Below are 72,089 nucleotides of genomic sequence, written 5' to 3'. Positions count from 1 at the left end.
GTACTGAAACGCATGAAACCAGCAATTTAATACATGTTGAGAGATTAACTAGTTGAAGCTAAGAAAACACAAACATACACTTGGATACTTGTCAATAGGAACATCTAGTCTCACAACTTTCTTTACAAGACTTTTAGTAAGTCCAAGAGTTCCACCCCAGTCTGGACTTGATGCTCGGAGGACCCCCATTCTATGGAGGTATTCATTTTCCTGAAAACAAATTAAGCAGTGGTGAGATCATCTCAAAATGGAAACTAAGAATAGTTAAGCAACAATCAAATTTTCAGAAGTAAACTTATAACACGGATTAGAGCAACTCCTCGAATTGAAAAACATCAAGATATAAGTTTATAAGAAATCTTGTAATCAGTTTTCAGGAATCATATAAACGGATCCAACAACAAATTGATATTTATAAGTATGTCAAATGGAACATATTTGTATTTCCTAACAAAAAATACAGGAAACAGTGTAGTAAATTAATTCAAACATTGATGTAAGATTTGGGCATAAACTTGAGACTTTAAGGTGGTCAAACACTTAAACGTGTTTGATTGCAACCAGTGAATCATATCTAGTCAACTTAAACATACCAATCCAACATATTTTATCACCTCGAGCCAGTCTTGAGTCGCAACAACCTGACAAACCAAATATAATCAAGATAGTAAGGATACATCAAGGCAACTATACATAGAGCAAGAAATGAAGATTGACAAAATTACTTACAACTGCGATAGAAGGGCTAGAATCTTTCCCAGGATGAGGATGTGTTACGTCAGCACCAAATATTATAGTCGGTCGGTCACTAACAAGAGGAATGCTCCTTGACAATGCATCGACAAGAACTGTATCCCTTCCTCCAACCTATGAATAAAGCGTTAGTAACACAAAACAGAACAAGAAAATAAGATCCACCTTCCACGTACTCACCTTTCCATTGATCTAGAGGCCAACATTGGCAAGGTACTGTTTACTTATCCTGAAAACATGCTTTGTCAAACAACATTGTCAAACTAAACCAAGGCCAGTCTCACATATCTGCTTTTGATCACCTGTAATAACTATGACATATAATAATAAAGCGAATAAGGAAAGAGAAAAAATTAAAGCTAAAAGTTTCAGCCAATTGATATTTGTCAACAAGCAAAAATATCAAGTTATGTCGAATAAGATCAAGTGTAAGAAAGACATCATACCATAAAGAAAACCATCATTATCAGGCAATATTACAGTGAGCAAATCAAGCTCCTTTCCCAGAGGTTGGATCATGTCTACTAACAAGATTATCTATTTCGCTACAAAAAAAATCAAGGACAATGTAACACCCCACCCTCCACTCTACTAGTCTGTGAGGGTGGGACGTTACTGGACTATTAACTTTACTTAACTAGCATTGCTCACATGTTGATAGTTATACTTATAACTCTTTACAAACTCGAAACATGCAATAAGTAACAGTTGAAAACATAAATAACTCATCTAATACATTCTACTCAATTATTTGTTCTCAACTAAAACTATATATATTAATCTGAACATGCTAATACTACATATTAATCTGAACATGCATGCAACAATAATACAACTCAGATAGCGGAACTAATGTGTATAGCAAATAAAAGGAAGAATTCTAAAACATAAAATATTCAATGAACAAATCCAGCAACATGAAAGAATAATCCCAACAGTCTAAATACAAAATCTTAATGAATTCTTAAGCAAAATCCTAAGGATTTCATAGTCCAGACATCACACATCCATCCACACCTCCTTGTCGCCTTCCTTCACTATAGCTTTCCTTTTCCTTTATCTGCAGTAAGAGGAAATGCAACTATAAGCAGATGCTTAGTAGGCGCTATCTAACTCACAAAACTCAAATATGCATGTGAACAAGAAGGGATTTAAAAACTGAATACATTAAAAGAAATACTACTCATGCTCATCTAATAGCAAGGAAATCAAAACAGACTGAAATGTTAAATATGTAAAGCTGCTCATGCTCATCTAACAGCAATAAGAAAGTCTAAACATATAAGAATAAAAGAGCTAAGCTTTCTTATTTTTAAACTTATGGGAAGCTTAGTCCATTTGTTCAAAACTTATACTTTTATACTTCAAAATAATAATCTCTTGGGTCCAGGCTTAGTACCATTGCGCGCTCCCTAATAGAAACTGAGGTAGCGAGCCACCAGTCCTACGAGGGTAAAGACCTTGGTCTTACCAGGGCCGAGACCTCGGAACCGGTCACCTAGATTTGTTTAACGACAACCTCGGAAGTCGGGTACTAGCCTTCTCAAATAAAATACTTATTACTTGTTAATACTTATGATAAAAGACTGCCTCATACAAAACTACAATACTTAAACAAATTCTAAAACTGCCACGCTTAAACAATTCTAAAACTGTAATACTTAACAAAAAATCTGCACTATGATACTTAACAAAAATCTGCACCATGATACTTAACAAAAATCTGCACTGTAAGCTTAACAAAATCTGCACTATAATACTTAACAAAATCTGCACTGTAAGCTTAACAAAAATCTCCACTATAAGCTTAACAAAAATCTGCACTATAAGCTCTAAAGGGGCTGTTCGTGCCCCTTTTACAGCACAAAACAAAATTGAAACTTGTTGAAATTAAAGCCTATGTGAAGCTTGCTGGAATTTTAAACAAAATCCATGTAAAACTTGTTCAAAGCTTATATCTTTACAGAGCAACAGAAATTCTTCAGCATGCTACAGCAAGAATGCTAGGAGAAAGCAGATCTCGGATCTACTCTAAAATCCTTAGCAACCACAATTCTTTACAACATAATCCGAAAGCCAAAAGAAGACCATTCATGCTAAGCAAATCAACAACAAGTTTTAAAGCGGATATGAAATTCATGACTGTTCTGGTTTGGATTTAACAGGTAATCTGTGGCAGGAATACTATACTACATACAATGAATCCAAAATTTCATGTATAAGAAAACTAATAACAAAAGATCCATAACAAAAACTTAAACAAACTGGAATGCTAAACCACATGCCCAATCTAAACAATTCCCTTTTCGTTGTCTTCATGAGACTCACGGCAGCAAGCTACAAAACACCAATCTTTACAGCATGCTTCGAAATCAAGAAGAACCAAGGTCCGAAACTACTCCTACAGCAGGTGAGAAGCACTTACCTTCTTCTTGGACTTACAACCGAACAAAAAGGACTTCTAGGGTTTCGGAGATTGCAAGTTTCACCTCTTCTTCGTGCCCTCGGGTTCTCCTCGACGAGAGAATCGTGAGGATGTGAAGAACTCATGAAATCGAACCTTGGTCGGCCACCGGAGAGGAACCCTAGTTCCGGCTTTGTTTCCGCCCGAGCAGAGACACCGTCGCACGCGAGAGAGGAGAGAAAAGTTTAGGTCACGAAAATAAATCTCATTCCTCTCTTAACTCATCCCTTTTAATACCTAATATTTCTGTTAACTACTATTGCTTAAATTAATTTCGCTATCTATTTGATTAGCATGGCCCTGTTGGGTTTCTGGTCATCCGAAATAACTTAAGGCTTTGCTTAACCAGAGGTCTCTGGTTCGAACCTCGGCTCAACCTCTTTATTTTTTTGCAACTTATTTATTTTGGTAAAAATACCAAACGAACTCTAAAAATTACATAAAAATACTCTAAAAATTTCTAAAATTCTCTATAATATTTCTAAAGCATTTCTAAATATTTTCAAGCACTATTAGGACTTGTAATGAGGAAATTTGGGTTGTTACAATTCTCCATACCTTATAAAAAGTTCGTCCTCGAACTTAGAATAATTCTTGATATTTTTGTCTCATACTGTCCTCACGCTCCCAAGTAAGCTCCTCGTGCTTCTGGTTCTACCAGATGACCTTCACTAGTGGTACTTCTTTGTTCCTTCGTCTCTTAACTTCTCTGACCACTATCTGTGTAGGTCTGCTCTCATAGCTAAGATCCTCCTGGATCTGCACTGACTGAGGCTGAATCACTTGGTTAGGGTCATGAAGACACCTCTTTAGCATGGAGACATGAAATACATTATGTATTGCTGACATGTCTTGAGGTAAGTCCAGCTTGTAAGCTACTTTCCCAATTCTCTCTGTGATCAGGTAGGGTCTTATATAGCGGGGACTTAACTTGCCCTTTTTGCCAAATCTCATCACTCCCTTCATAGGAGCAACTTTGAGAAAAACTGAATCCCCTACTTGGAATTCAAGTGACCTACGTCGTGTGTCAGCATAACTTTTCTGTCTGCTCTAGGCAGTCTCAATTCTCTGTCTGATCTTCTGGATAGCCTGAGTGGTCTCATTTATCATCTCTATCTGAATGCCCATCTCCACTTCCATTTCTTTCCTTTCACCTGCTTCTTGCTAGCAAATGGGTGATCTACACTTTCGACCATACAGTACTTCGTACGGTGTCATCTTGATAGTGGCCTGGTAGCTATTGTTGTAGGCAAATTTAGCTAAGTATAGATACTTGCACCAACTACCCTTAAAATCTAATGCACAAGTCCTGAGCATATCTTCTAAAATCTGATTTACTCGTTCTGTCTATCCATCAGTCTGGGGATGGAAGGCTGTGCTGAACTTGAGTTTGGTACCTAATGCATTCTGAACACACTCCCAAAAATGAGTGGTGAAGCGCCCATCTCTGTCAGAAACAATAGACTTCGGGACTCCATGAAGTCTGATCACTTCCTTAACATATAGCTGTGTCAACTGCTCTATAGAGTGAGACACCTTGATGGCTAGAAAATGGGCAGACTTGGTCAATCTATCCACTATCACCCATATCGCATCATATCCATTAGTAGTTCTTGGAAGACCTGTTATAAAGTTCATGGATATTTCTTCCCATTTCCACTCTGGTATTGGAAGGGGTTGTAGGACTCCTCTTGGTCTCTGGTACTCTGCTTTGACCCTCTCGCATGTCAGACAGGTATTGACATATTTTACAACATCTCTCTTGAGTCCAGACCACCAGAATCTCTGCTTCAAATCTTGATACATCTTGGTGGAACCAGGATGCATGGAGTACGGTGTACTATGAGCTTCTTCTAGAATCTTCTTTCTCAATTCCTCATCATTGGGGACACAAAGGCGGCTCCCCTGATAAAAGATTCCACTGTCTGATACTCGAAACTCTGAATTTTCTTTTTTTTGTATCCCTTGCTTGATTCTTTGGATATCTGGATCTTCACTTTGCTTTCTCTGTATATCCTCGAGCAGGGTTGACTCTAAGGTCAACGCCGAGAGTTGCCCATAAATAATTTCAACTCCAAAGTCTGACAATTCCTTCTGCAGTGGCAGTGCTAATGATAACAAGGGCATCAGGGTTACACTGAATTTTCGGCTTAGTGCATCCGCCACCTTATTAGCTTTACCTGGGTGGTAGAGGATTTCACAGTCATAATCTTTAACCAACTCTAGCCACCTGCGCTGTCTCATGTTTAAATCTTTCTGGGTAATGAAATACTTCAAGCTCTGATGGTCTGTGAAGATTCGGCACTGGACTCCATACAAATAATGTCGCCAGAGTTTTAGTGCAAAGACCACAGCTGCCAGCTCAAGATCATGATTGGGATAGTTCTTCTCATAGTCTTTGAGTTATCTGGAAGCATAAGCTATAACCTTCCCCTCTTGCATGAGAACAGCTCCAAGGCCCATCTTGGAAGCATCACTGTATATGTCAAAACTCTTGTCACTCTCTGGAACAGTCAGAACAGGAGCACTGGTTAGTCTTTTCTTCAATGCTTGGAAACTTTGCTCACATTTGTCTGACCATTCAAACTTCTTGTTCTTCCTAGTTAGAGCTGTTAGTGGAGAGGCTATCATGGAAAAGTCCTCCACGAACTTTCTGTAATATCCAGCTAAACCAAGGAAGCTTCTTATTTCCCTGGCGTTCTTGGGTCTACACCAGTTGTTAACCGCTTCTATTTTGGCAGGATCCACCTGGATACCTTCTTTAGAAATGATGTGACCTAGAAATGCCACCTGCTCTAACCAGAACTCGCACTTTGAGAATTTGGCATAAAGATGCTTTTGCTGAAGGGTCTGCAGTACTATTCTCAAGTGCGTGTCATGCTCCTCTGGGATTCTTGAATATATCAGAATGTCGTCGATGAACACGATGATAAATTTGTCAAGGTATTCTCTGAACACTCTGTTCATTAAGTCCATGAAGACTGCAGGTGCATTAGTCACACCAAAAGGCATGACTACAAACTCGTAGTGTCCATATCTGGTCCTGAAAGCTGTTCTGGGTATATCACTTTCTTTCACTTTCAACTGATGGTATCCAGAGCGCAGGTCTATCTTAGAGAACACTGTTGCCCCCTTTAACTGATCAAATAGATCATCTATTCTGGGAAGAGGGCACTTGTTCTTAATTGTCACTTTGTTCAGCGCTCTATAATCGATGCACATCTGCATAGATCCATCTTTCTTCTTAACGAACAACACTGGAGCTCCCCATGGTGAATGACTAGGGCGGATGAAACCTTTGTCAAGCAGCTCCTGGAGTTGTTCTTGTAGCTCTTTCAGCTCTGCTGGAGACATCCGGTACGGAGCTTTTGAAATTGGACCAGTACCAGGAACTAATTCAATTTCAAACTCCACTTCTCTGTTGGGAGGTAGTCCAGGTAGCTCTTCTGGAAATACCTCTGGATACTCACAGACTACCCGAACATCTTCCTGCTTGGGTCCTTTTTGTTCTTCTGTATTCACAATGTACGCAAGAAAACTAGCACACCCTTTAGCTAACATCTGGTGAGCTGTTAGAGAAGAGAGGAATTTCTAGGTCCTTCTCTTTAGGACTCCCGTGAACTCAAAAGATGGTTCACCTTCTGGACTGAAAATCACTTCCTTTCTGCCGCAGTCCACCGAAGCGCTGTACTTATTGAGGAAATCCATACCCAGAATAACGTCGAAATCCTGCATCGCAAGGACTACTAAATTAACATATAGCTCTCGGTCTAAAATTTTGACTGGTACAGACCGAAGCCACTGGTTGGACTCCATGACTTCCCCAGAAGGTAGGGTTGTCAAGAACTTGGAGTTCATTCTCTTTGTAGGCACCTGAAATTCCTTGGCAAAGGGTATTGATACAAAAGAATGGGTCACCCCAGTATCAAATAGTACAGTAGCTACATGTTGAAAAATAACTACTTGACCTATTACGACCATGGAGGCACTAGCAGCTTCCTCTTTAGTAAGGGAGAATACTCTGGCACTGGTTGAAATTGGTGGGGCTTCCAACCTTCCTTGACTGAGCTGAGGTTCGTTCAGAGTTGCAGGCATGTAGTGTAACTGAGGTTTGTTCCCGTATTGCATTGTCTGTTGCTGAGGTGCTTTGAGCTTGTTAGGACATGCCTTAGCCAGATGCCCTTCTTGACCACACGAATAACATCTAGTCATACCCAAAAGACAGACTCCTGGATGTACTCTCCCACATTTAGGGCAGGGAGGGAACTTGGTCTGCTTGTCTACTGGACCTCCCTTTTGGCTGCCTCCTGTATTCCATCGTTTCCTTTTGTTATCCTTGCCCTTCCAATTCTGCTTACTTGCCTGGGGTTTCTGACTCCCTGCTATCTTGTCCTCTATCTTGACTAGCTTGAATTGCGTTTGTTGTGCCTTGATGCTGTTCAGATAGTGCTCAGCGACTAATGCCCTGCTGACCAGCTCTTCACCAGTCTGTGGCCGGTGAGTTCCATTACTCACATTAAGTGATATTTCTGGTCTCAGCATTCGGAGCATCAGTCTGACTCGTTCCTTCTCTGCACTCACTAACTCTGGGCAGAGCCGAGCTAGCATGTTGAATCTTTTGACTGCTTCTTCTACTGGCATGTCACCTTGTCTGAATTCTATAAACTCCTCATAATGTTTATTGGTGATCCGTTGGCGAAAGAATTCTTCGTAAAACTCTGTCTCAAAGTCAGCCCAGCTCATCTGGTTGGCTGCTCTCTTGCTCTTAACTCTCTCCCACCACATACGAGCATCTCCAGATGGCAGAAGGAGGCACACTTGACTTTCTCGATTTCTGGCCAGTCAAGAAGCTCCATTGCGCTCTCCAGTGTCTTGAACCAAGCCTGGGCATCCCAGGGCTCAGTCGTGCCTGAGAAACTTTCTGGCTTCAACTTCAGCCACTGAATCAGGTATGCTTCTTGTTGTTTAGGTATTGTGGCAGCTTCCAGGGCAGCTGGTGTAACCTCAGTCACCACTGGGGTCTCCACATTGATAGTTGGGGGAGGGGGAGGAACTGGCTGCTGATTTTCCATCAGATTGGCGATTACTTGTTGTTGCTCTGCTACTTGTTTCTGGAGTTGAGCGACAACTTCAGAGAGATTAGGCTCAGTTGTTCTGGGCTCTTCGTTCTCCTGAGCTCGGTCCTCGGTACGATTGGTACAGGGATGCCCTCTTCTTGCCATCTAGTCATGCAGAGAGAGAGAAAACTTGAAATCGTCCCTATACTCTCTCTCTCTCTCTCTCTCTCTCTCTCTCTATATATATATATATATATATATATACATAGAAAAACAAAACAAGAACTTTTATCTTACTTAAGCACATATAAGCAAATACTTCTAAGGATTTCTCTATACTGCAAATAATAAAGGAAAAGCATAAAAAAAAGTATAAATACATTCTTACTTGAAGACGGCAAGGCTGATGCTGATGTGTGTGTGATGCTGGAGAATGAGGACTGCTCTGATACCAACTTGTAACACCCCACCCTCCACTCTACTAGTCTGTGAGGGTGGGACGTTACTGGGCTATTAACTTTACTTAACTAGCATTGCTCACATGTTGATAGTTATACTTATAACTCTTTACAAACTCGAAACATGCAATAAGTAACAGTTGAAAATATAAATAACTCATCTAATACATTCTACTCAATTATTTGTTCTCAACTAAAACTATATATATTAATCTGAACATGCTAATACTACATATTAATCTGAACATGCATGCAACAAATACAACTCAGATAGCGGAACTAATGTGTATAGCAAATAAAAGGAAGAATTCTAAAACATAAAATATTCAATGAACAAATCCAGCAACATGAAAGAATAATCCCAACAGTCTAAATACAAAATCTTAATGAATTCTTAAGCAAAATCCCAAGGCTTTCATAGTCCAGACATCACACATCCATTCACACCTCCTTGTCGCCTTCCTTCACTATAGCTTTCCTTTTCCTTTATCTGCAGTAAGAGGAAATGCAACTATAAGCAGATGCTTAGTAAGCGCTATCTAACTCACAAAATTCGAATATGCATGTGAACAAGAAGGGATTTAAAAACTGAATACTTTAAAAGAAGTACTACTCATACTCATCTAATAGCAAGGAAATCAAAACAGACTGAAATGCTAAACATGTAAAGCTGCTCATGCTCATCTAACAACAATAAGAAAGTCTAAACATGTAAGAATAAAAGAGCTAAGCTTGCTGATTTTTAAACTTATAGGAAGCTTAGTCCATTTGTTCAAAACTTATACTTTTATACTTCAAAATAATAATCTCTTGGGCCCAGGCTTAGTACCATTGCTCGCTCCCTAATAGAAACTGAGGTAGCGAGTCACTAGTCCTACGAGGGTAAAGACCTTGGTCTTACCAGGGCCGAGACCTCGGAACCGGTCACCTGGATTTGTTTAACGACAACCTCGGAAGTCGGGTACTAGCCTTCTCAAATAAAATACTTATTACTTGTTAATACTTATGATAAAAGACTGCCTAATACAAAACTGCAATACTTAAATAAATTCTAAAACTTCCACGCTTAAACAATTCTAAAACTGTAATACTTAACAAAAAATCTGCACTATGATACTTAACAAAAATCTGCACTGTAAACTTAACAAAATCTGCACTATAATACTTAACAAAATCTGCACTGTAAGCTTAACAAAAATCTGCACTATAAGCTTAACAAAAGTCTGCACTATAAGCTCTAAAGGGGTTGTTCGTGCCCCTTTTACAGCACAAAACAAAATTGAAACTTGTAGAAATTAAAGTCTATGTGAAGCTTGCTGGAATTTTAAACAAAACCCATGTAAAACTTGTTCAAAGCTTATATCTTACAGAGCAACAGAAATTCTTCAGCATGCTACAACAGGAATGCTAGGAGAAAGCAAATCTCGGATCTACTCTAAAATCCCTAGCAACCACAATTCTTTACAACATAATCCGAAAGCCAAAAGAAGACCATTCATACTAAGCAAATCAACAACAAGTTTTAAAGCGTATATGAAATTCATGGCTGTTCTGGTTCGGATTTAACAGGTAATCTGTGGCAGGAATACTATACTACATACAATGAATCCAAAATTTCATGTATAAGAAAACTAATAACAAAAGATCCATAACGAAAACTTAAACAAACTGGAATGTTAAACCACATGCCCAATCTAAACAATTCCCTTTCCGTTTTCTTCATGAGACTCACGGTAGCAAGTTACAAAACACCAATCTTTACAGCATGCTTCGAAATCAAGAAGAACCAAGGTCCGAAACTACTCCTACTGTAGGTGAGAAGCACTTACCTTCTTCTTGAACTTACAACCGAACAAAAAGGACTTCTAGGGTTTCGGAGATTGCAAGTTTCGGCCTCTTCTTAGTGCCCTCGGGTTCTCCTCGACGAGAGAATCGTGAGGATGTGAAGAACTCACGGAATCGAACCTTGGCCGGCCACAGGATAGGAACCCTAGTTCCGGCTTTGTTTTCGCCCGAGCAGAGACGTCGTCGCACGCGAGAGAGGAGAGAAAAGTTTAGGTCACGAAAATAAATCTCATTCCTCTCTTAACTCATCCCTTTTAATACCTAATATTTCTGTTAACTACTATTGCTTAAATTAATTTTGTTATCTATTTGATTAGCACGGCCCTGCTAGGTTCTTGGTCATCTGAAACAACTTAAGGTTTTGCTTAACCAAAGGTCTCCGGTTCGAACCTCGGCTCAACCTCTTTTTTTTTTTTTCAACTTGTTTCTTTTGGTAAAAATACCAACGAACTCCAAAAATTACATAAAAATACTCTAAAATTTTTTAAAATTCTCTAGAATATTTCTAAAGTATTTCTAAATATTTTCAAGCACTATTAGAACTCGTAATGAGGAAATTTGGGTTGTTACATACAACACCCTAAATATGCTTTTTTGTACTTCTCATGCTGTAAAATCAAATGATATTAGCACTTCCATAACAAGATTATCTATTTTGCCATTGCATTGCTAATATTCACTTCTACAAGCTTTCACAAATAGATAAGAGCAAAAAATAACGATTTTGGCATAAAAAAATTGTCAACGAATAATGCACATTTAAATATTTTTTAATTAATCACAAGTAGATATATGTGTCTATATATAATATATAAACCTTTACGACTTTCCATGTAGGCTTCTTTTTCCCTTTCCTTGTTCGAATTGAACAATTTCAAGCTCCTTCGTATAACAAGATTTAACATATGAGTAATAAATTAAATGTTTAATTAAAAAAAATATGTACTCATATATTCACTATATATTTTCAGTCCTCATGACGATTGCGATGATTAAGTGAATCAAACAATAAACCACCTCCACATAAGAGTCGATGACAGTCAAAATCCAATGACAACTACGCACAAAACAAATAGTCAATGCATAAATTTTGTAAAATTGTCGAAAAAATCTATTAAAAATGAGTCATGCAAACTACAACAATAGACATGCATACCTTTATTACTTCCCATGTAGCATGTTTTTTTTCCTTTTCTTTTCCTTGTTTGGATTAAAAAATCTTATGCTCCTTTGTACATCAATAAGAGTAGACATATGAGAGTTTTATTGACTAAAATAAATACTTAATAAAATTAAAATATGTACTCACATATCCACTACGTATTTCCAATACTAGAGGAAGTGAAGTCAATACATCTCAAGTCAAAGGTAAGCCATGTGCTTCAATCCAAAAATAATATTTGTAGATAATTTATCCATATATAACTTTAATTATGTAAACTAACATTTATGATCAAAATACAATAGAAGATAAACCAAGCATAGCATCCAAAATATCTCTATGGAAGAGCTTAAAAAAATAGTGTTTCACAAAGGATGACTCCAAAACTAATTCTAGAAATCTAGATAAAAAAATAATTTACAAAGTTGGGAGAACAAACTAATATTTTTGAACAAGCTAATTTGATTTACAACATTTGCACATATCAGTTATGAAGTAGATAGACATTGTGCATATTTTAGTGTAAGTTATATGTCACACCTGCATGCCATCTTCATTCATGTATGTGGAGTAACCATTCCACTCTTTGAAAGCATGATCATATCCTGAAGAATGCAACACAAATAACAATCATATAGATAAGAACAAAAATACCTTTGGTGCATTAACTTTGTGAAAGGCGCACAAAGTTGTAATATCGAAGCATCAACCTTGGACCATAAAGCACGGCTACAGAGGCAAAGTTAACACTATTTCAATTCAACTGAAAGATCTACTTTGCAATTTGATCATCAACCAAATAGTTCAGTTAGCAAATTGTAGTTGCATCTTTGACTTAAGCATATAAAGAAATAGCAACGAGCGGAAAAGCCATAGATCTAGAACAATAATAAACAAAATTGCAATTTGGTATATATATATATATATATACCAAATTGCAATTTTTTTTGCTGGATTGACGAGTTATGCATTCATGCAAACAAATATCAAATTGTAAGATAATCTAATCTAGATCATATAAAAGCAAAAGAATTCAGCTCTATCAACTACTGAACTATGAAGGTAGCAAGAGAAAAAATCCTTCAACCCTCGTGAACCAGGGGCAACACGATCAAAAAGGGGACAAAACCATATCTTTCTTTCAGATCCGAGTTTTACCGCCATCCATACCTAAAACTTCAGATCTACAAGAGGGAAAGAAGAAGGAGACTCACAAAGCTGGTCCTTGATGACGTCTGCAACGTTCATAGTGAGCGCAATGGTCTTCACGACTAAGAAGAAGACTGTGAGGTTGAAGGTGAAAGTGCAGAAAGAGTTGGTGCCGGAGATGAGAAAATTGGGGTGGAAGTCAGTCTGGCCACGGAGGAGGGGCAACTCAATCAAAGATCAGGGAAGGAGGAGGAAGACAAAACAGCAAGGGTTCTCAGCGTGAAGAGATTGTATAAGGAGAGGGAAAGAAAAATGGGTTAGGGTTCGGGGAGGCTAAGGGGGGAAAACACTGCACTAAAAATTTTGGCAGAGAGGGAAGGCAAAATACACGACTGCAATAAAAATGACGAAGGGGAAAAATGGTGAAAGAATAAAGTCAAAGACAATGGTTTATTAAAACCGTTGTCTTTGACTATATAAAATAATATAAAAAAGCATAACGGTTTACAAAACTGTTGTCGTAACCCCTAAAAAATATTTAAAGACAACCAGTTTAAATAACCATTGTAAAATGTGTTGTTGATTTAAAATAAAATCGCTTAACGATAATAGTTTTTATAAAATTGTTGTCTTTTGTATTTTATGGGAGCTCAAAGACAACAGTTTTATCAAAAACCATTGTCTTTTATCAAATTCACAACAGTTTCTTCCAAAATCGTTGTCTTTGTGGTATTGTCTTTTAACATTTTTGTTGTAGTGAAATCTGATATTTTTATCACTCAAGTTTACATCGATGACATAATCTTTGAATCTACAAACTTAGGCTTTCTACAAGAATTTATTGACCTAATGAAGCAAGAATTTGAAATGAGTCTAGTAGGGTTAACCCTCTTTTTAGGCTTACAAATTAAATAAACTAATGAAGGGAATTACGTCTATCAAGAAAAATATACAAAATAATTACTTAAAAAATTTGGAATGGATAATGCTAAACAAATAAAAACACCAATGTCAGTAAATGAAAACACAGATAGTGATCCTAATGGAACATCAATAGACCTAAAGTATTATAGAAGTGTCATAGGTAGTTTGTTATACCTAACTGCAAGCTGACCTGACATAGTATTTGTAGTTAGTATATGTACTAAATATCAAACCTGTGCTAAGGAGTCCCATCTCAAACTTGTTAAACAAATTTTCAAATATCTAAAAGATACATAAAATATAGGAATGGGGTACCTAGGACAACTAATTTTGACCTTTTAGAATATTCTGACTTAGACTATGCTAGCTCTAAATTAGATAGAAAAGTTACAAGTGGTGGATGTCAATTACTTGGACTATCACTTGTCACCTAGTTTAGTAGAAAACAACATTGTGTTACTTTATCTACAACTGAGGCAGAATATATATCACTATGGGTGAATATGTAGCATAATTATTATAGATGATGCACACATTACAAGACTTTAACTTAAAATATAAAAATATAAAAAACTTTATTGATAACATAAGTTCAAAAAACTTCACCAAAAATCCAGTGCATTATTTAAGAACAAACATATAGAGGTTAAACACCATTTTGTAAGAGATCATATAGCCAAAGGCGATATTGAATTCAACTATGTTGAGTCAAAATTGAATTTGGCTGACATATTTACTAAACTATTATCAAAACTCAAATTTAGCAACTTATAAAGAAAAATAAAAAATGTGTACGTTAGACTGGGACTGATATTTTCAAAATAGCTTTCTAATAATTTACAAATTCTAGGAAAAATTCTTTACTTATATTTTTTTAAAATTTCCATTTCCTTAGTATTTCTAAATTAATTTTAGCTTTAGATTAGATTAAATCCATAGACAGCATGTTCCTATAGATCTAGGTATCGAGCACCTCACGAGCACACTAGGTCTACCTTGATTGAGTATTCAAAAACTTAGAATGACGTGAGATGCATAGACCTATTGTCTGGACTTCATATGCTTATATCAGTACATTAACACAAGTCTAGGCACAAAATATCAAAATTATAGTAATTAAGTTAAGTAATCTATTTTAGTCAAACACTAACTGATACATGCACTTAACTTGACTAAATAAGTGAACATTGCTATCTTCTGATAATTAATTAGTAACTAACGGTTAGACATTTAAGGCAGAAATTCTAATCGGGATGTACGATTCCCGAGTGACAAAGTCCATATATGGGATTCTAACATGAGAGAAGCCTGGATGTGTGATTTTGGTAAAAGATCGGGATGTTCGATTCCCGATGGAAGAAAGTCCTGATGTGCAATTCTGCCAGGAAGACCTGGTGGGTCAGATTGACATTAAGGAGGCAACTTGACAATGGTAAGTAAATGTAAGTCACTAGAGAAGAGTTGCTAAGTGAGGACGCATCCCAGTTGAAGGGACAGTAGGCGTCGACCCAATTTAGGTCCATTTCGAAAACTTAAATTGAGGTCTGACTAGATCCTGGTCTAGAGGATAGGGTCTAAGTCATAAATTAATTATATTTTATTATGCTAACCTTATTTTATATATTAGATATTGTCGTGTTAGACTAACCTCACTTGTTGGGTAAAAGAAGTAAAAAGGTCTCAGGTGAACAGTACTCGAGGCACCTTCCAGCATTGGAAGGCCTTCAGTACTGTTCATGGAAGGTGCTTTCGGTGCTATGGAAGACACCTTCCAATAGATAAAATTAAGACCTCATCGGCAATAAGGAGTAGCAAAATCAAGATAAACTTTAACGATGGAAGCTGCTTTCAAGATTATGGAAGGCACCTTCCACCTCCTATGAAAGAGTATCTCAACCAAGTATTCAAAAACATCTATCATATAAGTTTCTAAGAGTCCGATTGGGATTTTGACTGCTCCAACTTCCTGTTGCTGCCTTGCTATGACTCTGCTACTCTCGATTGCCACCAAGAAGCGGTCTAAACACTGAGCTCGAGTTAACTATCTACAAAAAGTGTTTGGTAATGAAGTGTTAATTTCTGTACTAAATTATTTCAAATGGAAAATGTAGCTTGTTACACTCTTTCTACTCTTTTTGTACTCGATCTCCTCTTCCAGCAGTTTCAAAAGAGGTTTTTAGTGGATTACCGATTGATAGGTCCGCGGGACCTGAGTATTGGAGTATGAGTTGTTGAAAGCTCCGAATCAAGTAAAATTAAACCGTGTCTTTTACTTTTCTATTTTTGTTTCCGCTGCACATACTTTGATTTCAAAACAAATTTTTTTTTTTCAAAAACTACATGATTCACCCTCCTCTCACATGTGTCTCCATCCAACAAGTACTTGGTTAGACAAAAATTAAATTATCTTTTTGATTTAGTCTTAATTACTCGGATGGGTAAACTACCATTTTAGAGGTGTCAACTAATTTGGAGCCTTCCTTGAATCATATAATTTTTATTTTGTTTAATTAAGCATAATTAAGTTTTAGTTAAGATTTAATTAATAGTTAATTAATTATACTTTAAGTTCAATTTAAGTTTTAATTTTGAATTAATTAAGTTAATTAAATTGTCCTTCTATAAAGAAGTGCACTCAAGATTTAAATTTTATTTTAATTTTAAATTTATTAAATTATCTTTGTTTAAAAGATCATATTTACTACTTAAGTTTTTATTAATTTTTAATTTTTAATTTATTAAATTGTTTGAATTATCTTTTTTTAAAATTTATCTTTAATGTTTAACTTTTTATTAATTGTTAATTTTAAATTTGCTAGATTACCATTATTAGAGCATCCACATTAGCTACCCTATATAAAAATTTTAGATAGGATAGCTAAAAACCCTTTGCATCAGTTACCCTATCCCTTCCCTAAATTTAGATTTGATGAATAGCGATTCTCTAAATTTAGGGAATGAAACCTCTACCCTAAAAATAAAATAATATTTCTGTTTAATCTCTCTCTTTCCACTCAATCTTTTCAATCTCTCTACTTCCACTCATTCTATAAATATAATAATAAAAAAAATAGAAGAAAGAGAAAAAATAATAAAAAAATTAATGATGATGAAAATTTTAGGGTATTTGATGTAGTGTGTAGTGAAAAGTGATTATCTAAATTTAATAAAGTGAGTCATTTACCTTAAATTTTAGATATAGTAATAGAGAAACTGATGTGGATGCTCTAATATATTATTTTTAATATTTAATTTGAAATTTATTAAATTTGGTTATGATTTTATCAAAGTGTTTGATTTTATCCTTATATTTTCATTGTCTTTAAAATTTATATTATTAGTTGAATTTATTATATTAGTTTTATGTATATTATTATTTTTTAATTTTGAATTTGTTAAATTATCTTTATCTTGGATAAAATTCCTTAGCTTGACATTATCTAGGTTATCAAATGCATTATTAAGAATTTTATTAATTTTATCTATATTAACTTTGTCATTTTTAAATTCTTCATTAATTAATTTATTTAAATTTGAATTAATTGAATTTGAATTTTTATTAAGTTAATATGATTGATCATAATTATTCAAAATTTTCAACCCTAATTTATCATGCAAAATATTATCTAATTTATTGCCCAAATTATTCTCTAATGTATAATTTATTGAGGCATTTTCGTAATAAAATGTACTAATCGAAATCGCAACCCCTAATTTGTAGGTTTCTACATTGGATTTGACTCGAGCTTAGATTCAATTTTGTTTTGTTCCTCCGGCTTCAACGACTCCTTGTGAAATTTGGTCAAGTGGGTCCAAAACTCATAGGCATTTTGACCTTTCCTACCCTACATGTAACTTTGCTAGGTAATAAATATGAAATTAACTTTATTACCTTTTAGTTTGATTTCTAGTTCTGAGAAGATCACTGCAATTCCATGCCACCTTTAACGACCCAAATTTCCTCATTCCAAGTCCTAATAGCATTTAAAAATATTTAGAAATGTTTTAGAAATATTCTAGAGATTTTTAGAGTATTTTTATGTAATTTTTGGAGTTCGTTTAGTATTTTTACTAAACGAAAGAAGTTTCGACAAAAATAATGTCCAAGCCGAGATTCAAACCGGAGACCTCCGGCCGAGCCAACTCTTAAGCGAATCCGGCTGACCAAGTGCCCAAGCGGGCGTTGCTGATTAAAAGGAGAACAAAATTTATTTAAGCAGTAGTTATGAAATAGAAAATAAATGGGAATAAAAGGTTCGGATGAGAAATCAAACCCGTGACCTCTGACCCGATCAGAGGTTTCGACGAAACGCGGCTAGCCAAGTGGTCAAGGAAGGCAACAAGGAGGTGCGGATGGATGTGTGATGCCTGGACTATAGAAGCCTTGGGATTTAGCATAAGAATTTATTAAGAATGTATTAGATTAGTCATTTAGTCTTCCGCTGCTAGTTAATTGTATGTTTTGAGTTCTCCGAGAGTTTTAGGAATTACTATCAACATGTGAACAAGGATAGTTAAGATAAGTTAGTAGACTAGTAGCGCCCCACCCTCGCAGACTAGTAGTGAGGAGGGTGGGGTGTTACACCACCATTGAAGTCATTTATCAGGATAAAACTTTCCATTTACATCCTCCATAGGTTAAATTCGTCCTTCTTGTATATCTCGTATAAAGGTGGTCTGTTGACATTCTGCCCGAGCATCTCTTTGTGCTATATTTTTTTCTTAGACAATACAATTTCAAAGAGAGATTTCAAGACTAGGTCTTGGGATAAGTAGTATGGGAGGAAAAATAAATAAAGACTGGCTTGAATGGTGTTGCACCAATTTTAAGAAAAAATAATGACAAATTTTGTCAGAAGGGATATTTCATCAATTTTGACTAATGGTGAAAAAAATAAATATAGAAAAAGGCATAAGAATGTTATATATATATATATATATATATATATATATATATATATATATATATATATATAAAAGAAACCCCCTATTCGATTGGTGGTTTTACCAATTCAAAGCAACCTTACTCTGATACCACTTGTTGGATCGTATCACACATGAGAGGGAGGGGGTTGAATTACATGGTTTTAAAAACTTTTTTGAAAACAAAGTATGTATAGCGGAACAAAAAATAGAAATGAACATGCACAAGAACTTAAGCAGTTTTACTTGGTTCGAAGCATTCGATAACTTCTACTCCAAGACCCATGTCCCTCAGACTTATCGATGGATAATCCACTAAAACCTCTTTTGTAACCGTCGAAAGTGAAAATTGAGTACAAATAAAAGAATAGGGAAGTGTAACAAACCTACACTTTTCTTTTGTAGATATTTAAAGTAAGTAGAAAATTGAAACTAGTTACCAACACAAAGACATCAGAGTGAGAGTTCTCGTATCGGTGATGGCCTGTTTGCAGTAGTCGGGCATGACAATGTTGTAGCAGAATAGCAGCACAAAGTCAGAGCAGTCGAAACGTCGAACAAATGCATAGATGCTTGTAGAGGAGATGTGTCTTGAAGGCTGGCCGAAACACTCTTTTATTGAGCATTGAATATAGCTTCCATAGCATTGAAGGCGCCTTCCATCTGCTAAGTTTTATCCCGAATAGTTCACCTCTTATCGTTGACAAAGTCCAATTTTATCTCACTAAAGGCGCCTTCCAAGCTCTTGAAGGTGCCTTCCATCGCCCAACTTAAGGTGCCTTTTGTTGCATGGAAGACACCTCGGGTATTGTTCACCAGAGGTATTTTATACTTTTTTTACCGTACAAAATGTGTTAGTCTAGCACAAAATATCTAACCTATAAAACAAAGTTAACATAATAAATATAAGTAGTTTAGTAATTAGATCTCATCTTCATGAGACCAGAATCTAGTTATGGTCTTAATTTAGGTTTTCAAAATAGACCTAAATTGGACCTGTGCCTAAAGTCCCCAAATGAAACTCATTCTCACTAGATCACTCTCCTTTAGTACTTATCTTACTTACCAATCGCAGACTTCCTTGATACCAGGTCCCTTGATCCACCAAGACTTCTTGTCAAATCTCAACCAATTTAGACTTCCTTCTACCAGATCTCAACCAATCTGGACTTCAGCTGGTTGCTAACCCAATTGGACTTTCTTTTGTTAGATTTCAACCAATCTGGACTTCATGCTAGCTATTAACCTAGCTAGACTTCAGCCTGGTGTGTTTCGGTCTTCTAGACCTATAAGTTCATATCCTGCACACTTGGTAGATTAGGCAAATATAATATCTAACTTTAATTCATTTGTCATTTATTAAAACTCAGTTTGATCATTGGTGCTAATTACACTAACACACTCTATCACGGATGGTCCCGTGGGCAGTCAGGGTATGTAAATAGTTATTATATACAGGAGTACACTATATCACAAAATAGTCTCGTGGGCAGATAAAATGTATAAGTGGTTACTGTCTGTGGGAGAACACTCTACCACGGATAGTCCCATAGGTAGATGTTAGGTTTTTCGGGCTGCGAAAACCGCGTTTTCGCGTCGCGAAAACCCCGAATCACCCATGCCACTGGATCTCGTGCGAAGGATAGATTTCAAAATACGAGTACGAGTTTCAAACTATGATCTACAGTAGATCTACAAAGGAAAAACATTTTATACCTTTGAAGTGCACCCTTCGCGATCCCGCAAGTCCAAGGTACGCCGGATCTCAAAATTGTCAACGTAGACAACTCTCTAGTGATATCCACACGAACAAGATGTGTTCTCTAACACTCAAGGATGGAGAAGAGTGCACCCCAAGTGTGCTAGAACTTTCTAGGGCTCTCGGGTAGGATTTGAAAGGAAGAAAAAGAGAGGATGCAAAAGGAATCTCATACACTCAAGAAGTAGTATCCTCCTTTGTGACCTTCACTCTTCCTTATTCTCTTGGAACTCACTCAACCACCTTCACCCTTGCTTAGAACTCACGGCAACAGCAGCAAGGAGGAAGAAAGACCAAGGAAGAAGATAATAGAATGAATGCACACATCAATACACAAAACCAAAACCTCCACACTACATTAGTGTGGCCGGCCACATTAAATGGAATGGGAGGTGTAACCTCCATGAGGTGGCATACCTCATGAGGTGGAGATGATGTGGCAAGGTTAGTCATGCCATGTAGGATGAGTCAACCTTCATGATGTGGCAATGCATCAAGTCAAACTTGATGTTTCAACTTCCATTTGGTCAAGTCAAAATTGACCAATTCTCTTCCTTGTTGAGTCAAATCCAACCTTTGATTCAAGTCAATTTTAATTTAATGAATATCAATTCATTAATATAAATTGACTCAATGAATCAAATTTAAATTAGACTCATTCAACAATTGAATCTAATTGAGTCTAACTCAATAAGTCTAATTTGGATCCAATCTTTGGTGCATCATATGAACCTAATCCAACTGGTTCATCATATGAACCTAATCTCCATCCACTTATTCTTTGTGTGTGACCCAATAGGTTCTTGTAACGTTGGCAATGTTTCTAAACTCCTTTAGAAACATAAGCAATGAGCGGCATCTAGCAATACATCATTGCTACCCAAGTTACAAGAATGTTGAGATCCAACATCACCTTGTGACTACTAATTGTGACTCCTCACAATATGTGACATTGTCCTTCTATCCTAGACATCTAGATTGATCAATGTGAGGCATAGACCGTGTCATCCTCTAATCAATCTAAATCTTGAACTCCAAGTAGACTCACTCGATCAAATGAGCTCAACATCTCATGTTGACTCATTTGGGCATGCCCATGCACTTCGTGGTCTATCTCTATCAAGAATACTGATGTCGCTCCTGTCATATGGGAGGGATAAATCTCATCTACATCACTCACATCCCTCTGCATAATTCGTTATATACTAGTAATCGCCTTTATAGTCCACCCAATTACGGGTGACGTTTGACGAAACCAAAGTACATAACTCCTTATGTAGGGAACCATGGTGACTTGAGGTCTAAGGACCAATAGTCATACTAATAGTCACATGAGAAAGTATATGACGCTCATATAACGATCCATGATACTTTCTCATGACGGGTCATTCAGTATACATTCTCCAATGCATACCCATGTGTCAACTTGATATCTCCATATCCATGACTTGTGAGATCAAGTCATCGAGTTGACCTACATGCTAGTCTTATAGCATTAACATTATCCCTGAATGTTAATACTCAACTAGGAATGATTTAGAGTAGTATTCCCTATATCATCTCACTATCGATTCAACCAATCGATTGATATAGGTAAGAACCTTCTACGCAAGGACGTTATTATACTTAGTTTATTTGGCACCAATACAAGTAAGTATAACAACCAAAACCAAATGCCTTTATTTATATAGAATATGATACAACAAGTACAAAATACAATCATCAAATGATTGGCTCTAGGGCTCTAACTAACAGTAGATAGGATATATACCTATACCAAAGCATAATAACAAAATAACTATTAATAATCTATCCAAGGATAATGCTCTTCAAGCTACCCTACGGTCTAACCTCACTAGCGTATAGACATGGGCTTAAATGATAACCAAAGGTCTAGTAGGATACTCGATATCCCACACTAGGGTATAATATTACTAATGTATAGGCATGCACCAACATAACAAATAAAGATATAGTAGGATACTTGATATTCTACACTATGGTATGGTCTTACTAATATATTAACATAACAACAAGGTCTAGTAGCATATTCAATATCCTACACTATATTATAGTATAATCTTACTAATGTATAAGCAGAAAATAAATAATCACGCCCACAAAATGATAGTCAACCAATCTCATCAAGAGAATACTAGTCATTTAGTCATAATATCTCAACTAACTCCATGATATCATCATATATATAATAAAATAATAGGATCTAAATCAAGTAGTCCTAGATGTCAGTCAGAAGAAAATAACCTAGTGGGATACTCCTATCACTCGGTGAGGGTAAGATATCTATCTCATATAAGTAGGTATAGTTTCACTAACATATATGGACTCATATAAGTATACAACTATACTATAATATCACTAACATATATGCACTCACATAAGTATTCAACTATACTACCCATGATATCGCTAACCTATAGGCACAAGTATAAGTACATAACTATACTATGATATAAATGCATGAGTATAAGTCTACAACTACACTATGGTATGGTATATCCTATATATATAACCAATCCTAGCATGAAAACAACGAGACTGCATAGATGTCAATATCGACAAACAAATAAGTGTAAGTACCCCATGATATTTTTGATGTGATCAACCAAGTCACGTTAGACCCTGTGTATATTTGATGCCTTGTATCTAAGTATGCAGGAACTTAGAAGTACAAGAAGTCGAGTGAAAGATGCAGCTAGCAAGAAGGATGACATGGGAGGGAGTCGACTGGCTCGGTGCGTCTGAGGGAAGAGGTGCTACGGAAGAGTACGCTGACAGACGAGAAGAAAGAGCATGACATTTCTAAGGGATGAGAGGTCAGAGCAGAAGATTGTTTGAGGAGAAGGCTGAAAAATGAGTTCAAGTAAACCCTATTTCGGATGGCCGAAATCACCCAAGCAAACAAAACCGAAATTGAGGATAAACTGGACAGTTAACACTATGTTGACTTTCTGGGCACCTAGACCAAGTCTAGGCGCTCGGATGGTCTGCACCTGGACCCCCTGGGCACCCCAGGGCGTCTCCCTTAGCGAGGCTTCGAACAAGCTAGTCAGCACAGTCGGAGCACTCGGAACTACTCTAGGTGTCCAGACCAGATAAGCTTGATCCGTTACGAACTTTTGTGACAAGGATAAAGTTTTATTTACACCCAGATGCGCAGAGCCCTTCTAGGTGCTTGGAGTTGCCACATTAGCAAATGGTCAGATTCAACTAGCTTGCTATAAATAGAGTCATGGTCTCAGTAGTTCAAAACAACACTTGTAAACAAGTTTTGTACTTCAATTTCTAGTTCTATTCTCTATTGTTCTGAGTTTTCAACGTTGTAAGAGGCTACTCCACCTTTGAAAGGAGATTTTTAGTGAACTACATTTGCTTTGGATTAGTAATCCTCTAATTGCAAATCAAGTAAATATTCTTGTCTCTGTCCTTATTTTATGTATTTACTTTTTTGTTTCTTAACAAGTGTTTGCCTAACTTAGTCCAAAGATCGAGAAAGGATATTATTCTAATTTTAGGCAATTCATCCCCACTTGCCAGCTGCTCGGGGACCTACAATTAGTATTCTAAACCAAAGAGTAAGGTCACTTTAGAGGGACTGACCGCCTACCGAAGTAAAGAAATCAATGGTCGGGCTAAGCCTCAACCCGCCAAAGTTTGAGGGGAAGTTCACACACTGGAAATGCCAAATAAAGGTATTCTTATAATCTGATTTTCAAATTATTTTAGTAATAAAATATGATTTTGCAGTTCCTAAGGACCAATAAGGAGAAGGGAAAGAAGAAAATCAATGGACAAAGAAGGAACAGAGTGATTTCGTAGCCAACAGCAGAGTGAAATACCACTTGCTAAGTGTATTATTGTCTCAAGAAGTCAATTACATTAGAAGCTACTTCTTAGCTAAAGAACTCTGGAAAAATTCTTGGAGCTTCATGAAAGCACATTTGAGGCAAAGCTCGCATGACGAGACATTCTTCGAAATCAACTAATAAACATCAGTCTAAAAAAGGTGAGAAGATAGCCCAACTATATGCGAAGATCAAGGAGCTGGTCACTGGGCTGGTCAACCTCGGCGAAATGGTAACCAATCGGGACTCGATACGCTACATGCTCAACGCCTTTCCCAGAACCCCAGAATGGAAGTCAATCATAGACGCCTACTACATCTCTAAGGACTTGGAGATAAGTGCCTTAAAAGATTTTTTTTTTTGACCTTATAATTACATGAATCTAGATGTGCAGGGATGAGTAAAGAGTCAAGCCAGAATCTGACACTAAGAGCCTCCAAGAAGGACGAACCCCAGTCAGACTTAGATATTGATGCAGACTAAGAAGCTTTATAGTAAGGAAATTTAAAAAGTTTTTTAAATCTAACAAATTTAAAAAATACAGACTAGAAAAAATTCAAGAAATAAGAGAAAGATTCGATGCTACCATTGCCAAAAAGGACATATAAAAGAAGATTGTCCAGAGCATAAGAAGGAGAAAGACAAACGACTAAAGTGAAACAAGCACAAAAATCTCAAAGCCACTTGGGATGAAAGTTCATCATCCTAGTCCGAGATAGAACCATATGCTGGACTAGCATTGATGGCTAGTCATGAAGATTCAAGCAACTCAGAAATTAACATTGATGAAGGGGGAGCGATATCAGATGAATGCAGTGACATAGGGGGAGAAACTAGCTTTAGATCGACATAGTAAGTGAGGTATGTCTCTTATCTCCTAATCAATTGTGTTTTGGTATAAAATCGTTGTCTAAATCAATGTGTAAATTGAAAACCAAAAATGAAAATTTGAAAAAGGAGAATTTAGAAATAAAAATAATCTTAGCAAAGTAATATTTAATAGAGAATTTTGATAAATTTAAAATTGAAAATGCTAATTTGAAAGAACAAATAGAAATTTAAATTTTACTACTTTAAATTTTAAAAATTATCAAAGATTAAATTGGTATTATAAATTCTATAAGGGTCAAATAAAAAAAGTATATTCTAAGAAAATTTTTGATTTATCTAGTAGGTAGAAACCTATATTGAGTTCTAAAATCATGCAAAGATTAAATCCTTATGCATATATTTTTTAATTTGATTTAATATTTTTTTGGTTAAAATTATCTAACTTTTACAAATTAATTGTTTCATATAATTTATATTCAAAATAATTAGAACTCAATTTTTCTGAGAAAAAGAATTTCATTACTTATCTATAGAAAATTTTAAAATTTTTTTTACTATTATTAAATTTTCTATGATTTTTTTTATCAAAATGCTAATTTTTAATATTAAAAAATCTCAAACATTCCATTTTTGCAACTTTATTTTTTTTTTGTAAAAATACTTACTATTTTACATACTCAAAAAATTTTGAGTGATTTTTCGAGCTTAAAATCTATTTTTAAATATTTTTTTTATGAAAATATATCTCTCTATATCGAATAATTAATTATTGCTCTAATTAATACTATTTTTTCATAAAAATTTTATCACTATTTTGGATAAGTATGATAAACCATTATAAATGTTTTTAGAATTTTTCAATAATTAAAAATAATTTTAAATTTATTCTTTTAAAAATTAAATTATAAATTATAAAAATTCAGTTTTTTTAAAAAAAAATTCAAATTTTTTTTTTCTGAGTGTTAGTCACTAATTGTGTAACCCTTGGTTTTTTTATTCCCCTATTTATGTGATTAACCCTTCTCGTACGCGGGCGGACGAGAAGGAAACACATGATATTTTTTAGGGATGAGAAGTCAGAGCGAAAGATTGCTCAAGGAGAATGCTAGAAAATGAGTTCGGGTGAGTCCTATTCCGAATGGTCAAAATCACCCAAGCGAACAGAGTCTTAACAGAGGAGAAACCTAACAGTCAACACTATGTTGACTATCCAAGCACCTGAACCAAGTCCAGGTGCTCGGACGACCCGGGCGCTAGGACTCCCAGACACCCCCAAAGCGCCTCCCTTGGTAAGGCTTTGAATGGGCTAGTCAGCACAGTCTAGGCATCCAGAGCTGCTCCAGGTGCCCAAACAGATAATCTTGATCCGTTGTGAACTATTGTGACGAGGATAAAGTTTTATCCACGCCCAGGCACCCAGAGCCCTTCCAGGCACCCGAAGCTATCACACTAGCAAATGGTCAGATTCGACCAGCAAACTATAAATATAGTCCTGGTCTCAGTAGTTTAGAATAAACGAGTTCTGTAATTCAATTTCTAGTTCTGATCTCTACTATTCTAAGTTTTTAACATTGTAAGAGGCTATTTTGCCTTTGAAAGAAGAAAATTTTTAGTGAGGCATATTTGCCTTGGATTAACAATCCTTTGATTGCAAAGCAAGTAAATATTCTTACCTCTGTCCTTATTTTATGTATTTATTTTTTGTTTCTTAACAAGTATTTGCCTAACTTAGTCCAAAGATTAAGAAAAGATATTATTGTAATTTTAGACAATTCACCTTCTTCTTATCGGCCGCCCGGGAACCTACAATAAGGACAAACAACAAAGATCAATTGCAAAACAATAAATAGTTATATATATATATATATATTATTAATTAAATCAATCAACTTCCACTTAAGTGATAATCTAAACAGATTTTCTCAAAGTCTAATTAATGATTTATCCCCTTAAATATATCATAGGTCTCTGTTTAAATTCTGAAATTTTTTAAAAAATTTTCAGAAAAATCTATAAAGTTATTTCTCAAATAACGCATATTATTTAATTATCGTATCATACAAATACATTCTGTTAACCTTTAATATTATTATTTTTGGTAATATAGGTATTTAACTCTTATAGCTGATTCCATGGAAATTTTCTATCGTCATTAAGGTAAATCAGAAAATACAAATGAATTTTAACGGACGATCCAGTGCCATAAATTTTTAAATTCAAGTGTAATGTACTCCAGGTATATTTGAACCTTTATTGTCTAGATTTTTTTTTTTTTAATTTTTTATCATTACATCATAACCCTCCTAAAAATTATAGGTAACATTTATGAAACATAATAATAGTAAAATCATCGGGTTATTTTAAAAAACAGTTACATATGAGAAATTGATTTTTGAATTATAAAATTGAGTATTTTTATGGGCCAAGAGATGGGTGACCATGTTAACGGCCCAAGTTTAAACCCTGATTTTCAAGTATTACAAGGGTAGGAAAAGGGAGAGGTCGCGAGAAGCAACGGGAGTGGAAGGCGGCGATGGTGGACGTTGCGAGCACGGTGCTGCACGAGGTCTTGGGCCAGAAGCTGCAGGAAGTAGATGCGCCCATCGTCAGCTACATCATTAACGTCCTCGCCGACGACGATTTCGACTTCGGTGAGGACGGTGATGGTGCCGTCGAGGCCGTCGGTGAGCTCCTTGTTGACTCCGGTTGCGTCCAGGACTACGAAGAATGTCGATATGTACGTATCCACCTCCTTCCCTCCCTCCCTCCCTCCTCTATCTCCTCAACCTCCCATACCACTACCAATATTTGACGATGCTGTGCCAATTTGGAGTTAAGTTCATCTCTAGTGCTTTTCCAATATGAATAGCCACTGAACTTATAAATCGATAGTAATCTAGTTGCTGATTTGTCAATATGAGGGCTTTGTTCATAAACTAATTAGATTTTTTTTTTTTTTGTGGTAGGCGTATGGACTTTTTACATTTCAAAATTTTAGGACTTATTTGGGTGACATTTATTGTTTATTTTTTACTGAATCCTACGCGGATGTTTGAGAATCTTCCACTGCTATATCAAATTGTAGAGTTCACCAAAAGAAAGTAAATGTGGAAAATCATATTAATTGACTATGGGGAAAGAATTAAGCATATGGAGTCATTTGCGATAATTTGGGATGTCAATAATGAAAAAATAGTTTAGTTGTGGTTCCTACTTTTTTAACATATATTTTGAATGGACCCAATGGAAGATGTATCACGATTGTGTTGACAGGTTTTCCTGCTTTTGTTTTTTTAACATATTCAATTGATATACATTGCCAAAAAATGTCTTCATAATTGAACAATTAGCTATATGCATGCAAAATGAGTATCGAACTCTTCTTTTCTAAACTAACACTATTGCTCCCTAATTTCTGAGCTTTTACCACTATTAAAAATCTATTACAAAATCTCTGGCATACTGGCATACTTCATGTTGGTTCATTTCTGAAAATACAATGTGGAATTGTGCATTTTCTCCTTTTATCCTAGAGAATAGCTTAAGAGTAGTATATTTACCTTTGTTCCTGATGCCTATAATTTCATTCAAGATAAAATACAGGTTTGCAACAGGCTTTCAGAAAGATTTGGGAAACATGGTCTCGTGAAACCTAAACAAGCTGTTCGAAGTTTAGCAACACCGATGCGGATGTTTGATGGAATGGATGATGAAGTACCAAAGAAACAACCAGAAGTTTTTGATGGTCCATTGCTATCTGAACGTGATCGAGCAAAGCTTGAAAGAAAGAAAAGAAAGGACGAGCGGCAAAGAGAAGTAAGTGTTTGGTTGACAATATTAGATTCTTAAGGATAAGTGAAGTGCGTACCATTTTCCCTTGCAACTTGTTGCATTTGGTTCTGTATTCTGGATTCTGTATTCAAAAGAACCAGAATGCTTATTGATGTAAGAAAAATGATAAAATATTCAAATTTTCTATCATAGAATCAAAATTCTTAGCATATGCTTCTGAGATAGTTTCATCCAGTAAATAATTACCATGTGTTATATTTGTAATAGTTAGAATGTGCTATGCATGTTGAGATTTCTATTAATAATGTTGCTGTGCAGGCCCAATACCAAATTCATTTGGCAGAGATGGAAGCTGTAAAAGCAGGGATGCCAGTTGTCTATGTAAATCATGGTGGCAACGAGAATGGTCCAGCTATTAGGGACATCCACATGGAGAACTTCACAGTTTCGGTTGGTGGAAAGGATCTCATTCAAGATGCTTCAGTAACCCTGTCATTTGGAAGGCATTATGGTTAGTTCCTGATGGATATCAGTTGTACCTTCTATGCAACATTTGGTTTGTTCTCTGCAGTGAATTTGTGAATACTGCATTCTTTCACATTTAGTGATGTTATACAGGCTGGTCGTTTCCGTTGACATGATAATTGATATTTTTCGGAGATAGCATTTATCTATGCACGATCACTAGTCCTTAATCTTTTGTACTAGACATCTCTAACTTGTTTAGACTTTTTTGCATCAAAGTTCTCTCTTGTTTTCATTATTATAATTTATTGAAAATGATGAAAGAAAATAAAGTAAAAATACTGCATATTTTAGTGTAGCAATGCAAAAGTAGGCTAGTACCTTTATTTCACGATGATTAAACTAATGCATAATCATGGTATACTTTGCCCCCATGGGTTGATGCAGTTGGTATCTGTATAGGTGATTGCTCCAATAGGTCTTGGGGTCAATTCCCAGTGGGTGCAAAGCGGATTCAAAATGTCATGCTGGTGCCTGACCTTCCCCATATAAAGGGCCGCTATGCTAGGGTAAATGCCTTTCGTGATTTACCCCCTTCGAGAGAGTGTGGGGCCATTAAAGAGACGACTTCACCTTTTGCTCCCATGGCCATTAAATTCTACTTTGTAGAATTTGGGGAAAAGAGAATATTGTATTGCTATCCCTAGGAAATGACATTTATATATAGGATTAAAACATAGAAAATCTAGACCTAAAATATCAATGATATCAATGTCAATGATATCAATGTGTGACTTAACCCTCCATACATTAAAATATTAACCTAATACCTCTATGCTCTAACATTCTCCTTCAAGTTACAACATCGATATTATCTATGTCCGACTTATTATATGAACAATAAAAGATCTCATAACCAATCATAAACTAACATGACAATAATAAAATGATACTATAATACTCACATGCATGAAGGAAAAAATTCATTTAAGGGAGCACACAACCAATGAAGAGGGACCACAAACACCATCTCTGGAGTGGGCTTTTCCCTAAAGCGATAGGTATATTAACACAATAAAGAGACGGAAGACGAGAACACTCAAGGTTCTTGTTAAAGATAGATGGATTAGCGTGACCCTTTGTTGGAAGTAGAAAAATGAGAACAATATGTTCTTTTGTTCCATGTACTTTGAATTTTAGGCAATGCATATGCGACACACAAACAAAACAAGGTTGAAAGAGTGATGAAAGATAGCAAAAAATAGTTAATGTTGGCAACACCATGAGGAAAACAAATGTCAAAGGAATCCCCATTGTGATATGATTAAATCTCTAGAAGTTCATCAACCAATGCAAAATAAAGGTCAATGAGATATCCTGTTATTTGGCCCTTATTTTTCAACATCTTAGAGTTGAAAGGTCGTTCGATCCAGTCTAAGTGTTTGAAGACTCTAAACCCTATCTAGAAGTCCAACCCCTTTTGCACCTATATATCCTTTACCTTGTCAGATTTTTTTACATGACCATAAACTTTATGCCACCATTATAGCACTGCAAGGAGCTCCTCTTCCAGGGTTCAAGGGACAATATGACCACTATAATGCAGTGTGGGATTTGATTTTGGTGCTCATCTGAAGTAACATTGAAGCTATAATAACTTGATTTGAAACACATGGAGACTCAATTAAAGTGCAATGAAGAGTTAGTCACCTATCTTTAGTAGGGGCAAGCATGCAGTAGTTATAGTCAACATTGATGTTGGAGAGCACAAGAGTACCTTCGGCATCTTGTGTTATAACTTATAAAGTGGTGAAAACTCAGAGATAAATGATCAGTCTTTTATTAGGAAAAGGAAAGGATCTATAGGGTCCCCATATAAATTGGCTTATTCAAAAAAGGCTTTTCTTTGAAAATCTATCTAGTGTCCAACTGGTTAGGTTTGATCAACCAACTCGTTTGCAAGTTGATGGCTCAAATTGGTGGGGCGCCAATATGACAATGTGGATCATGTCCTTTTAGATTCTTGACACATCCCTTCGGTTGCTAAGACACCCTTTCAGGTGTTAGATTTACCCTTTCTGGTATTGTCATTAATGTCACTAACTTAATATTGTTGATCATTGAATCACCTTTATAGATGTCGACACACTCATTCGTGTCAATTTATCCTTTCGAATAAGAGATTTTAAGGCCAAGGGAAGGGTGAACCCTCTTTGTTTAAGACGATATTACTCTACCCAAGTGCTAATAGGTTATTTTGTCTTCTAGATAGAACGATGGCCTATGATTCAAAATAAGAACACTCCACATTTTGAGCTCTAGTGAACTTTTGAAGCCTTAAAACTCTCTAGAAAGGGGAGGACGATAAGTGCTTACGAATAGGGATCACAACTTCACTAAGAGTGATTGAGAGAGGAGTTTTGGGATTAAGAAGACATAGTGTTCTTTTGATCTCTATTCTTAACCAAGGGAGACTGATCTAGATAGTGTCAGATGACAGTAGTACAAAAATGTCATTCAACATCGTGTAAGCAAGAGTCAAACAACACTGCTTTTAGCAATGCTGATTGATACTGCCCTTCTTTTGTGTGCAATTAATGTGCGTCCTAGAAGTCCCTTGATTTTAGTCCTGTATGAGCTGATATTTGCTTATATTTGAGTTAGCGTTCATGCATTCATATCTATGAACCACACACGTGTACAAGCTCATGCCCTCGTTTGATCAAGTTGAACTATAATTTCCTCTATCACTTGAATAATTATAGATAATAATTTCTCATTCACTCAAAAAATGAGGTTATGGTAATCTACTCATGAAATAACTCATGCACATCCCTATTTAACCAATTGGTTATGAAAATCAATTTCTAACAATCTCCATATGAACGAAATTGTGGACAAGTTTCAAAAATGTCTCAAGTATAAGTTCTAGCTAGAACTTGATTTGCTGGAATTAATTAGGAGATATTCTATAATTAATTAGGATATTTTGATTCCTTAAGGAGGAGTATGTGACTTGTATACAAAGGATACACGAATATTGAAATAGATGTGAATATATTTTCTTAAAAACTTTTATGGTATCAGATCCACCCTAACCTTAAATCTAGTTTTGCCCCGCCATCATCAGCTTCCATCTCTTCCTACGGCTAATCATGTCGGACTCCGAGCAGATTTCAGCGAGTTCTTTCACAATTAATTTTGCTCCAAATCTCCCCATGATGTCGTTATTCCCAACTCAACTAGAAACTATCTCTAGTTCAATTACAATTTACAAACTGAATGCCCACAATTATTTTTCACAATCTGTAATGATGTTTATTAGCAGGTGAGGAAAAGATGATTATCCCTTAGGTGTTCCAAAACCAGGAATAAGTAAGCTGAAGTACCGAGTCTGGAGAGCCGAAAACAATCTGGTTATGTCATGGCTAATCAGTTCTATGAATGCAGAAATTGGTGAGAATTTTCTCTTGCTAAACCCAAGATATATGGGAGGTAGTTCGGGATACTTTCTCTAGTCAAGACAACATTGCTGAATTATTTCACATTGAAAACACTCTCCAAGACTTCAAGCAAGGTAACCACCCAGTGACAACTTATTTCACAACTCTCACTCACTATTAGCAACAGGAGGATCTCTTTGAAACCTGTTAAGAAGAGAAATCTGTGTATTAGACACCATGGAGTTATTGACTTATATAGAAGAGGATATGCAACATAATTATAATAATACCCCTAGTTATGTTACAATATTCCAACACTCTCCCTCAAGCTGGAGAATATAGATCATATGTACCAAGCTTGTTACATATGTAGTTAATTCGGTGACCTCTCAGTAATTTAGTGAATATATCTGCTAGTTGATCATATGAGTTGACAAAATTAGTAGATATTTCTCCCGATATGACCTTCTCTCTTACAAAGTGAAAGTCAACTTCAATATGCTTTGTCCTCTCATGAAAAATTGGGTTCGAGGCAATATGCATAGCGGCCTGGTTGTCACATATAAGTGACATTTGTATAATCTCCCCAAACCTGAATTCCTGAAGGAGCCTTTTTAGCCATATAAGCTCTTGACTAGTTATGACCATAGTTTGATACTCTATCTCTGCACTGGATCTTGCCACAACATTCTATTTTTTGTTTTTTTAAGAAACAAGGTTACCTCCGACAAATATACAAAATCCAGAAGGACCTTATATCAATTAGAGATTTTGCCCAATCTGAATCAGAGTATCCTACGACTCGAGTATGTCCTTTGTCTGCATACAAAAGACCCTTTCTTGGTGCGCCTCTGATATATCGAATAATACGAGTCACAGTATCCCAAAGTTCTTTGCATGGAGAGTTAAGAAACTTACTTACTACACTTACCGCAAATGAGATATCCGGATGAGTAACAATAAGGTAGCTTAGTTTCTCTACTAATCACTTGTACCGTTCAGGATCTGGAAGAGGCTCCCTCTGATTTGACATGAGCTTGACATTAGGATCCATAGGGTTGTCGACTGCCTTTGAGTTTAACATTCTTGTTTCTTCCAAAATATCCATTACATATTTCCTTTGGGATATGATGTTCCTCTCTTTAGACTGTGCTACTTCTATCCCCAAGAAGTATTTGAGTTTACCGAGATCCTTTGTCTGGAAATGTTTGAAAAGATGTTTCACCTGTGAAATCCCAAGATGATCATTACCTGTGATGATAGATGAGTGGCGATAAAAGACAGAATGGTCAGCCTCGCTCCGAGTCATGCCAAACTGTTGAATTACAATACTAATCTATTGAACCATGCTCTGGGTGATTGCTTGAGGCCATATAAAGATTTTCGTAGGCGACATACAAGGCCAGAAGACTCTCCCCGAGCAACAAAACACGGAGGTTGCTCCATGTAGACTTCCTTGAGCAGATCACCATGTAAGAATGCATTTTTGATGTCCAACTGATAAACAGGCAATGACAAATCGCAGCAATTGACAGGAATAGGCGAAGATCTGAGTATAGTCTTTAGCTACGAGACGCGCCTTAAGTCTGTCAACTATACCGTCTGGACCAACCTTCACCGTATACATCCATCGACAATGAACAACTGATTTCCTAGGTGGTAGAAGAACTCTGTAAAGCACAAATTTCATCGAGCATAGCCTGTTTCCATCCTGGATGGGCAAATGCATCACCTGCAGTCTTTGGAAGAGAAACAGACGATAAGGAAGAAAGACAAGAATAATAGTAAGGAGAAAGACGATGATAACTCAAAGAAACATAGTGAGGAGAAAGATTACGAGTGGAACGCATACCCTTTCGAAGTATAATGGGAATATCAGAGTGAGGAGATGGGACCGGAGGAAACGGTGAAGGACTTGGCTCCAAAGATGTGTCCACGACCGTGTCAGTGCTGGGCGGTGGCAAAGCAAGATGAGGACGACGCTGATAAACCTACAAAGGAGGAGACGAGGCTAGGGATGATAGAGGCGCCACCGGAGGACAAAAGATAGTCACTAATGCAGGTGGAGAGGGAGAAACCTCGGACTGGGAAGCGGGAGGCCCAAAAAATGAAACAGAATCAAAGAATGTGACATCAGTAGGGATAAAGTACCGACGAAGAGTAGGGGAATAACACTTGTACCCTTTTTGAGACTGTAAGTACCCAAGGAAAATGCACTTATGAGAGCGGGGAGAGAATTTATCAATGTCAGGATCAAGATCATAAGCAAAACATATAGAACCAAAGACCCGAGGTGGTAAAGGATGAAGAGGATGATGAGGGTAGAGGATATGATGAGGTATTTTACTCTGGAGAGTGGAGGAAGACATGCGATTGATGAGATAACACGTAGTATGACATTACCTCAAAACTGATGAGGAACATGAGAATGGAGAAGAAGAGTCCGAGTGGTCTCAAGGAGATGACGATTCTTGCGTTTTGCAACCCCATTCTGTTGAGGGGTATGAGGGCAAGATGTGCGGTGCAGCACAGACGCTAAGAGGGAACGAAACTGAGTAGAAAGATACTCGCGTGCATTATCACTTTGCAAAGTTCGAAGGGAAATACCAAATTGAATTTTGATTTCATGAAAAAAAGATTGAAAAATAGAAAACAATTCTAAACGTTCCTTCATCAGATATAACCATGCACAATGGGAAAATCGTCTATAAAAGTAACAAAATATCATGATCCCAATGTAGAATAAACATGACTCGAACCCCAAACATCAGAATGAACCAAAGTAAAGAGAGTCATAGCCCGACTCACAGTGCGAGGAGAAAAAGAACTACGAACATGCTTACCTAACTGACACGACTCACAAGACAAAGATTCTAAGTGAGAAAGACTAGGATGTAATTGTTTAAACTTATTAAGACCTGGATGTCCCAACTGAGCATGAATAAGAAGTGGAGATGCCACCGTCGAACCAACAAGAGAGGGTTGTTGAAGCTGATAAAGGCCATGAGACTCACATCCGAAGCCAATCATCCTCCTCAACAGATGTTCTAGTAAAAGAAATGACACAATCAGTCTCCGAAGCCAATCATCCTCCTCAACAGATGTTCTATTAAAAGAAATGACACAATCAAGAGACTAGTAAGTTGACTTATTGACAATAAATTAAAGGGAGCTCCGGTAACATAAAGAACATTATGAATAGAAAGAGACGGAGAATGATGAATAATACCAATACCCTTGGGCTGAGTTTGGGAACTATTGGCCATGGTGATAATTGGTAAATAACCAGAAGTAGTGAGAGAAGAAAATAGGGATTTATTACCAATGATATGATTGGTGGTCCCAGAATCAAGAACCCAAGGACCTAAAGAGCTAGATATGCCAGCAAAGGAATTACCAGCGTGTGCAACAGTAGCAGTGGACTGACGATCCTCAAACCATTTCAGAAAGTCATTATAGGAAGGTGGTGGGGTCGGATCCAGTGTTAACAGTAAAGTGGTAGCTAAAGAAGCAACAGAACTCTGAATGATCGGAGCAACACGAGGAGGTCGACCATGCAGACCCCAACACTTATCAATCGTGTGGCCTGTGCGATGGCAATGATCACACCAAGGACGGCTTTTGCCACCTTTGTAAGGTGGAGGTCTGTTGTTGTGTCGAGAGACCAAAGCTGACAGGTCAACAGGAACAGAAAGAGGCATCGTTAAGACCTTGGTCGGGACACGGAGGAGAGTCACCCAGGTATTGTCTATGGTAGCTTCTGTGGGCTGTCCAAGATCTGATCACAAATATGAGAATAATATGTGGGCAGACATATAAAGCTAGGGATATAATTTTTTTTTTCCGATTTTCAAGCTCTTCAATAAGACTGGTTCATTGAAGTCACAAAGAAGACTAGAGACCGAACCCAAGTAAGCTGACATTGAATCCTTAATCTGATGGACACTGAGGATGGTCATGAGATCTGCACAAATTTGATAGAGTCGCCGAGAGGTGTTTGTAAAGAGTTGTTGAGCCTGTGTCCAACAGCTTTGCAAGTTTTGTGAGTACGGAAGACATTGCTAAGAGATGGATGGATGGTGGCTCGAATTATACAACACAACTGAGCGTCAACTTTCTTCCATAGATGACGATCGGCGACTTGAACATCTTCAGTTTGAGTGAGATGTGTCTCATAACCTGTCCAACAAGCTAAAGCTTGAGATGCCCAAGAGATGTAATTTTACCATCCAACTGCTCAATGATGTGGTTAGTAAAGATTGAGGTGTCTGACTTTGGGACGCCGGATGTAGCCATTGATTAGTTTGGAAAGAACTGTGAAGAAAGGCTCCTGACTGCTGGAAAAAAAAACAGTGCCGGAGAAGATGAGGGTCATGGTTGCACCCGAGTCTCCGGTGAACAAGATGTGACTGGTGCGTGGATTCACGTCTTCAAGCCGCCTCACGAGACGCGAACATGCGTATGAGAGGGAAAACTAGGAGGTGTAAAGTTGTCTTCTTGAGGAGGTCAGAGATGGGGCTTCTTCACATCGCCGGTGGTAGGCGCCAATTTGTGAGCTGTCTTGGCCACGAGTTGTTTGCGCGAGGCCTTCCCTCCGGTGGATTTTCTCACCGTCTACTTCGTTTGAGCTATTGCGTTAGATTTCGAAATTGGCAGGAGGAAGAGAGAACTAGGGTGTCGCCGATCCTCGGTGATGGCGGTGCGCGCAAGGACAACAGAGTAGTGACGCCTGTTCTGCGTGCGAGGAACGGCGGCTGTAGAACAGCGACGACATGTCTGCGTGCGAAGAATGTCGGAGGAGAAGGACTACTGCTTCGCGGCAAATGACACTGTGCGTCTGTGAGAGAGGAACTACGGCGCAGGCAATTAGGGTTTTGGCTCTGATACCATGTTAAGAAGAGAAATCTGTGTATTAGACACCACAGAGTTATTAACTTATATAGAGGATATACAACATAATTACAATAATACCCTTAGTTATGCCAACAAAACCCATAACTGGAAATGTTCTAAAGATCAAATATATTTCAAGAAATTTGTGGAGAACAAGAGAATTTTTAAGTTTATCAGTCCCTAGATGCAGTAAGGGGCATAATCCTCGGCACAAAATCACTGCAAGTCTTCGGGAGGCATTTTCAGAAGTTAGAAGGGAAGAAAGCATATGCGAGTAATGTTGGGTCAGCCAAACCCTAAAATTCAGCCTCTCAAGTCAACTGAAGCAAGTGCTCTAACTGCTCTGAATTCCACTTAAAACACAAAGACGGGATGTGCTTGGTGTGACTACTGTCGAAAGCAAGGACACACCAAAGGCAAATGTTGGAAGCTTCATGGGAAACCAACAGATTAGAAGCCCTCCCAAGACCACGAAGCAAGGGGAAATTCGGTAGTTACACCCACGACACAGTGTGACAACTCAGTTCCTTTCTCTAAGGAACAACTTGATATTCTTTAATAGCACATTCAGAAGGCAAACATATCGCATTCATCAACAATACATACATCTCCCCACTCTTCTTAGATTGTGGATTCTGGTGCTTCAGAGCATGACAGGTGATAACTTACTTTTCTCCACTTTTTCATTAATTGGCAAACCCCAATCAGTGCGTATAGCAAATGGGACATATGCTAAAGTGGTTGGGACATGAACTGTTCATCTCTCAAGCACATTAACTCTCCATGTCGTGTGCTATTTGTTCCTGACCTTGATTGTAATCTTGTGTTAGATTAAATAAGGATCTCAAATGTGAGATTAAATTTTTGTCTGACTCTTGTGTATTTCAGGACTTGAGCACTATGAAGACGATTGGCAGTGCTGAGTGTCATGCATGCCTTTACTTTCTGAATGCATATCCACCCTCAAGTTATTTGGTTAGTCAAAAATATGAGTCCTAGTAATTGTAGTCGGTCCAATAGAGAAAGTGATATTATGATGTGATACTTTTGACTTAGTCATTCTAATTTTTCATATCTAAGGTATTTGTTTCCCTCATTCTTTATTAATAAAAATCCAAATTTATTTTAGTGTGAAGTTTGTCAAATTGCAAAATATACTCGAAACACTTACTCTCCCCGACTATATAAGTTCACACATCCTTTTTCTCTCATCCATGGTGACATCTGGGACCATTTCGTACTCCCAATATGAAGCTTATGCCTAGAACTGATGAAATTAGCGGCGGATAAGGGGCAATACCAACGGTTAGTAGGTAAGCTGATTTACCTAACCCATACACGTCCGGACCTAAGTTTCTCAAGTCGAGTTTATGAGTAATTCGTCTATAAATTACATGGAGGCAGTGAATCACATATTGAAATACCTGAAGAAAGATTCCGGGAAGGGTTTTAAGAAATCAGGTAGTAGATCTTTAAAAGTATATACTGATACTGATTTGGCAGGATCTCTAAATGATAGATCATCTACATCAGGATATTGCTCTTTCGTATGGGGAAACCTAGTGACATGGTGAAGCAAGAAACAAACTGTGGTTGGTAGAAGTAGTACAAAAGCTGAGTTTATAGTACTAGCCTCAGGTATTTGTGAGGGGATATGGCTAAATGATATCAAAATTGAGACATCATTCACTATTCAAATCTTATGCGACAACCAGTTAGTTATTACAATTGCTAGGAATCCTGTCCACCATGATCGTACCAAACATGTGGAGATTGATCGACATTTCATCAATAAGAAAATTGAAGATAAATCAATCACCTTCAACTACATTCCATCAAAACATTAAGAGTTGATATCCTAACTAAGGCCTTATTCAGACCTAATCTAAGAGAGATGAACATGATCCTTGGTTGCAAAACATCTACCCCCTAGATTGAGGGGGAGGGTGGAAAATCAATCTTGGCATATTTATTATTTATTGCATATTTGATTTGATTTGCTGTATAATTAGGAGATTTTGATTCTTTAAGTAGAAGTATGTGAGTTACATATACAGAGGATACACAATATTGAAATAGATATGAATATATTTTCTTGAAAACTTTAATTATTTAAGGCACGAGACACCCAAAAACATATAGGTGCTATGGGTCTGAGGTGCATGATGCAAGGTGCGCACGATGCAAGGTGAGACACACATCTTATTGAAATAAGATGCTTTGAGTATACATTTTTACAATTCAAACATATATAGGAAATCCTGCCAAAAGATTTCACTAATAAAACTATAGTTTATAAAATATTAAACAATAATGTAAATATAAAATTTACTAGCAAATAAATACGTTATGCACATAATTTAAATTAAAAAAAGTTTTAAATATTTAAATCATCAAAATCTTCATATCTTTCTCAATCATATCATTATCATCATGATGTGATGTTTTAGATTTGTATAGCTAAATTTTCATCCATTTCCTCAAGACTGATTTCTTCCTCTTCAATATAGCGCATGCTTAAAGCGCACAGATGCAAGAGGCTTGCCCAACTGTGCCTTGAGCCTTGGCGCAACTAGGCGAGCGCCTCTAATAACTATGCTTTGATGATAAACATGTAACCACTTTATCAAACATCTAGTTATTATTGCCATATCCCTTTAGTATGATCAAATATTTTTAATTAGTATAATTTGTGCATATTGTTTATCTGAATCCTCCCATTGGTGCTTTTAAACAATTACTACCATGGGTGCTTGAATTACCATTCTTTTATTAGAACTTATCTCTTTCTTGCATTTGCGCTGAATGTATTCTTAAAGAATATCACATTCCTTGACTTTGTATCCACATGCATGTTTGTTAATATGTGTATTCGTAAATGGTATGTGCTACTATTACCTACATATCTATCGAATATGTAATCAATTGGTTTAGGTCCAATTTTTAATTTGTTTGAATTTAGGATGTTAAGGTGGTTGTGCGGACATACAAGGATGGACAAAGTAAGAAATGAAAATATTAGAGAGAAAGTCGGATTTCACCTATTGAGGGGAAACTCTTGGAGACGTTTAAGATAGTGTGGGCATATATTTAGACGCCCAATAAATGCTCTAAGTGGGCGATATGAAACTATGACAAATGCCCATATCAAACGAGAAAGAAGAAGAGGAAGATCAAAAAAAGACTTGGTTAACAATAATAAACAAAATACAATTTATTTAAATATAAATGATGATATAATAGGGGATAAAGCCCAATGGCGTAGAATGATCCATATAGCCAACCCCACCTAGTGGGATACGACTTTGTTTGTTGTAGGTAATTTTACATTAGTCAAATACCCCCACACTTAGAGGTATTCATAGCAAGATTTGTGACCTTTGGATGACTTAAAGGGAATTTTAATGGGATTTGTTGAGCGGGTAGCTTCCTCTTAAGTTTTGGGTAATTATGAACTTGGTAACATAACATTTATCATTTCTTTTAGCATGTGGTTCTTGCATTTTACAACACCATTGGATTATGATGAGTAAAATGCACTTGTTTGTTACCTGGTGCTCATCTCATAGTAAAATTCCTTAACCAACTTCCCATATTCTCCTTGATCATTATGACAACATTACTTAATTAACACTTTAACCTCAATCATCAGTCAATGTAATAAAGTACTATTCACCTCTAAATGTGATATTATTGTATACTAGTTCTAAAGGTGTAGTGCTTCTTTCTATTGAAAGGAAGAGCCATTTGGTCATTTTAACATTTGGGCTAACAACTCCAATTTCACTAGATTATGTAGAGTGTTGAAGTTGACATGCTGTAGATGGATATGTCAAAATTTAGATGACTTAGTCAAATGAATAAGTGGAGTCTAATTGCTTAAGTTCTACAAGTGTTGATTTGAGTAACCCTCTCTCAAGATATCTCTCACCTATGAAGTCTTATTTTTGTAAGTATGACTAGGAGGAAATTGTTTTTGACTAGCCACAATCTAGATATTAAATTTTTCTATGTATCAAGAATGTGTAGTAGGATGTTATTAAGCATTAAGCTTTATTCTTGAGGAGGGTGTGATCATACCTAGTCCTACAATCTTGTACTTAAAAGAGTTGCCCATGTAGGGCTCTAGCCCAGAGAGCGAGCATAGGAAGAGAATATCCCTTGTATTGACACAAAAGACTATATCACTCCCGTGTCAATCCATCAACCTTTATTGTATCAACCATATTTGTTTTGAGTACCACCCCGGTGAGCATGAGATCTAACATTCTAATTGTGAGCTAGTCTGCTTCAGTAAGGTGCATGGACCATTGACCTTGGGGCTTTTGCTTTTGGAGATCTAGTTTCTACTTTTTTGAGAGGGAGTCCTTGCTTTTGTGTTTAGGTGTTCTTGTTCATTCTTAGTTCAACTAGGTGGGCTCATGCTTTATTGGGCTTCTTTTCAGATACTCTATTGTCCACTTTGCTTTTGTGGTTAGGTGTTCTTGTTAGTTCCTAGTTCGGCTAGGTGGGCTTGTGCTTCTATCGAAATCCTTTCATTGGTCCTCTTTTCTATACCTTATTATCCTATTTGATCTGGAGTTAGACGATTAATTTTTTCAACCTTGTCTCTTTGATTTTATGCTTGAGATAGTTTAATTGTAAGTTTGTATCCTCCATTTTGTGCTTTTTGTCTAACAACCCTCATCAAGCTTTGATGGTTATTGTTGTACTATAAACATATAGCATGTTGATGATGTAATTCTTTTATATCATCACTTTTTTTTTGCCACGCAATCAATATTTCCGTTGTCTTCTAGCATGTTGATGATATAATTCTTGTATATAAAGTTTTTTTTTTCTGTGCGATCAATATTTCTGTTGCCTGAGGGTCATTGTAAATTATGGACATTTTTTTAATATGAGCCCTTGTGAGGTACAATGTTTTTTAAGTAAAATAGAATGACTGTCACCACTTGAAGTCAATTCTAGAGAACCAGTGACATTCATAATAGCCATAATCGTAAAATTGTTGATGAGATCCTTTAAAGTTGATCCAATTGGTTCAGGTTCGATGAGTCATCTCGTCAGACTATGTCCCTCTAGAATCTTAACACACCCTTTGGGTGGGATGTATTCTTTTCGGTATTGACTTAATAATATCAGTCATTGAGTCAACTTTATTTGAATGTCGACACACTCTTTTAGGAGACTTTTAAATCTAGGCAGGGGTGAACTCTTTTCTTTAAGCATCCCTGATTTCGAGTTCATTTAACTTTTGAAGCCTTGAAATTTTTTAGAGAGGAGAGGAGTTGAAGAGAAGAGACCACAACAACTTTAGTTTAAGTGATTTGAGAGAGAAGTTCGGGTTTTTATATAGTGATGAGAGGTAGTATGAACAAGACAATGTGAATGGAGCATCTCCATTATTGAAGTAAAGAAGTCAAATCTTTCTTTTCATCTTCTCAACCAATGATTTGCATGATGTTGGATGACATGATTCCCATAATATCATTTGTCGATTGACACTACTATTCATTCATGTGCCGTTAACTCACGTCGTTAGTCCAACATGAACTAAATATTCTTGCATACTCGACTTAGCATTAATGTGTCCACCCCCAGACCACCCTCATGTACGAGCTGCTGCCCTTGTTTGACAAAGCCGTACCAAACCGATGAATATCACAATTTCCTCCATCACTCGAATAGTTTTAGACATTAATTTATCATTCACTTAGGAAATTGATTTATGATAGTCTACTCACGAAATAACTAGTTCATTTCCCTATTCAACTAATTGGTTACAAAAATCAATTTCTAACATACAGTACTGCACAATTTCCCTTAGCAAGACTCCTCATGCTCTGGTAGCTTATTCCATTTCATGATAAATGCTCCACTTACCTTGGACTGCTAAGGAATCCCACTTAGTGGGTTGCAGTAGTAGACCTAAACAAATGTGGGTGCCTCAAGGGCAGCAACATCGTTCTTGCAGGAAATGGAGGCATGTTCTAGTGCAAAGGGCCTTGGAGTTGGAAGGTGCAACATTGGAAGAGGAACATCAGCGTGTAGGAGGCTTGAGTGGTGGATTCTTGTGTGAGGTCTGCTGGAGTTGCTTAATGTAGGTGAGCAGACACTTGTATGGGCACAGATAGTTTGGAGATCTGAAGAGTCATGGTAGTTGCATTAAGTGGTGGCTGGGAGTCACAGTAGAAGGCGGTGGCTCTCTTGAGGAAACAAGGAGACGACACTAGCGGGTTGATGCAGGCAATGGGTTGTACCTGCAATAGGTGAAGGGAAGAATGCTTGGATGAGGGTAGGCCAAGCGTTCTTTACTAGTGAGAACTCCTCTTGAAAATATTACCTCTAATACTAGGTGCTGAGAGCATGTAGAATTTTGGGAAAATATAATTTATATTGCTATCTTACTGGACAATAATATGTATATAGAGGACTTTGCATAAAAATCTAGACCTAAATTTTCAATGTGTGACTAAACCCGCTACACTTATAACTCTATTAACTAAACCTTTATGCTTTAAGTTAGTAGAATAAGAGTATTGTTGGAATATTCTGAAACATTTTGATAGCTGTTGTAATCACTACATTTGCTTTATCTGCTTATGAGAAATGATAAAGATCACCTTCAGAGGAGGCAATCTCAACTTTCTGTCTTTCTTAGAACCACAACTAGTCTTCTTCATTCTTATGCTGAATCTGAAGGCTGCAAAAAAAAGTCAATCTAGTATAATGATCTACGCGATTAGGGGCATATCAAGGTCAATTGTTATGATGATCCTTCATTGACCACAAAGGACTCTATGTTGGGATTGTGCAAGAGACGATAGAAAACAATATATTGCATTATTGCTTGCACTTGTGAATCACTGACATATATCTCTTACAAAACAAAAGCCTATGCAATCAAAGAAGTGTTGCATCATGCAACACCAGCTGGGTAAAGTTGGAGGATTATCACAGAATGAATTCCAGATGTGTCATGGGAAATATTATTAAGATGTGTAGCATTATTCTTTCGTGCCTCAACTGTCATAAAGCTACCCACCAGGCAGCTAATTACACTAAATAAGGCTTGATTGGATTGGTATTTTTGCTCAATATTGTGTTGCTTGTAACTGCTTTATCTTAGGGACCTATCCTTCCGCCAACTGCATGTTGTGAAGGGAGACTTTTCATAAGCTTGGAATGAGGATTATCTTATCCTAATCATCCCCTTAATCTATCTTTTTGTCGCTAAGGTTTAGCAACTTGATGATGAAGTTCTTTCAAGTTACAGTAGGATGAATAGTGCACCAAGAATGAAACTGTATAGTTAACATATTATTTTTTGCCTCTCATACTTTTAACTAAGTTCACAGGAACTGTATCTTGTCACACTTAAATTTTCGTATGCGTTGTTTAATAGATTTATATTTTTTGCATGATGGATATTTGTGCTTGATTAATCTCTCATTTTTTTATCCTGAATCAGGTCTTGTTGGGAGAAATGGTACTGGTAAAACTTCTTTTCTCCGACATATGGCCATGCATGCTATTGATGGTATTCCGAAGAATTGCCAGATATTACACGTGGAACAAGAAGTTACTGGAGATGATACAACACCCTTGCAATGTGTCTTAAATTCTGATGTTGAAAGGCTCAGGATTTTGGAAGAGGAAGCTCGTTTGCTTTCCTTGCAGGTTGATGCTTTCCCTTTTCATCTTTTTTATTTTTTTGTCATATATTTGATTTGCTTCATTATTTTATTGATATAATTATTATTTCTCGAAGAGGGATCTGGAGTATGAGGCAGAAACAGGAAAGAGTAATGGTGGCATGGATAAAACTGAAATTTCAAATAAGCTTCAGCAGATATACAAAAGGCTTGAATTCATAGATGCAGATTCTGCAGAATCACGTGCAGCATCAATTTTGGCGGTCAGTTGTAAATCCCATTCAATTGTTACTTCAAGTGTCTGTTTCATGTCAAATTAGAACTTATTTGTTATCACATGCTTCTTATCATGGTGTGATGCTATGAGATAGAATTATTATAGTATTCTATTGCAATTAATTGTATTGCTAGAATACATTTGTTAGAAATACATAACACTTGCCATAGACATGTTTGGAACTCAAGGAAATGGTATTAAGAGCAAAAGAATTGCTATTGACTTTTTTCCTTTATTCTAAGATGATATTTTAAAACAAATACTTATAGAATCCATCCCAATGATTAATTTAGTCTCTTAGGAATTTGTTGTTATGATTTGTTTTTAAACATTTGTATTAGTCTAAATCTAAATTTTACTAATTATGTTAGATTTTTCATAAGAGTCAAGAAGGATAAAAGATTGTATTGTGTGGGATGCTATAGGAGAGGAGGTGGGTGCAACCATTTGGTTGACAACAAGTTTTTCAAGTTGCTCATATAGGGTTGTGCACAAGTAGCACTATTGAGAGAGATGGAGTTGTTGATCCTGGGTCTTTGTGGTGTGGTGGCACCAATAGTGGTGTATCCTCCTGTTGCATGAAAAAGTGATGGTTTATGATTGGAGATCACACAGTCAATATGGCAATGGAAGCTATGGGTGTGGTAGCTACTGCGGACACATGAGAGTTAGTGTCAGATGTTGCACTATGGGCTTTGGTACATGTGTGAATGATGCTGCATGGATGATGGTTGGCAAACTTTAAGGACAAAATTACTTTGGTGAAAGAAGCATAAGGATTGGTGATTGCCATAGGAACATGCTAGGTTGATGGCATAAGGTGCTAATTCATTGAATTTGAAGGTTTCTTGAAGTTGGTTGGGGAATTTGCATTAGTTTAGTCGTGTTCAAACTTGTTTATTTACTTATTGTGCTTATTTAAGCTTGTTTTTTTTAAATCTTATCAAGCTTGAGCCGAACTTAAGCTTTTTTATCAAGTTCACTAACAATGCTGTTTTCCTCATAAATTAGATGAAGCATTTATCCAACACATAAAATTTATATTATTATTATTATTTTTATTTATTTTACACATATTATGAATAATTTAAGATTAAAAAAAATAAATTTTATAAAAAAAATTTATACAAGTTAATAAATAAGTTTATTTATATATTGTTCCTGATCTTTGTTCATGAACGTTAATGAACCAAGTTTATTAGTGTTTAAGCTTGTTTATTATATATATATATATATAATTGTTGAACGAACACAAATGAGTTTTATGAGTTTGTTCATGAAGGTTTGATTCATTTACAACCCTAATAGGGAGAATTTAGAAACTGTCAATATAGTAACTCATATTTGAGGAAATTAGAGAAAGCTTTCTGAAACATAAGCCTCGCATTAATTCTAGCTCTATACCACTTGATACAACATGAACAAATTATGTCACCCAAAACTCAAATTTTCAAGGAACAAGGAGAATAATTATTATAAAATTAAAAGATATAAAATACATAGGATCCTAATTTGTTTTCAAGTTATGACAGATTACTGTCTTTGTAAAATAATGACCTAGCTATTAGGAGAAATGCATGATGACTCAAATATAATATGAGATAAGATAATATCAAAATTAAAAGTAATGGCTAAGAGCGTATTCAGTGAGTCAAGAGGACAATTACTACTAAATAAAGAATCTTGGTAGTGAAATGAGGAAGTATAAAAAAATTGAAGGAAAAAAGAACAACCTATTAGTTTCTATACACTTGTAAGAACAAAGTAGGGAGTGAAGCTAAGAATAAAGCTTTCCAACACTTGTATCAACAACTTGATATAAAAGAAAGAGAAAGGGACATCTATATAATAGCTAAAGTGAGAGAGAAGAAAAAAAGATATCTTAATTGTATAAGATGCATGCATTAAAGATGAATCCAATAGGGTACTAATGAAGGATAAGAAAAAAAATGAGCGATGGAAAATGTTTTTTATTAACTTTTTAATGTAGGGTTAGGTGATCAATTCAGCTTAGGAAATTTAAGTAGGTTAGACAAGTATAGAAATTTAAATTTTTATCGAAGAATTCAAATTTCAAAAGTAAAACAGGTGTTAAATGGGATGCAAAATGAAAAAACAATTGGACCAAATGATATTCCACTAGAGGTATGAAAGTGCCTAGGGTATTGAATGACTTATGAAGTTATTCAAGTTGATGTTGTAAATGAAGAAAATGCTTGATCGGTAAAGGGTAAGTAATTTAATCTCCTTAATTAGAACAAAGGAGATGTACAAAATTGTGAGAATTATAGTGAGATTAAACTAATGAGTTATATCATGTAACTTTGAGAAAAAGTGATAGAAAAAAGATTAAGGAAGAAATTAATGTGATTGAAAATCAATTCAAATTCATGTTTGAAAGGTCGATAGAAGTTATACATTTTCTTAGATAATTGATTGAAAACTATTAGAAAAGAAACAAATTTACACATGATATTTATTGACTTACAAAAAGCTTATAACAAAGTTTCAAGGAAAATTATATGAAGAATTCTAGAAAAGAAAGTGATAGTGACTAGTGTAGCATATATTGAGACAATTAGAGATATGTATGATGATGTAATGACAAAAGTGAAAATTCCAAGCTGATTAAAACAAGTATTTCATATTAAAATAGGGTTACATCAAGGATCAACTTTAGGTCCATATCTTTTTACACTAGTTATGGATGAACTGGACACATCTAAAATAAATGATCATGGTGTATGCTGTTTGTAAATGACATTGTTTTGGTCAATGAGACTTGGGGAGTAAATGCTAAGTTCGAATCTTGGTAGGAGATGCTAGAAGCTAAAGGTTTAGACTTAATAGAGTAAAGACTATTTTATATGAAATTTGAGTTTAGCAATAACAAACATAGCAAGATAGTTGTTAATATAGAAATTTTTAAGTATCTAGGATCAATTTTGTAAGATGATGGAGGGGTTGATACGTAGGATACAAGTAGAGTAGTTGAAAAGGCGGACGTTAGGTGTTCTTAAGGTACCTTTAAAGCTTGAAGGGAAGTTTTATAAAATAACGGTTACACTTGCTATGCTATATGAAGTTGATTGATGGGCTATAAAGCAAGCGCACAAGCAGAAGATGAGAGTCATATGGATGAGAATGTTAAGGTGGATGTGCGGATATACGAGGATGAATTGGATAAGAAATGAGAACATTAGAGAGAAAGTCGAGGTTATACTTATTGAGGGAAAACTTCGATAGGCATATTTAATATGATATGAATATGTATTTGGTGACCGATAAATGTTTTGGTTAGGTGATATGAGATTGTGATAAATGCACACATTAATCGAGGTAATCGAGGAAGAGGAAGATCAAAGAAGATTTGGTTAGCAATGATAAAATAAAATAAAATTCATTTAATTATAGAGGATGATATAGTAGGGATCAAGTCTAATGACATAGGAGGATCTATATAGCCGATCTTACTTAGTAAGATAAAGGCTTGGCTGTTGTTGTTGGACCAAATAAATTAAGCCTTGCCTTTTTGTAGTATTTTCCCCCCCATTTTATAAAAGAACCATATTTTGGCTTTATCAATGATTTCCTTTTTGTGAGATTTGTTATCGGTGCTTCATCTCCTTGTCTATGCATGGATTCAACCTATTAATGCCCTTGCAATGAGTCTCAGTTTGCACATTGAAAAATTTGGGATCTTGAGGCATTTAAATATTTTTGGAACATTAGCCACTATGGGATTGATTCATGTAAATGGGTTCTTGGTTTGAAATCTTGTACCGTTCCCGGCGAAACGATTGAAATGTAGTGTTTTGATAAATCACCGAAACTTGATACCATTCATAATCAAAGTTCAAAATCTCGGGCCGTGATGTAGTTTTAGTCTTTGACCAGAAAGATATTGATTCAGTATCGTATCGATGCTTCGATGCAGGTTGCCGATGACAAAATGAAGGTTGAAGGAGATGAAACGAAGGAAGAAGATATTGTTGGTACTGAGTGGTATTGAGTTTTGATAATTTATTAGAATGATATGTTTCGACCGTTTCACCTGGCATAGTATAAGATTCAAAACCTGACACAAACAATGTCTCCTTCCTATGCTTCATCTCCTTTCTTCTTCAACTTTAATGCATTATTGACACCATGCATCGAAACATTAGCACAATACCGAAACAATATTGTTTCAATCAAAGACTAAAACTTTGGTACGACTCGAGATTTTGAACTTTGAGGGAGTTGTCTTGTAGCTATTCATATCCCTTCTTCCCAATTTTTTATTTTTTTTTTCATTTCTGAATTGTGTGAAAATTATAATAGGCATGTATCCATGTATTAGCCTTCACACTTGTTGTACTGTAATTTTTTGGTGCTTATACTTTTTTTTTTGACTTGTGTTTAGACCTATGTAAGTAAAGATGGAAAAACAGCTAATTATGTTGTTCAACTGCCATTTGTTGTTGGTGCATACATATGAATGTGTGTTTGTGTTTTCAAAGTCATGATTTTGTTTCAGGGTCTTAGTTTCACCCCTGAGATGCAGAAAAAACCTACAAAAGCTTTTTCTGGTGGATGGCGCATGCGTATAGCTTTAGCACGTGCCCTCTTTGTTGAGCCTGATCTCCTATTACTTGATGAACCAACGGTAATTGTTAAGATTATAATTACCTTCCTGATCTCCTATTACTTGATGAACCAACATGTTAAGATTATAGTTTTCTTTTTTTTTTCTTTGACTAAATTACACTGATTGTATGTTTGCAGAACCATCTTGATCTTCATGCTGTATTGTGGTTGGAGTCTTACCTAGTGAAATGGCCAAAGACATTCATTGTGGTTTCTCATGCGAGAGAGTTTCTTAATACGGTATCTTCATATTTTTCTGATACAAATTCTACACAGTTGTTTTTCTTTAACAAGTTCCTGTAGAAGGAAGAATACTATTTCCTCATAATTGATTTTAACATGGTTACAAATGTCAGGTTGTTACGGATATTCTTCATTTACATGGGAAACAGTTAACTTCATACAAGGGAGACTATGATACATTTGAGAGAACAAAAGTTGAACAGCTTCAAAACCAACAAAAAGCCTTTGAAGCAAATGAAAAGGCTAGAGCACATATGCAGGTCTATTTTTCTCTAGACTATATTCTGGATTCATGCACGTTCACTGAAGTTTCATCTGTGATTTACAGTTTTGAGTGAAAAAATGGCCTCTGAATGCTTAGGAAAAAACTCTTAGAATTGTTGGACCTTGTTAGTCATTTGTCATTCTTAATATAGTTATAGTAAGCTGCAAAGTCACTAGCAAATGATTTGCATTTAAACAGTTTATTGTTTTCTGCATTAGCTCCATCTGTCATTAACCCAGAAGGTAATTTTGTCACTAACAACTCTCAGTTTATTGTTTTGGCATTACATGTCGACAATTGCTATAAAGGTCATCTTTCTACCTTGATTTAACATTTATGTATTTCTGTGTAGGCTTTCATCGATAAGTTTCGCTACAATGCCAAGCGGGCATCCCTTGTGCAGTCCAGAATCAAGGTACAGTCCAAACCTATGTGGTCATTAAGTTGTGCATCACTTAGAAAATTTGTCTTTTACCTTTCAAGGCTAAGGTTTAGTTAGACCTGATACAGAGTTTTCATGTGCTTATAAACATTTGTATTGTTTATACTATTGCTGATGATTTGAATAAAAAATTATTCAGGCACTTGACAGAATGGGGATTGTAGATGCAATTATTAATGATCCTGAGTATTCTCTCTTCCAGACTGACAAAGATATTTGTAACCCAATATTTTCCTGTTGCTAAGTTCTTTTTCTGTTTCAGCTACAAGTTTGATTTCCCTACCCCAGATGACAGACCTGGCCCCCCAATTATAAGTTTTAGGTATTATTTTGTAATTACTGAAAGGTGTTTTATTATTACTTCTAGATATGCAACCAATAATTGCCATCATTTTATACAAAACTATTTACTTAATGCTATCAATTGAAGAATCTTTGACTTATATTTATGAGTTTTGCTTGTCATCAATTATTCCAAGAATGCATTTAGAATATTTTCAAATGTCAGCACTTTATATTTGTGTTACTACCAGTAATTTATCTTGGCTGTGAGCTTGAAACTCTTGTCTATTATGCTCAAGATTTTTTGCAAATTATTTTTTTTTTTTTTGTAAACTCAGCAGTTGTGGCTGTGAATGTGGGAAACTACCATTTCCTTCTCTCATATTTAAGTTAGAGTAAAAGAAAAAAATGTTATTTGTCATGCTGTCAATTGACTTTCAGATTTCATTATGTTTCTTTGGTGTGCTTTCTTTTGTTATATCTAAATTTGTGTTGATGTTTGGTATTATCTTGGGAGGATAAGCTTACAAACTTGTATATGGTTGCAGTGATGTGTCATTTGGTTATCCAGGAGGGCCAATCTTGTTTAAGAATTTAAATTTTGGCATAGATCTTGACAGTCGGATAGCAAGTAAGCAACGAAATATCTTTCCTTGCATAATAATGTGTTATAGTTGATAATAGTTCATTTCTTCTCATGCTTTGAAGATGGGAATCTTATCTCCGATCTTCCTTGTCAAAGCTATAATAAACTTCATTATCTTGTTTTTGCAAGTGTAGTCCTTTTATATATGCTTCTCATGCTCTCTCTCCTCTTTCTTTTTTAACTAACATGCTCTAGTTATTGGCAAGAATTTCTCATATCCATGATGTTTAATCTTCTTATTAATAGTTATCTTCATATTTCTCCTAGTTGGCATGTCTTATGTGTATAAATTAGTGGTAGAGTAGTTATCTGTATGTTGTCACTTCAGTTTTTTTGTCCCTAGTAAGAACATAAGTTTTTGCATTCAGTGGTCGGTCCCAATGGTATTGGCAAATCAACTATACTCAAACTTATATCTGGGGATCTTCAACCAACTTCTGGGACAGTATTTCGCTCCGCAAAGGTATTATTCATACTCTCATTGTAATTGTATATTCCAGTTCAAGCACCTCTATCCTTTTTCTTTCATACTTCTAGTGAGCTGTTGCAGAAGTTCAATTTAACATGTTAGCTTTATACATTGATTAAAATTTTGAACTCTATCCTTGTTCTTTCATACTTCTAGTGGGGACTGTTGCAGAAGCCCAAGTTAACATGTTAGCTTTATGCATTGATTAAACGAGCCATGCCAGTCAACATGATTGATATTTTTTGTTCTGCTGCAGTACTAACTGCTAACATCGACACTGATACAATCTCCTTGTGATCCATACTCCATGTGGTACCTGAAGTCCATCGTGACGACATGGACTCAGTGGTTTACTCTAATTTTCCTCTATGCCGTACCCAAAACCCTTCTTTGCTATTCTTCATCATGATTTTTTGTCGCAATTCTTCCTTGCAATTCCCTTCATGAAGTACCCAAAATCTTACTTTCTTTTTGGTTGATTGGCTGCAATATGAGGCAACATGAGGGAGATGTCAAGGCTTCATCTTCTAGCACTTCCAACATCTCCAGGTAAGCTTCCTCCTCTTCTTCCTCTTCACTTTTTTTCCTTTACCTTCTTCTTTCTCCTCTTCCTTGGAGTGATCAACACCATTTGCCAACATGGTTGAAACCACATGAAATCGTTTCGTTCTGGTTGGGGAGTGGGGACTGAAACCCCAGCTCAAAACTAGATTTTACCTCTGAGCTTTATGTATCACTTGATTGAATTATAAAACGTGGTTGTTAAGAATGCCATTTTCCATATTAAGTTTACAACTGTTATTTTCAAAGATTAAGTTCCTGTGATGTCATAATACTGGTTTCTAATTGTCAACAGTTTGTATTATTAGTTTGTCATTCGAACTACCAAGACAAGTTGATGTTGGAGTGGGAGTAAATGAAATATAAACTGGGGAAGCGGGAAAGGAGTTAGAAATTGAGGAAAAACTGCAATTTCGACTGATTCTACTATCTGGTGTATTATGTCCAATTTTTCTTTCTTGGGAACAATTTTTTTGAACAAAAATCTAAGATTCAATTTCTTTTAGGTAACCAAGAGATAAGAAGCAATTAAATTGATATGAACCATCTTTCTCCTCAATCTAATTTGGGCTTTCTCTTTTGGTGATGAGAACTAAGTATAAGATCTTGGGTAGCAATATTTTTTCTGGCTGTACCACTACATTTTTTATTTCTGGTCAACAATGTTAAGCGTAAGGTAAATCTTCACTAGTACCAAGAGCAACCTTGAACGCCACTTAATTCAATAGAGAGAGAACTCACCAGGCCATGTGGAGACCATGAGATGAGTGAGGATGTTGGTAATGTGCTATCATGAGCATTAGTAATTATGCACTGCCCTTGAAAATTGCCTGCATTCTCTACCCTTGATGGAGTTTTGGAAATTATTAAAGAAATATAGCATGTTTTAATTGTTTTCTACCCTCTAACTCCATGTGTCCTTTAGCGGTATAATTTTCAAACTTAACTGGCTGATAATAGAAAGAAATTAAACTAAGCAAAAGGAGCGTCTGTAAATTGCAGATTTAGTTTCAGTTGTAATTCACTTCTAGTAGTTCTTCTAATATCCATAGCTGAATCTTGACGCCTTCTGGTCTCTAGTGATATGGGACAGCAATTGAGTGCGTCATTGTTATGACCCAAATTACATGATGGAAACTTCGTGTTGTTTTAGCTATATGCACAGAATTGCATATAGTTAATAGGAGCACAGTTGAGTGTCTTGACAGAGGGGTCTTGGTGTCATGATAAGGTTACCTCTTTTGCAACCTTGTGAACACAGCTTGTATTTTGTATAAAAATACTATTCCCGTGTCTACCAGGATTATTTGTTAGATATTTTTAGGTAGTTAACTATTTTCACATTAATTTGTTGTGCTTTTTGAGGATAGACTTTTTATGATGCTGTTAGGCCAATGTTTGGAGTGGATGAATAAAGAGGCAAAGAAGAGAGGGGAGGGTAAAGGGATTTATCTGTTGTTGGTATCTCTTTTTAGTAAGGGTGAAGGGAGTTTATCCGTTTTGTAGATGTCTTTTGTAAGGGAAAGGGTCTATTCTTACTCTCCAATCCCAAGTTTTTCCTATCCATTTAATTCAAGGATAATGAGTGAAAACTGAAAAGGGAGTGAATGTATGTGATGAATTATTACTTCCATCTTATCCATCTTAATCATAAGAAAAGGTTAGTTTAGATTGTTTAGTAAGAAAAGTTTCTTGCTGATTCTAATAAGGGAAAAATTTACTCTTCCCTTCCCCTGCTCTCACTCTCTTCTAGGGTGTAATTGAGCTGAGCTGAGCCGAACTCTTGAATGCTTGAGTTTGACTTGTTTATAATTGAGCCGAGCTCGAGCTTTATTTAACGAATATATTCATAGCTCACGAACTTATTCGAGCTTTTATCGAACCTAAACGAGCTTAATAAATATAAATTATAAATTTAAATATTCATTAAAAAGTAATTATATATTTAGAGAAAATTATAATATTCTTATTAAAATTTATAATTTTATTCTAATAAATAAATTTAATATATTTGTCTATATTTTTCATAAGTAGAGTGTAAAATCTATAAATTCAAAATCAAAACTATTATTTTTTTATTTAAAAGTTGATTCATGAGCTTAACGAATGTGTTCACGAGCTAACGAGCCGAGTATTGTGAAGCTTGAGCTTGGTTTGTTTATATTAACGAGCCTCATTAAACAAGCTCAAATGAGTTTTTATTGAATCAAACTTCGAATAGCTCAGAGCGGCTTGGTTTATTTACACTCCTACTAACTTCGCTTTTCTCTCTTTCTGCTTGCTAAAAACTCTTGGTCTTCTATCACTGAATGACCAAATTTCTGAGTTTAAATCTGTCAATAATAAAACTTTGACAGTAAAAGAGGCTACAAACTGAGCAAACTTTTGTTGGGTGCCTGTTTGCAGTGATATAGGTCCAGAATTATAGTTTTCCCTTCAGGTTATCAAAGGCTTTTTCTTCATTGTATGAAACTAAGGGTCTGGAGAAAAATGGGGATATATTTTGTTACATGAATTTCTTGCACATTTCCTTTTAAAAATGTGCACTTTCATTTCAACGAGAATAAAATTGGACAATTATCGTTTTCAATGCCCATAAGGATTTATTTTTTACCTTACTCTGTGAGGTTGATAGTTAACTTGCAGGAATAGAGGTTATGTAACCTATCATTGCATGAAAACAGTCCTTTTTAACTCTTTCGTTTACATTGGCCTACTTGATTTTGCACTTGCTTCTCCTCTAGTGTTTTTTTTGCTTTGAGCTGCTAAATATCTGTCTTGGGCAGATTATTAGATTTGAGTTGCTTTACATTGTTATTATGTCTCCACAGGTGCGCATGGCTGTATTTAGTCAACACCATGTAGATGGCCTTGACTTATCTTCAAACCCACTACTTTACATGATGAGATGCTATCCGGTAAGGTGGTTAGTTTATTTTACACCACTCAGTGCTTCATTTCTAAGATATCCACACATTGTGTCAATATCTTGTTTGCTTGACATTTAAAAGAAAAGAAGGGAAATTTTTGTGTTCCAGTGGGAGTTAATTTTGTGTTCTGGTAGGAATTTTTGTGTTCCAGTGGGAGTTAATTTTGGTTCCAGTATTCCAGTAGGAGTTAATTTTGTGTTCTAGTAGGAATTTTTGTGTTTGAGTAGGAGTTAATTTTATGTTCTAGTAGGAGTTGATGTTTTAGTTTGGTGTTTTATGTTTTAGAGCTGGTCCAGGCACTTTTGGAGGATGATTTTCTTTAGTCTGTTTCTCACCAGTGAGCCTCACCAATCAGGAAGCCTCAAGGATATTAGTCTTGGGTTTTTAAGCTTTATCCCAGCTATTTCAGGTCTTACAGAGGCTATGAGTAGCTTAGTTTGCCTTAGCCCGCACAAGTTTTACAAGCAAATTAACACCAAAACAATCTCTTCTTCCTTAGATAGTTATCTGTGGTAGACATGGATAAGGATTCTTGAAATAGAAAAAAAATAGAGCCTTCCTCAGGCCTAGAGAAGAGCTTTAAGTAGCCATAAACAGATATATTGACAAGAGAATAACTCACAAGCTTCTAATTTACAAAAACTTAAAAAGAAACTTGTAGAATGAAATTTTTGAAAGCAAACACTTACAAACAGGCTACTAGCTTGTTTACAGATATACAAACTTACAAGAGTTGGGAGAATTTTTGGATGTCTTGACACGCAGGTCTTATAGGGGTTTTATAGAGGAGAGGAGAAAAGGAGGAGGAGAAGGCCGTTATCTTCTTGAGAGCCTTTAGTGTCTTCCGAATCATCTTGCTAAGAACTAATCTTTACTGTTCATTAAGTGTGCTGAGTTGTCTTGATAAGAGAGAATTGCTGGCGCAGAGTCAAATCTCCATCATATTGATGAGATTTGCTTCTTCTATAGATCCCATAGAGGCGGGGATCATTGATGTGGGCTGCCCTTGTGAAAAGATTGAGTTGTCTTTGTGATACAAAGTTTTCTGTTTTTTTTTGGTAATAATGGCATAGTGTTGTGTGCTGAGTAGTATATTTTAAAGGAAAGAAACCCGTTCGCATTTTGGTATTAGAGCTGTTTTCAACATTGGGATACCTAGTATATGAGTACAACTTTAAATCTAGTAAGAAGGCTTGATTACTTAGATCTAGCTTTACAACCGAGAACGATCATCACTTTAGACCAATGTAAACATCATTGTTATATTCGAATTAAATCCCATACAATCTTTATTTCGAAAGCACACACTTAAATTCCCTCACAGGCTTACTACTCATAAGTCTAGGAATTTCTCATGCTCTTTTACATAGATTTGATACGATCTCTCACAACTTAGTCCAAAATAATCGGATTTTAGCTGAAGAAGTCTTAAGGAATTTTGATTATCTCAAAAATACCCAAGAATCCTTAAAAAGAACTTTACAGTTAGAAAATATTCCTACCAAAAAGGATATTTTGGCCTTACCGAAAACATAAAGTCCAAACACAGAGTCCAAAGCCTTATTATTACAATCTAAGGAATTGATTGTAAGCAATAAGACTCAACTTTAGAAAAAACTAGATGCTCTTCATAAAATACTTGAAGAAATCAAATATAATTGAACAAACTTAGATTTGAAAATACACACTACGAAAAGTATTAGACCATGCTAAACAATTCTCAGTAACCAAAGAAGGCAGATACTGTAATCTAGAGGTCAATGGGAAAAGTGACAAACTCTTGATCCAACAAAACAACACAATCCTAGCTTTATTAACTTCCCTTCATTACAGACTATCTTTGTTAGAGAACAAATTACTTGTTCTAGAAAAACAAACTATAACAGGAAACACTCAAACCACAACTTGGAAAGAAGCATTGGATAACCTGAACAAAGAATTAAGTAAACTATCTTTGGAAAACACTGTCAATAAAAAATTTCTTGAAAATTATAAGTTTTTAACTTACACCAAATCAAATGAGTTTAACAAGAACTGAACCTTTTACTGTTCCCTCACAAACGGTCAGACATATGGAATCCAATACTACTTCCTGGCTAGATAATATACTAGCAAGAAGAAATAGTTCCTCTAATATTGTTGTCCACATATTAGAAGAACTAATAGATGTGGAAAGAGACTCAACCATTTTCTCAAATGAACAACTAAACATCTCAATGCTAGGAGATTATACAACCAGGGAATACTTAACTTTTCAACAACGTATACAAACACTACAAACAAGAATCTCTTCATCTCCCGAGGGAGGGAAGTAAGATTAAACTTAATGACTAAAGAAGCAGCCATAACGTTATATAATCGTAGACACAACTATATACATTTGAGATTAATTGTATTTGGACTTAGAGGACTTACAATAGCTAAATAGGAGGAAAAGTATTATTGGTCTTATATGACTCCCGTCTTTCTGACAAAGAGAAAGCCATTATAGGATTAATAGAAGTAGACATGAACAACAACTTAGGTATAACTTATGTCCCAATTTTAATATTACTATAAGAGGCTTTCTCCTGGAAACAACCTCTTGCAAAAAGCAGGGTAAGGCTGCGTACAATGAATCCTTCCCCGGGATCCCGCATGACGAGAGCTTCGTGCACCGGGCTGCCCTTTTTTTATAAGAGGCTTTGTGAAACATCTTAAGATATATATCTAGGCCAAAGGATATGGACAATTTCAAGGAGACAATATTCAATTAGACATCATCTTCTTAGGAAAACCTATGAATCATATTCATAATCACTTTAAAGTCACAATCACATATGATTGAAGCACTCACCACTAAAGGAATTCACTTTCTCAAACCTACAGAATTCAATTCCGAAACCTTAGCAGGATTAGAATGGAACACAAGTCTAGACAATCCAGATACAACTTTAAAACCAACAACATCTATTATGTATAAGGATAGAAATGAAAAACTTTCTGTTAGATTTTCTGGTCATCAACTATCAACTTCTCACAATGATTCTCCGAATGATAAACCTATCGAAGAAAATTTCACTTTAATGTTTAGACAAAATAATGATCCTGTTAAAATTCTGAAACAACTTGGAAAAAGACATCTGGACTTAGTACAAAAACAGAAAATACATCAAGCTAGTAACATAATAGAAAATTATAACTTAATGAATATTTCCGAAAACATCAAGAGCTTTTTTGGTGACTTAGATGAATATATCTACATGCCTTCAGAGGTTGCTATACATTTGACCAACACAGACTTATAGAGGAATTGGAAACCTTTGATAAACAACATAAGCTAAAAGACAACTGTATATTATATTTTGATGAAGATTGAAATATAATAACCCAAAAACTTGATGATGACAACATTAGCTTGCCAACATCTGCTAAATATTTAATGAATTTTGGTGAATCATTATCCACTTCAAAACTAGCGTATGAGGGATTCCCGAAAGCACAATGGGAACCATAGATTATGGATAAGGACATCCTCCTGAACTAGGATAACTCCTTCAACTAACAATAATCCATTAGTACGGACTATTGAAAAAAAGACGACCACCAGAAGTCACCTTCTTTGGAAAAGATGTTGTACTTTTATACATCATAGAATGTGATCCTCAATTATATAATACTTAGAACAATGGATAGTTTAAAAGAGATTATCAAGCTAAGCATGAACTAGACATAGAAACAGGAGATGCTATGATAAAAGTAGGAGAAAACTATTTAGGAGATGCAACTAGAACAACTTGGGAAGACTTTAAGTTACATTTTTCAGACGAAGTAATACAGATTGCCACACAAGGTAATAATATATTTAATTTCTGTTATGTAATTCATAGACTACTTATAGCTAGAGATGCAAATACAGGATTAGATATCACAAAAATAAGCAATGCGAGACTTAGAACAACTTCTAGGAGACTTAAGCAATTTCAGGAAATTATAATACACCATTTTGTAATGATTTCCTAGCACTTAATAACAATTTCAGGAAATTATTGCAATCTTGCTTTAGGGGAACCCAAACTTAAACTAAAGAAAACTTATTATGTGTGGAAAAGCAAAGCAATGAACCCTTATTTAAACAAAGAAAAACATTTTAGAAAATTTAAATCTGAAAAGACTTATGCTAATACCATTACATGCTTTGCCTGTAATGAATTAGGACACCTTTCTCCTGCTTGTCCCAACTGCAAAAATCTTTACAATAGAGAAGCCTGACTAGTAGAATGTACCAATCTTCGCTTAATAACAATACAATCAGATGTCTTTGATACATCTTCTAGGTACTCTATTCCGTTAATAATATGGATGAATGCGCTTCCTCTTCAGATTACACACTAATCAACTCTTTGTTACAACCTCCTTATGGAAATGATGCCCCATATGAAATACCTCCTTTTTCTCAAGATAACGTTAGTGATTTTAAGGAGATTGTCAATCTCATAGACAACTTTAATTTCATGTATCATCAATTTGTTCCACAAAATTTAACAAACTTAAGATCGGAACAAAGGACTTGTATCCATGAGTGGATGCTCAAAGAAGGATCCTTTCTTTATTTGTAATTACTATCCATATGTGTTAAAATGAGCAAACTTGCAAATTATGTAAATAACAATGCTGTTACATCCGTCTAGAAACAATTTTCCAAATTACAATTCCGCCTGTTCACACTATTCATGGTAGTACACGAAATGTGCTTTTAGAAACCCGAGTCTTAGTCTTAGAGACAAGACTCAACTTACTTGAAACTGAACTAACATCCCTAAGGGAACAACAAGCTTCTACACTCCCACATGACAAAGGCAAAGACCTAATAATTTCAGAGGAGTCCGAAGACACAAATTTTGTGTTTATTAAACCCCTATCATTTGTAACACAAACTTCGGTGGACATCCGAGTTCAGTGTACCTTCAATATTCAAGAACATGAACTCACTCTTCATGCCTTTCTAGATAGTGGTGCTACCACTTCTACTATTGATGAATCCCTTTTACCATCTATTTTACCTGACACTTTGATCAAGCAAACAAATAAACCTTTTATTAGTACCCAATTTGATGACCAACAACTCTTGTCACAAATTTATGAAAAATGTCAAACTTCGCTTCTATACTAATTGCGGTACTTTTAGTCACCCTCTTCTTCTGAATCAATTATGGGTACACCCATTACATCATAAACAAATTTCTCTATCCTTGGTCTTAATTTTCTCCTTGCCCCTAATAGAGCTCTTTTACTCACTAAGGATTATGTCATATTCCTTTCTATGTCTGTCATTGCACCTATACTTTTTGAATATCCCTTTGAGATCCTCACTTGAAAGCGTGGTGATACCCCTGTCCATATTTCCCTATTGCAAATTCAACTTCTGCTTCTTGTTCTTGTAAACCAAACAAACCATGCCATCGAAAACTAATGTCACTTGGCATCTTAAGCCGAGACTTAGACCTAGAAGAAGATTTAGTCCTCCACATTCTATAACCAGATACTATCTTATATCCACAAGATTTTATTAGTCCAACATACTTGCTAACATTACTCAGAACACATGACACTTTAGACTCCTTAATTTCTAAATTAGAAAAGCTAGAAATTATAGGGGAAAATCCTACAAAATATTAGGAAAGAGATAAGGTATACTGCAAACTAAATATTATTAATCCCGATCTCACCATAAAGACTCAAGACTTAAAATACACTAACTGGGAAAGAGAAGAATGCAAAACACATGTCTTAACTACTTGCTCTTAAAGCTATCCAACGTTCTGAGTCAAGACATAGAAGTCCAACATTTATTGTAAATAAAGGTGCAGAGCAGAAAAAAGGTTAGTCATGAATGATGTTTAATTATAAACGTCTCAATGACAATTTTCATGAAGATGATTATAAAATATCAAACAAAGATCAACTCCTGAATAAAATTCAATACTCTAAGGGTACGTTTGGTTCAAGTTTTCATGTATAACCTTAGTTATGTGATTACCAAGTAATCACATAACCAAGATTATGGGGAATAAAGCATAACCAAATGTTGTTTAGTTCAACCTAGGTAATGTAACAAAAACTTGTTTGTTTGAAGGTTTTAATGAATAACCTAATTTAATATTTTACTATATTACCCTTAGTTACAACACCAACCATATATATCTTTTAAACTCTACGTTTTTTTATTTTTTATTTTTCACATTTTTCTTTACTTTTATGTTTTTTATTTTATTTTTTTATTTCTTTTCATTTTTTTATTTTTTTCATTTTTTTAAAATTTTTAAAGTTTTTAAATTTTTTTATTTTTTTATTTTTTATGTTGTTTAATTTTTTAATGTTTTTTTTCTATTTTTTATTTTTTATATATTTTTTAATTTTTTTAATGTTTTTTATTATTTTTTACGTTTTTTTTTAATTTTTTGTTTTTTCCATTTTGTAATTATTTTTAATTTTTAAATTATTTTTAATTTTTTAATGTTTTTTTTAATCTTTTTCCCTTTTTAAAATTTTTTTTATGTTTTTCTATTTTTTTATTTTTTAAAAGTTTTTTATTTTATTTTATATATTTTTTATTTTTTTCTTTACATTTTTCTCTTTTTCGAGAGTATTTTGGGTAAAAAATTTTTGTTAACTCCGGAATCAAGAAAAACCTCAATTTTTCGAGGTTTTCCAATTCCGGGTCGCATGCCCCTTTTGTTGATGTGTCGGGCATGGAACATTACTCGGGAAGCATGGATTACCTAAACCAAATAAAGTTTTCATTGATAACCTTGGATGGATAATCAAGGTTATCAAAGATAACCCACAACCAAACGCACCCTAAGTGGTATTTAAAATTTGATATGAAATATGATTTTTGGCAAGTCAAATGCCAATGGACGATGTTCTCTTGTCCAGAAGGACATTTTGAATGATTAGTCATGCCATTTCTACTTAAAGTTGCCCCTCAAATCTTCTAAAGAAAAATGAATGATATTTTTAGAGGCATTTCTTCCTTGTGTAGATATAGATAATGTACTTGGTTTTTAACTTATTTTAGAAACACGGGTTAATAGTTTCATGAAAGAAAATGAAAATAGCTACAACTTTCTTGGTAGTCAAATTGGACAAGGAAAAATAACCCTTCAAACTCATATAACAAGCAAAATTGTAGACTTTCTAGATAAAATGGAAGAGATAAAGAGTCTTAGATCTTTTCTTGGACTTTTAAATTATGCAAGACTATATTTAAAAGACATAGGGAAAATTAGTGGTCCTTTGTACAACAAAACTTCACAAACTGGACAAAAATATTTTAATCAGTAGGATATCAATCTGGTTAATCAAATAAAAGCTATGGTGAAACAACTCGCTGTGCTTACTCTACTCTTAGAAATTGATTGTTGTGGAACTGGATGGGGTGGAGCTTTATTTAGAAAAATATATAAATATAACCCAAAAGCTTCTGAATCTTTGTGTAGATGCTCATAAGGAAAGTACAAAGAAAAATGACATCTTACTTCACTTGACTACAAAATTTTAACAGTCATCTATTGTTTAGAAGCTTTCATGTTCTACATATGTAGCAAGACTGAAATCACAATTAGGATTGATTGTGAAGTAATAGTTCGCTATAATCAGAAAACAAAGGGAACTAGAAAAGGATTAGGTTTATAGACACCATCATTAATAGAGGATTAAAATAAATTGGGAACACATAAAAGGAACTAATAATTCCCTAGCTGATACTTTACCAGACTTCTTCAATAATTCTCCTCTTGTCTACAGAATTTATGGAGAAACAAAAGAAGGTTAGAACTTATGGATACAAGACTATGAAGTTTTGGAACCAAGAACTTCAGCAGTACTCGAGAAGAGAAGATACTTTCCAATTTGAACTTAGATCAAAACTTGATCTAGTGCAACAAGAACATCCCTACTTCACTAGGAATAGCAAATCACAAAATTGCTATTGTAAATGCTCTCTCTAATTACTTTGTTACAACTATACAAAAACCTATAGGGAAAAAAATTCTCCTATTATGCTATCTTTTCAGGCATGCATGCTGGACTTTACTCAACATGGGACGAGATAAAAATGGTTCTACCAGAAGACAATAAACCCTCTTACAAGGGTTTCTATTATGTGGATGAAGCCTATGATTTACTTCGGGCCAAACTAGGCCCAATTTTCTTTATCAGTTCTTCACTTAGAACAGATGGAACAGTCACAAGTCCTACTTAAATGCCACTCTTAATACTGAGAATACTTTACAGACTCAGTAACTGACTTACTCTCTGTTCCAATAAAACAAACGCCTATGGATTACCGATCACTTGAAATTTTAACCGCCAAGGCTGAGAAAGCTACTTCAAGGAATATTTTCTAGAAATAATAATATACCAGAAGATATATTAACTTGTATTAGAATTCTTGCCGATACTTCTGCTTTAAAACAATTCATAGAACTTGGAGAAGCCCTGAATGGGTTCCACCAAAATCCAACCAGTGGTATCTCTATTATATACAGAGAAGGATATAATTATAAATGGAAATGTCAAAATTTGTACCCCCAATGTACAAATCAAGACACTTTGGCATTAGGATGCAGATGTCAGTCACTTTACTCTTTTAGAAGAGCTAATATTCATTGTGAAGCTTTTGAACACAAAAAACTACAGGGGAAGATTAATCACACCCTTCACCCTAATGGACTTTGGTCTTCTCAATCAGCTATGGGTCCATGATTTGGATGCCCTACAAAACTTCCCTTGCAAACTTGGCACAATACTTCAGCATATACTTGAAGAAAATGAAAATTTTGTTTTATGTTTCTTTGACAACTCTGCTCCAGAATAGCTTAATCTTAAAATTGAGCCCGCCAGACATCTTGTCAAACTAGACATACAAGGTGTCAATGTTCAACTAGTTACTTTTGAAGATTATACTTCCAATCCGGATAAAGAATGGACTTCTAATAAATCTCTTGAAGAACAATTAAAACACTGGAGGTTTTCTATACAAGGATGTTCTTAGTTATGGGACCCCTATCAAGATCTGGAAGAATATACACTGGCTAGAGAAATTTTTATTAAAAAATTTACGGGCCAAAAGACATGTGAATGAGTTTCTTTCCTTTTAAATATACTAAGCACATAACATTATGCCATTATTACCAAAAGAAAAGCAAAACTTGGTATGACAAAAACAACTCAACCCCTTCACAAGGGCAATCCACCTCAACGATCCCTGCCTTTATGTGATTTGTAGAAGAAAATCTCATCAATATGATGGAGATTTGACTCTATGCCAATAGACAACTGTACCAGTAAATATTCTCTCTTATCAAGACAACTTAGCGTACTCAATGAACAGTACAGATTCGTTCTTAGCAAGATGACTCAGAAAGACACTAAAGGCTCTTAAGAAGATAACGACCTCTCCCCTCCTTTTTCCTCTCCTCTATAAAACCCCTCTAAGACTTGCGTGTCAAGGCATCCAAAAATTCTCCTAACTCTTGTAAGTCTGTTAGTCTATAAGCAAGCTAGTAGCCTGTTTGTAAGTGTTTACTTTCAGTAATTTCTTTCCTATTTCATAGTTCACTTTGTAACTTTCATCTTTCATCTACCCAACGTGATATTTGGTGTTTAAACACAGTTAATCTGGGTTCAATTAAATTGGACATGAGTCCACTTAACGAATGAACGTTGGAATTTCTAGTTGGCATTTTAATATAGATGGTAAATTGGGATTGAAAGCATTGATTGGGTTAAATACGGTTTCCCATTTTTCTCAATTTCTTAGACATGTAAGGCTTTCTACAAAAACTTAATATATACATTATATCACAATTCAACCAAGTATAACCATATGTTCTTTTCCAAAATAAAATTGTGTATAAATGTACAATAAGAGAAAATCTGAGGGAATAATTAAGATCAATGGATAAAAAACTAATATCAGTGTTGCAGATATCTCTGATTTATCATTTACCAAGTCGATAAGATATCATTATTAGGACAAATAATAGAGGAATGAAATGGATATGAACTTTTGGAGTCTTGTTTGATGTCATGATAGGCTAAAATGAAAATTTTAGCACATTATCTACAATCCGTTGTAATTCATAGATCAAGACTGTTGGGTAGTTATGAAAAAATATAAAATGTTGTTGAAATGAAAATGTTAAGATAGATATATGTGGGTTACAAGAAAAGATAAAAATAAAGATTATTATTCATATTTGAATAGTTAGACTCTAATAGATCATAAAATGAGAGGAGATATGTTAAGCTAATTAAAAAATGTAAGGGGTGGAGTGCGATCTAAAAAAAAAATAATGTAATAAAAGTATTTTGCAAGATGTTACAATTACTACCAATGTAGTGTTGCATAAAGCTCATTGGATGAATAAGATTATCCTAAATAGTTGGGGTCAAAGCTTGATAATGATGGTTATTAAATATTATATGAATTGGGCTTTTACCTTTCTTCTGAGTGCTGGTTTAAAATGTGGCTTTAAATATCAATTTCTGGTTGGTTTCTAGATTCCTCATCGTCATGAAAAATGGGCAAACAGATCATTGATGCAGTTCAGTTTGCATAATCTTGTAGCTGAATGACATTTTTCATGCATTGCAGGGCGTACCTGAACAGAAACTGAGGGCCCATTTGGGTTCCTTTGGAGTTACAGGCAACCTAGCTCTTCAGCCAATGTATACATTGTCAGGTAATTATCAATTTGGTTCACCTATTAATTAAAGAGGAAGAATAGTAGTTTATGGTGGTGTAAAGCATGATAATGCAATACCCCAATGCTCAGAGATTATTATGTTATATTGGGCCAAATTTTGTGTGGTGCCATTTATTTTCAAAATCCTGAAAGGGATGTCCATATTTTGATTACTATCAAAGTGGTACCTTATCACTTTTAATATGCCCATTATATCTCTATTTATATTGATTTCTTGGAAAATGAATAATTTCATTGAAATTGTTCACCTTTGTCAGCTTGATGCAAAAATGAGCCTATTTTCACTTTCCAATATTCACAGGTGTAGTTAAATATGATTTTGCTGCAAATTAGAAAAAGCGAATAATTTTATTCAAGCTATTTAATTTTGTTAGGTTAAGAATTTCAAATATCAATTTTCAGATTTTGTAGAAGTTTTAGAATTATATGAGAAATTTTAATGTTTTTTTTTTGCTTCAAATTAGCAAAAAGGTATGGTTCAGTAATACTGTTCATGTTTCAATAACTCAATAATAAAAAGGGGTATGATGGGCATATTTGAGCGTGATAGGGCTTCCCTTCGATCCTAGTCAAAATAGGTTGTCGCTTTGATAATTTAGAAAACATGGCGTGCCATTCTGATTATCGCCTATTATTGTTTGAGCACTTTTCATGTGTCTTTTATAACTAAATCTTGGTACTGAGAAGTCTACTTATATTCTCATGAATTCATCATCATTATCTTAGTTTTAAGCTTCACTTCTGCTTTTTGTTTCAGGCGGTCAAAAGAGCAGGGTAGCATTTGCAAAGATCACTTTCAAAAAACCACACATCATTCTCCTTGATGAACCATCAAACCATCTAGTAAGTAAATCAAAGTCAACCATGCAATTTTCCTTGTTACGCATTTAGTTCAAAGCAAGTCCAATTATGACAACCATGGAATGCTTAGAAAACCAGATTTATTTAGTTCTTATGTCTTATAAACTAGATGAGTTTTTTGTTAAATTTACTTTTCTTAATTTCTGAACTCTGAACATTCTGAGCGAACAAAATTTCATTTATTAATTTGAAACAAAGACCAACATCTCTATCTACATCACTTTTCAATATGTTTTTTTTGCTGATTTTGTTGCATTGGGCCTAAAACATGCTGGCCCGTTGGAAATTCTTTCATGTTGTGGCTGATGGAACTAAATTACTTTTAAAAGATCCTTGTAGTACTTTAAAATAAATCCTGTCTAGAGGAGGTGCTCATTTATTTAGTGTTGGGCCATTTATTTAGTAAACCCTTTGTATATTTTTATGCGGGCAAGGATTAAAAAAAAATAGTGGGACACAAGTTTGATTGATCTTTATAACTTTGACGCAAGATTTTAGTCCTAGATGTATTTTCTATCATTGAATTGCACTTGGCTGAGAGATCTATTCATTTCATTATTGCAGGATTTAGATGCTGTTGAGGCACTCATTCAGGGTCTTGTGATCTTTCAAGGAGGGGTTTTAATGGTATAATATCTCACCTTAATCCTTTAGATTTGATTTCTTTTAGGCTGGTTTACTTGGGTTGAAACACTGGAGTGAAAGGGTCACCCAGTTGCACATGGAGCTGAATTGCTCGTGCATTTATTTCTGTCACTCCCTCATTTTCCTCCCAAGTCTGCCAATTTTACTCGCGTGTTTATTTCTGTCACTTCCCCCCTTATCTTTCCTCCCAAGTAAGCCTAGTCTTAGCCTCTACGCAGCAGCTTATTTCTGACATTTGTTCGATTCAGGTGAGCCACGACGAACATTTAATAGCCGGAAGTGTAGGTGAGCTGTGGGCGGTCTCAGAGAGCAGAGTGGCACCATTTTCAGGGACTTTCCAGGATTACAAAAAGAAGCTGAAGGCTTCTGGATGAGAGTTGTTATCGGTATCCGCTGTTAATGCCCTTGACTCCAGTCAATTTTATTGCTCCTTTTTGTTGTTTGTATCAACTCAAAAGAAATTTAATGTTTAAATTCTATAGAAGGTTTAGTAGAGATGCTAAATAAACTAGTTCAAATATTCTTCTATTGGAAATAGACTCGATTCATGTTAATTATATTCTTTAAAAATAATCAATTGTAGTTCCAGTTGATGTTTAAATGATCTAGGAAACTGTTAATTATATTAATGATATATCCTGGCAAACTATTATAGTGCCAAGTCACGAGGAAAAAAAGATTGACTGTTTTATGGTCAGAATTATGCCTGTTAAATTTATGTAGCCGAGTGGAATTATTTGTTGGATTAATAGAAGATGCCATTTATTTCAAGCGGTTCAGGATTGTTGGTTCTATGATAAGATATAATTAGGTAAATTATAAGGGTATTTTATTTGTGTAGCGATCCTTTGTATGAGGATATTTGATTTCCAACAAAACATTTTATATCGGTTACAAATTATCCTAAAATATATTAGAGTGTATACAACACAGAAAAGGTTACATCTAAAAAATTTTAAAAAATGACATGGACCTACAATGAGGGTTGTGATTCGTAGTATAATAATTCTCTCTATATATATAGAGTATACTGTTGTCCTATGGACCATTCGTTATGAAACGATAGCTTGGTCGAGATGTTTGGAATTGATTTAGGTGTCTCAATTATTTTTTTACTTTTTGTTATTTTTTAGTCTAGGCGTTTGGAATTTTAAAATATATATTTTTTAAAATTTTAAATTTTAAACCCCTAATTTTAGAACTGCAGAGGCTTGGATCAATTTTTTTAAAATTTAATATCATTTTTTTAGTTTTAATATTTTTCTTAAATTTAATTGGGTTGATTAAAAAAATAAAAAAAAAATAAAAAAACTGCAGAGGCTTGGATCAATTTCAGACTCTAAGTCAGGTTTGGACGAATCTACAGCGTATATATATATATACACTAATGTGAACTGCAACATTAGTAAATTATAATTATTCAAAAATTCTTAACAGTCATGATGCAACGGACGAGAGTAAGGGTAGAAATTTTTTGATTAAATTGAAATAATTGATGAACTAATTTAATTTGAATTTAATTTAAAATTTAGTTCAGTTAATTTGAAAATTTATTTTTTATTTTATTGTTTTTGATTATTTCAGTTTAATTAATTTAATCTGGATTTTAAAATTTAAAATTTATTTAAATTGATTAAACCAAATCAGTTTAATGTATTAGTCGGTCGTTGCGAAGTTGTGAACTGTTAGGATGATAAATTAGATAGTAAATTTGGTAGTCTAATAAGACAGTTGACTGTTTAGATATTGAAGGAGCAGCCAATTACGGATAATTCAGTTAATTTAATTCGTTATCGAATTAATTAATTTTATAGCGGTTGATTTTAATAATTAATTTTAAATCGGTATTTATTGGATTTTAATGATAGATTTTGATGGTTTAGTTTGTCCAAAAAAAATCTTTATTTAGTTTGGTCTAACTGAATGTTCAGTTCTATTAGGGTCTCGAATCAAACTCACTATGTTAAGATGACCGGGCCGAACAACATGTTGAGCCATGCATTTGATTCGATTTCGTCAAAATGTACCTAGTTTATTTGCTCGCACGAGCTCATGCTATTCGTGTATAGGCACTGGCAGTTTCTCCGCACGATCAGTAACCATTTGTTTATCGGACGGACGAGGAAAAACAAATTACACGAGTGAATTAAAAGGACATTTGTGGATTAATTTTTTGATCGGTAAAATGAGTTTTCTTTACTTCTGGGCTAAATCCAAGGAGTCAACAATCAAACGATGAGGTCGCGGGCTAGCAACAACTTGTTGCAGAGTCTATTCGTGCTGAAAGCACCGTAATAAACTCTAAGATTTTGATATATAATTAAGATTAAAATTAGATTTAGTATGATTTAATAAATTTGTGTCACGAGTGTAGAGGAGATTACTTGACAGATAGTAAAATACTGATTGAGAATCAGATATTGGCTAAGTTTTAGTGGAGTTAGGTAAATGAAGTCTTGACTGGACATTAGACAAAAGTGAAATCCTGATTGGGAACTAATCATGTAAATCTTAATTGGGAAATAGGTGGACCAAGTTCAAGTGAAGTTAGTTGGAAGTTAAATTTTAGTAACTCATACTAGTTGGCAAAATGCGATTATGCCTCCGTTAATTTGTCCTAGAGTCAATACCGAGTAGGTAAATTATGGATAACTACTAGCCCTGTTATTAGCCCTTTATGTTAGGGGTCGATTTTCAAGAATTGATGATTTCAATTTTCATGCGCTTAACGTTTGTGTACTTATAATTTTTTTTTTCTTTCATATCAGTAAGATCAACTTTAGGAGGTAGCAGATATATCCTTTTAGAAATGAGAGATTTTTAATAAGAATCAATTTTTTTAATTATTATGTGTTATTTTTGCTCAAGTCTTGCAATGCTAACTAAATCTTGTTCTGCCTCATCAAAACGTTTCATTAAAGTCTCCAAACGGAGGTAGACTCCCCGGTGGTGGGATATGCATCGAACTATTATTGAACATTTCAAAAAAAGACCAAATCTGCTTTAGGAACGGGCGTGGCGGTTTGATTTACCCTGTCAAACCCTAATGTGATTTTGACAAATTCATCATTGACATGGTGCATGGAATTATATATATAACACGTAAGGCAGGCCACACCAAATTAACAACAACTCTTTTAAGAAAATATAAAAGACTGATTCCTGCTCGCCACACCAAACAACAAATCCAGTCTTGGAAAATTCTGTTTGTCAATTAGAACTCTTCTTCCAGTTATAATTAATTAATAGCAAAGTCAAACTCTTCCAATCAACAGCTCCCTTAGGCCAGGGCCATGTCAACGCCTCCCACCCTCTCTATATAAATCCACTTTATGTGCTAATCAATAACAAAAACCAGAATCCTCTTCTCTCTTCTCTCTTCAACGATTCCATGGCTTCTGATCTATCCCTCCTGCTTGTTGTTGCTCTCGTTGCAGCTTTGTCTTTCTCTCAAGCTTTAGCCCGTGATCCAGGCGCCCTTCAAGACTTCTGTGTTGCAGACAGCATGTCCAAAGGTATACTAATTACCTAGCTTACATATATGTATATTTGTTACCTTAAATCTTTCCCAACATATATATGCATGGAGATGATCGATGATTAATTTATATACACGCTTCAATGTATTTATATGCAGTTATTG

The 72,089-nt window shown here is 35.2% G+C and overlaps 2 protein-coding genes across 4 annotated transcripts in view; both read left to right on the top strand.

The window, feature by feature from the left end:
- Positions 1-27,657: 27,657 nt before the first annotated feature.
- Positions 27,658-69,047, top strand: LOC122034244 (ABC transporter F family member 3-like). 3 transcript variants are annotated; one of them, XM_042593402.1, is made up of 18 exons: positions 27,658-27,928; positions 28,795-29,007; positions 29,302-29,494; positions 45,259-45,467; positions 45,559-45,705; positions 50,239-50,367; positions 50,487-50,588; positions 50,705-50,851; positions 51,209-51,271; positions 51,438-51,484; positions 51,561-51,620; positions 52,129-52,211; positions 52,595-52,689; positions 56,088-56,174; positions 66,829-66,916; positions 67,698-67,783; positions 68,366-68,428; positions 68,695-69,047. In XM_042593402.1, the coding sequence occupies exons 1-18, from the start codon at positions 27,725-27,727 to the stop codon at positions 68,818-68,820; spliced, it is 2,142 nt and encodes a 713-aa protein (XP_042449336.1). In that variant the 5' UTR covers positions 27,658-27,724; the 3' UTR covers positions 68,821-69,047. The 3 variants fall into 3 exon arrangements, with proteins under 3 accessions (XP_042449336.1, XP_042449337.1, XP_042449338.1); XM_042593404.1 differs by having other exon boundaries at positions 27,785-27,928; positions 28,784-29,007; XM_042593403.1 differs by lacking the exon at positions 56,088-56,174.
- Positions 69,048-71,811: 2,764 nt separating this feature from the next.
- LOC122034657 (putative germin-like protein 2-1) overlaps positions 71,812-72,089 on the top strand; it is an 874-nt gene continuing 596 nt past the window's right edge. The window contains exons 1-2 of the mRNA XM_042593978.1: positions 71,812-71,961; positions 72,084-72,089. The exon at positions 72,084-72,089 is cut by the window's right edge and continues 596 nt beyond it. Coding sequence (XP_042449912.1) covers positions 71,838-71,961; positions 72,084-72,089 — 130 coding nt within the window. The 5' untranslated portion in view covers positions 71,812-71,837. The remainder of the gene's footprint in view (positions 71,962-72,083) is intronic.

The sequence above is a fragment of the Zingiber officinale genome, chromosome 11B (genome assembly GCF_018446385.1).
Source record: "Zingiber officinale cultivar Zhangliang chromosome 11B, Zo_v1.1, whole genome shotgun sequence".
In the NCBI taxonomy this organism is placed as follows: Eukaryota; Viridiplantae; Streptophyta; class Magnoliopsida; order Zingiberales; family Zingiberaceae; genus Zingiber; species Zingiber officinale.
This window is presented reverse-complemented; position numbering and strand designations above follow the sequence as displayed.

Excerpts from the sequence above, each read along its gene's own strand:
- LOC122034244 (XM_042593402.1), top strand. The coding sequence starts at position 27,725 with ATGGTGGACGTTGCGAGCACGGTGCTGCACGAGGTCTTGGGCCAGAAG. Across the intron at positions 27,929-28,794 it reads ACTACGAAGAATGTCGATAT|GTTTGCAACAGGCTTTCAGA; the intron begins GTACGTATCCAC and ends GATAAAATACAG. Across the intron at positions 51,621-52,128 it reads CCCCCAATTATAAGTTTTAG|TGATGTGTCATTTGGTTATC; the intron begins GTATTATTTTGT and ends ATATGGTTGCAG.